At 36.7% G+C, this 72,089-nt stretch overlaps 2 protein-coding genes and 1 long non-coding RNA gene across 3 annotated transcripts; all 3 read right to left on the bottom strand.

The window, feature by feature from the left end:
- Positions 1 to 33,886: 33,886 nt before the first annotated feature.
- LOC135075048 (phospholipase A1 VesT1.02-like) lies at positions 33,887 to 36,830 on the bottom strand. Its single transcript, XM_063969417.1, has 2 exons — positions 36,664 to 36,830; positions 33,887 to 34,876 (listed from the first exon to the last, which is right to left on the bottom strand). Exons 1-2 carry the CDS (start codon positions 36,767 to 36,769, stop codon positions 33,969 to 33,971), a joined length of 1,014 nt encoding a protein of 337 aa, XP_063825487.1. The 5' UTR covers positions 36,770 to 36,830; the 3' UTR covers positions 33,887 to 33,968.
- A 3,933-nt stretch (positions 36,831 to 40,763) lies between these two features.
- On the bottom strand, positions 40,764 to 69,147 carry LOC135074706 (sulfotransferase 1B1-like). The gene is made up of 7 exons (XM_063969073.1): positions 69,026 to 69,147; positions 62,051 to 62,185; positions 47,446 to 47,545; positions 45,447 to 45,769; positions 42,896 to 42,990; positions 42,209 to 42,371; positions 40,764 to 41,637 (listed from the first exon to the last, which is right to left on the bottom strand). Exons 1-7 carry the CDS (start codon positions 69,105 to 69,107, stop codon positions 41,504 to 41,506), a joined length of 1,032 nt encoding a protein of 343 aa, XP_063825143.1. The 5' UTR covers positions 69,108 to 69,147; the 3' UTR covers positions 40,764 to 41,503.
- Positions 50,790 to 52,571, bottom strand: LOC135074707 (uncharacterized). Its single transcript, XR_010257879.1, has 3 exons — positions 52,445 to 52,571; positions 52,040 to 52,267; positions 50,790 to 51,280 (listed from the first exon to the last, which is right to left on the bottom strand). It is a non-coding gene; the product is annotated as an uncharacterized LOC135074707 (long non-coding RNA).
- Positions 69,148 to 72,089: the final 2,942 nt, after the last annotated feature.

The raw sequence follows: 72,089 nt of genomic DNA, 5'->3' as shown, positions 1-72,089 counted from the left end.
TACCCTGTATTCGGTTTATTGGCTAAAAAGTTATCTATACGAAATCCAATAAAAAGCAATAAAACTAAACACCCGCATTTTATTGTGCTATTTAGGATATATCCCTTGAAATTGGCTGAAATAAATATCATTGGGAGATTTGGTTGCCATTTACATAAAAGTGATTGGCATATTGAACACATAAAATATATTAGGTTCTGTCAAAACGTCAATTTCGTTCTTCAGAAGTTCAGATACTTGAATACATAACTTAATTTGGTTATTGAAAAGTTAAATAGAAAGGATATGCTAATGTGGTACCTATTTTACGTGGATTTTGATCATAATTTGTTTTTTACCTAATATTTGATTAACTTTATAATTGAGTAAATATTAACTACTAAAGTGTTACATCATACGCAAGGATCAACAGTGACCCCCAAACAATAGATACTTTATTTTATTGTGGCTAATTTGTTGGCAATTCACTTACTCCATACTCGTTACTGAAATACACAAAACCCTCAGAGCTTGTCTTGTACTTTTTATTTAATAATTGTTGAGTTCTTACAGTAGCGAAAAAAGAAAAAGTATAAATAAAGGTCAGCGCAATAAATATCGAATTCAAGATAGTGAATTCCCCATTTGAGTTTTTGCCAGCCAGCCCCTTACACCCGAAAAAAGTCCGCGAACGTGGGTTTGAATCCCAGTAGGAGCAAGTTGTGCAAAGATCACAAAATAAATACAGGGTGGAATTTTGTAATGCCACCTGCAGGGAAAGTACTCTTAATATTGTACATAGAATTTTTTTCTCAAAGAAAACATTCCTTTATTTTTGAAAAGAAATAGAACTGCAATCAAAGATTTCCTAAAATTTGCTTGTCACACCCGGGAATCAAACCAACTAAAATGTGTTAAAAATTACACCCTGCATTTTTATTACATCAATCGTTAGGGTTAAGTAGGTATAAGGATGAAATCTCTCTAACAAACTTGATAAATCAAATGAAAGGAAAACCATGAAGTCTTAAATCATTTTAATTATGTACAGAAAATTTTATGGTATGGTAGTGAATTTTCGAGAAAAAAAATCAAAAATCTTTGAATGCAGTTCTCTTTCTTTTCAAAAATAAAGGAATATTTTCTTTCAGTAAATTTTTCTATCTACATACTGTAGAGTGAAGAGTACTTTCCCTCCAGGTGGCATTATAAAATTCCACCCTATATACTGTGTACTAGCTAGCTATTTTTATGTAAGACAAGGCAGGTATTTGACCGCAATCGCACCTAGTGTTAAGTGAGGTGCAGTCTAGGATGGTACATATCTGCCCTGTAAGTGCCTATTCACTCTCGCCTTGAAAAGGCCCGGATTATAGTGTTCAGGAAAGACAGTAGCAGGCAGCGAATTCCAGTCCAGTCCCTAGCTATCTTTTAGTCTGTCTTTTCCTTAGGTTTGGCACGGTCTTTTTGGGACATTAATTATTTTGAACTCTGATAAAGCATTGTTATTAATAATTATTTATTAATTTTTGTAGGTACCTATGTTGTTAATAGATAAGCATCCTCTCTCCTAGACCTCAAATTGCGTGCTCGACAGGGTACAGGTAACAGTTAGCAATAAATATTTGAGTACTAGCGGCCGCCCGCGACTTCGTACGCGTGGATCCCGTTTTACCCCCTTAGGGGTCGAATTTTTCAAAATCCCGTCTTAGTGAGCACCTACGTTCTAAAAGGAACCCGCGTACAAAATTTAAGACTCCTAGCACTTGTGGTTTCTGAATTTCGTGATTAGTGAGTGAATCAGTCAATCAGTGACCTTTCGCTTTTATAGATATTAGATAGATTGAGTAGACTCATGTACTTAGTCAATAAGTGGAAAAAATCGTTTTCCAACTTCAATAAAAGAAGTAAAAACCTCTTTTACCATGCCATAAATATCTTAAAAGCGACAGAGTCGAATGTTTTCGCAAGAAATCTTCATATTTGTATTGTAGCAGTGATTTATACGCCCGGTAATGGCTGGCGGCAGCGTAGTATAATCCATTTGGAATGTCACAGGCTTTTTGCAAGTAAAGGACTAGTATTATCGTGTATTGTTGTTGAGACATGCTACTGATCGCATTGTATAGTCAAAAACATGCTTTTGTTGCAAAATAAAACTACATTTAAATATACTCGTACCTTCTTAATAAAAAGTTACAATTAGGATGAACTCTGGATTAAAATGACATTTCCATACTAAATGACAATTTAGCCAGAGTTCAACTAGGGTGTTACTTTTTTAATAAGGGGGTAGAGTGTAGAGCCATTGTTCAGCTTGATGTGTTGCCTGTACTGTATTTTTCTTTTATTGCCTTTTGGGTATAATTATGTGTAGGTTATTGTATGATTTACTAACATAGTTTCTAAGACCTTTGTTACTAACACTTTTATGGGCTATACCTGAAATTACATTACACGATACATTCCATTACGAGTTACACACGCCTGGACCCGGCTTTAGCTCCAATCCATATGAAAATTCATGCTACCCGTGTACTAAAGCCTTAAAAACAATACATTACAAACACGTAAAGCGTCAGACAATACACAATTGACCCTTATCTTTTTCATTTCGAAAACCGTAGACCAAACATAAATAAGCGCTGAAACGGGTTCTGTATAGAAAGATTGATAACTCTTCGCAGACGCCCCGCTGGGTGTGATTTGCGCTTCTACGTTCATTTCTTTCTAATTTCAAAAGTGTACAAGGAAAAACAGACTTTAGGCGCTGTCCAATAAAAAACGTTTTTGGACACCAAACTCAATGGTCATGCGTGCTCGTAGGCCGTATAGGAAAAATTGGGAACATTTTAAAAGAATGATGGGACATTTTTCCGCGTAACTGTACCCTATTTCTCAGAGTTTTATCGATATCATAGTGATATTGTAACGTAGAGTCCAGTGATGTAGTGTCATTGAGATCTTCACAAAATATTATTTTGTGCTTTGATTTTTTACAGACTCAAAATCTTTGAATATTTTTTATTATATCTGCTTTTTGTTCAATCTACAAATCCCAACAATCTCAACTAATCCCAACTATAATATTATAAATGCGAAAGTAACTCTCTCTGTCTGTCTGTCTGTTACGCTTTCCCGCTTAAACCTCGCAACCGATTTTGATGAAATTTGGCATAGAGATAGTTTGAGTCCCGGGAAAGAACATAGGATAGTTTTTATCCCGGTTTTTGAAACAGGGACGCGCGCGATAAAGTTTTTCTGTGACAGACAAAATTCCACGCGGGCGAAGCCGCGGGCGGAAAGCTAGTTAATCTATACTTTAATTTATTTTAAAAGTGAAATTTCTGATGATCTGGTGGGTGGATGTGTTTGTTGCTCTTTTACGCATAAAATACTGAACGGACTTTGATGAAACTTTACAATGTGGCATATTAAATTTCATTATAACACAAAGACTATTTATCGAAAACGACACAGCAAATCATTGAGTCACAAGCAGGAACTTACAATTATAGGCTCTTTTATAATAGTATTGAGATAAAAATAACTTATGACACCTTTGCCTCAGGCTTATATCATCAAACTTGTCAATTTTTTCCCTTTGAACCGCTGCGTCCGAGACCATAATATTGTTTAATATTCAGTTCTTGGAATAATACAAAAAGATATTCCTGGTAAATCGTCCTGTACGATTTCTACACATGTGGTTAAGGTACCATTGAGTCGGTTCCACGAATTTCCGATCAAAAGGGCTTTCATGTACATTTCAAACGTATTCCATACATGAAGTATTGTATGCTTCAGTGGAGGGAGCAGGTTAATCTATGCATAGTGGATGGGGATTCTTGAGAGCAATAATGTGTATTAGTTTTTTACCCGACTGCGCCAGAAGGAGGGTTATTGATTCTACTAAGGAGCGGTATTACAAAAGAATGATCCAAGTTCGATTCAATCCTTTAATGATTTTTTTTTTTTGCTTTCATTATCATCATTAGGACGTCCACTGCTGAACGTGGGCAATGATTTCCATATTGACCACTTCTTAATATTTTTATTTTATTTGTGTCTATCTTTTCATCTCAGTCATAGATTCTACCCTGTGATTGGTCTTAATATTGAAAAACCATTCAAAGTTTTGGAATGGTAACCGCTGCATCAAATGTCCACCAACAAAATGGAGAGATATCCTAAAGATTGCAGGAAGGCGCTAGATGCAAGCTGGAAATTATTGACGTCATAGACTGGAATAATTATGATGATGATGAACCAATCAAAAGACTCAATATTGTATGCTTGAAAATCAATTTCACCCTTCGTTCGTAAACGCCGTCTAGACATCGAAGTCACTCAAAACTAGATTTAAACTCAAATATGAATTTATTTACTTCAAATACTTAAAGCACGGGCTTGATTCTACGAATTTCAAGTTCCAACATCATATTTAAATACAGGGTGTTTGGCGCATCGTGTGCCAAAATTATTTGGCGGCTAGAATGGGTCATTTCCTATATTTTCAGCCCCCATAACACGTTCCATGCCGGGCGGCCACTTTTATATTAATTTTTTAGTAATTTCACCAAAATACCCAAATCGCATCATTTAATTTCGATTTAAAAAAAAACTACTAGGCGTAGCCTCAAATTAAATATTTTGTGAATTTTGTACCTGCTTTGAACTTATTGCCACGTTCTTCTATAACGTTATGGGGGCTGAAAATATAGAAAATGACCCATTCTATCCGCCAAATTATTTTGGCACACGATGCGCCAAGCAATCTGTATATTGACATAAATCTGTTTTCTTTGAATCACTTAGTCGGAGACACCCTATATTGTACAAACTACGGCAAATCAAGGTAAACAACTCCGGTGCCTTATGATGTTTTAATAAATGCGATATTGCAATAAAAATGTAAATCTGTGTTGACTGTACTTCAAATTAATACATAATGTAAAAAGGAATTCTTAGGCTGGGTTGCACCATCTTAATTTAACTTTGACAAACGTCAAAAATCTGTCATACTCCATACAAAAACCGCCGGTTATCGTTAAGTTACGGTCAAAGTTAGGTGGTGCAACTCAGCTTTACGCCTTTATTCACAAACGATACTTGCTTAAGTGAAGCAGCAAATCGAACGCACAACGTTGAATAGAGCTCTACGATTGGTTCGTGTGTCACCCTGTGCGTCCACGCGCACTGTGAGACCTCATAGTAATGTTTGTGAATACGGGCGTTAGTGTACATTGATTCTTTCCCCGAATCACAGATCAAAAAGGCTTATTTTATCTTATAATAAATTATATTGAATGGGGAAAATCATGTTAAGGCTTGGTATTTCTGCTAAAGTAGGTATTTCGCGCTGTCAAAATCTGCGCGCGCAATACTTCGCCGAAGACAGCGCGCCAAAGAGCTCTCGCGGCTACACAGTATAGAAATACGCAGTTTAGAAATACGCAGTTGGTTAGGTTAGGTTGACTTCCTTCCGTTCAAGCGTCACACTCACAGCACTTTCTAATACAAATCATATCCAAGTGATACAAATTAAAACATATATTTACTATCGGTAGATCCTCGGGAGCTTGAGCGATTGGAAAAACATTTTATGATCAGTTACTCGTAGTAGCGATTATTTAGAGCTTGGATAATAAATTATAGTTGTTGCAATTCACAAAGCTTTGCATGTGGTTAATTACATTAATCAGTACACGCATCAATTTTGTTCAGTCTTTTTGTTTATTAATAAATAAAAATATCATACTAAAATTTGTTACACCCTGCCACTCTAAGGGAAACGCCTACGAAGTACCAACCTAGATTTTGGCTAAACAAGTAATTGCGTCAATCGGCGACACGAGGAGCTGCGTCGGCAGAACGTGATGCACCGAGCCGCCGCGTCCCATCGCGCCACCGCCACATCGATCACTTTGGTTCCAACATCGAACTTGGTCAATCGCTCTAGTAATAATTAATTTGTAATTGTAATTTCTATATTTTTAATTAAATTAGTTTAAAGTAAATTGGTTTTTTTTGAGACTATCGCTGCCGCCGTACGTATTTAATTGCATACATATTTGTTTGTATTGGTCTGGGTGTTTTCTTTCCATAATTTATGTATAACGTATGTACGGGGCTCTGTATCGAAAATCACTATGAGCAATAAGCATCACACACGGTTACCTGGAGTGCATTACCGCAGCAAAAAGCTTGCCATCTTAAATGAACGGTATAATATCGAGGTTTCGTCAGTACAGTTGCGAACAAAGGTGTTTGTGTAGTGTAGTTGACTTGAGAGGTCAGATTATTGAAATAATAAAACGAACATTTTATTTTTTAAATACATTTTAAAAATAATTTACATTACAGATAACAATGAGAGGATGACATTGCAAGGTGGTGCCAGTCCAGTCTTAAATCCGTTGACATCTGCTGCATCTGCCATCTTTTTGGCTAGAAGATTCTTCTATCTTGCAGCTTAGACCTTTAGCTACAGACCTTAGACAGTATTTTTGTGAAAATTCTTACGCATGGTGGAGGAAGGGACGCTCTAGAGACTCAAGTCTACAAGGAGTCATATGAACTCCAGTTTTAAATCCGTTGACATCTGCTGCATCTGCCATCTTTTTGGCTAGAAGATTCTTCTATCTTACAGCTTAGACCTTTAGCTACAGACCTTAGACAGTATTTTTTATTATTTATTTGTGTCAGTGTGCTCTTCTAAAGAGTGTAAGACGATTGTATGTAGGTACTATTAAAATGTAATTTTAACTCATTGGTTTTGTCTCATATTTGAGGAATGTACTATGTATCATGAGTAGAGTCTTCGTTTAAAAGGATGCGAACGATTTAAATTTCAATAGGTAGACAAAATTGATAATTTTTAATTATCAAAAATTTAAGCTTTCTCCAGTAACACTGATATTATTATACTGTGACTCATCAAAGTCATCATTGTCAAAAATATTGACAAATCGCGAACTGTCACGGCCAAAAAACTGACACGCGTCCGTCCTCCGTAAGCGCCACCGCGCGACTGATTGAGATTGTCCAAGCCGTCATGGACGATTTTTTCCACATTTTTTAACATAGTAACTAAATAAGACGCAATATAAAAATTTCATCCGTTAAAAGCCCTCAAGTTATTTCTGAACTTTAGTTTAGTAAAAGATTTAGAATCTCAAATCGCTTATTTTAAAAATAAAACCATAAATAGAAAACGAATAGAGGTAACTTTGGGAATTTATTCTATCGAGTCAACTTCATCAAATCGTGTTTCCATCCGTTAATAGCCCTAGAAAATATCCTCAACTATGCCCAATAAAAATCTTAGCCTTTAATTTTACTGTTTAGTACCTCAAAAATGAAAAATGAAAACCTCATTTTCGCCATTTTCTCTGCTACCCGGCCTTAATGTGGTATGCAACGAGTACAGAGCGGACCGAGATTCTTGAAGGCAATTAAAGGTGTCTTAGTTTTGCTATCTCTTGATTCTAGTGTGGTTCAAGTGTAAGAAGTTTCGTAGTCTACACTAATAATAAAAAGAGGAAAGATTTGATTGTTGTTTGTTTGTCCCATCTCATCTCAAACAGATGAATTGATTTTGATAAGTTTTCTTTGATCTAGTGAAGGTTGCAAGAGGTACGGGACTATTCCCACCTCTCGTTCATGACCGCCATAAAAACCCAACCAATGAAGGTCAAGTTTGTACCGGGGGAAAGTTAAACTGTCATTGGACCCGCAACGAAATTAATCAGAAGAACATAGGAGGAGTTCGAAATTAAGGTTCGACTTCCCTCGATTGCAAAGCGGATGACAGGTGACAAACTAAGGTTTAAAACCTTTAAGAAAAGATTATGCACCACGGACCATAAATATCAATTAAGGGGGCCTATCTCATGAGCAATTAGCAACTAACCTGCCAATAATATTTTTCACAAAATCGCTTAAAAGCACGCAAAATGTAGGACCGGTCTTTGTGAAAATCCTTGGGAGAGAGGATTTGTCCAGCATTCGACTAAAACGAACGAACGAACGAAATTTTCTTTAGAAGGAGATACTAAACTGTACCCTTTATCTAGTGATCTCATTGCTAGCTCTGTCCTATGTCCTAGCCCATCAAACCACTTATGACCAATTGATTATAATCAATAACGAATAGATAATTATCTGTTATATCGATTTTCAGGGTTTGAAGGGCTAGTTAGGACTAAGTAATTTAAATGATGGTTGAAAACAATTACAGTTTACCATCTTACTTTAACTTTAACAAACGTCAAAAATCTGTCAAACTCCATACAAAATACACCAGTTATCGTTATAGTTATGATCAAAGTTTGGTGATGCAATTCATCTTAAGTATTAGAATTTCAAATTGTAACAATCTTGTAATCTTTTTACCAATTCATCGTCCACAAAAGAAAGGTTTCACCTTGGGTACATTAATCTCGACTACATCAAGGACTAAAATAATGAAGATTAATCTACCTCGACGCATTGTCTGAGCCTCGAAACTTTCATAAGCTATTGTTTAGGTATGATTAACAACGTTAATTATTATAATTGTGTACGAGACAAATTTTACACAAATTACAGGTTGTTACTTATCTTTGGGTACTTATAAAGTTAGGTTGTTATTGTTGAGCTAGGCTTCAAAGATAGCGAGTAGAATCATAGTGGGGGTAACGAGTTCGAATCCCACTGGAGTAACGGTCATGTCACACACCAGAGATAGCTTGAGAGCGAAAAGAAAAGTCTTGATAGAAGAAAAATAATACTTTAGCGATTTAATTACAGTTACTTCTGGAAGAGATAGATTTATAGCGATAAGATCGCCTAAATTGTGTTGTCTCTTTGCATTTATTTCTCTTCTTTGCTTGTCTTGTGTAGTGTACATTAAGGTCTCTATCTATCTACTTCAACCTATGGCAGTCCACTAATAGATGTGACTCTAGTCCCTCAAGAAACTTCACAAAGCACGATCTCACGCTCTTTTACATCTCGCTGCCAGCTGTCTTCATGTGTTCATCGGTCCATTGAGAAGGTGGGTGTCCTTAATAACTTTTTGAGAATATTTTTAGTCCATCTTTCGTCGGATCGCCAAATGATTTTTCTTCTGGCCTTCTTTCACTTGAACTTATATAAAACGGGTTTATTATTGAGCAATAAGACCTTATATTATAAGTATAAAGAGTTTAAACCTAGTTTTCAGCTTATAACTTAGACGGTAAAGTTGCAATTACCCGGCGCGTACAGCGCAGGCGATAACAATGCACAAATACAGAGCACATCGAGCTTCACACTCCGGCATCTTAAATACTTGTATTAACCTTCGGAAGGCAACAGGGGTGACTGGTCACCCCACCAGTTCAAAAAAGTCTTGATACGTTTAGTTGCTGATGTTGTGTCTTTCTGTCGTTTGGTCTATTCTCTAATTGGAGGGAGAACTATCAGTCGCATTCGTCAACATATAGCGTTAGGTTGCTGTTTTTGATATTTTGACACTGCTGGGGTGACTCATCACCCCTGTTGCCTTTTACGTATACTTTATTTTTTCGTGTTGTTAAAGTAAATGATTGGTTTTGGAGTAAAAATGGCTTTGTTTTCGGATGGTTAAATCGAAAAATACATTTAGAGACTTGCTGATGTCAATTTCTATGTTAAATGCTGCTAAGGTGATAATAAGATTTCCAAAATTGAAGACAATATCTCAGTTCAGTCGGAGGAGGAAGACTTTATTTCCAATAGCGAAAAATTGTTACGACGATGACGTTCTACTAGCACAATTCGAACATAACGTGCTACTATGTAAGAACGGACATGTTTGGTCTTCTTGGTTCCATCACCTTGGAGTCAAACATCACGACGAAATATAGTAACTGTTGCGAGTGATACGAGAATTATAGAGCAATTACTCATGACATTCTAAATATGAACTAGGGACCTCCTGAGGGTGCACCTTTAGCAAAGTTACAGAAGCAGGCAGGGTGAGTGCTGTGTCAAAGAAAACTGGACAAAAAAGTTAAGACATCTCGTATAAAATGTCAACTACCCTGATGCCCTCAACATCGTAAAGATATTTGCTTTAACTGTGCTTAATGTTAAAAAAATATTTATTAAAAATATATAAACTGTTAAATGAAAGCATTTTTAGTTTTATAATGAAACAAAGTAATAGATCTTATCGTTAATATTTTGATTTTTCATCACAAAGCTATTTATTTCAAATTGAATTTGTGGGGTGACAGGTCACCCCTGTTGCCTTTTACGTATAGAAAAAAAGTGTTGCCTGCCGAAGGTTAAGAGTGGTTTTAGAACAAAAATGTATAAACTTACGTGCTAGACTGTGCAGTTCTGATTGCGTCGCACAATAGCTGAACGAAACACACTCGGCAAGATTGGGACTGCTCAATTGTTGGTAAATTACATGAAGTTCTAGAAGGGAATTGACGCTCGGAAAGTCAACTGCACTGGAAAACTGTATGACGTGAGAACTGAAAATTGTTACAGTCGATAGCAGATCAAACTATAGATTTTTATTGCAAAAACGGACTAACTACAATTACATTAAAATTCTACGGTATTTAGCTTGCTGTGTTATTGACTTATTGTATGTTGTTTTTACACAACCGTCTGGACTTGTACGGGTACAAGACAAGACTACTATGCCAAAGGTGAGAGGTTCGATCAACGAGCCTAGCCTTACCTATGTGGCTTACAATTTTCAGTGCAAATTTCACCGACTTTCAATACTATTAATATTGCCAAACTGTGTTCTGACTCACGGCTTAACTTAATCCATTGCAGTTTTGGTCGTATCAATAGTTAATTGGGCTTATAAAATCTGAACCATTTGTAGACATCATTTTAAATCCGATCATAATATTGCTCGTTATTTTACATTGTCATCTTAGCCACAGGACAGGACATCAACTGAATATAGGCCTACCCCAATGATTTCCAGATTGGTCGGTCGGTAGCTGCATCCAGCACCTTCCTGCTACCTTTACGAGGTCATCTGTCTGCCTTGTGTGGATGGACGTCTTACGTCGCAGAAACTTGCAGCCCCTTCGCAATATATAAAGCAGCCTCTACTAATATTTCTACCACAAGTTCACTACAGAATCCTAACACGTGTAAACTAACTTCCACCTTCAGCCATCGCGTCAATATTCGAGCGGCGCGTAATGATTCACGGCGGATTTAATTCGCCCACAGTGGCGTGAAATATTTACGAAGGTACAAGAAAACACTGGAGCGGTAAATCGAGTGGACTCCCCTGTGGTGGTGGGGTGACCAAGTCTTTAATTTGGTGCGGATAATCGACCGAAGACCTGGAAATGATCAGTGTGCTTACCATGAGTTTACGTTAGGTGTGCTCGCTAGCGAAAAAAATACATTAAATGCATGATAAATTGTACAGCGCCCCTACTGGCTACTTTCAAGAATTAAAATCTTCATAGAATTTTTTGATGCACTCGCTAGCGAGTAGTACACCTAAAACTCATGGTAAGCACAAAGTTACTGGATTCGTATCGATTAGATAGGAAGGAAATGTCTTAATATTACGCAAGGGACAGTTGAGACGAATTTTTTGTACAATAAATGTCAATAACTATTTATTAGAACATATTAAAAAAATTGGTATAAAATACGCAAATGAAAACTTTTTTTGACATCTTTTAGAAATAAATACTTTTTCCTAGCAGTGAGTGAAGGTTTACGACAAAATAAATAATGGGATGGAATTTATAAAAGACGATATTATAATAAATTACGATATATTTCTTACTCCAGACCCTATGTTTGCTAGCCTATGCATGATAGATGAAATCAGGCTGCAGCTAAGATATGTAAGATCAAACAATTAACAAAAGTTCACATCTTAATAACATTGGTAGTTCATCATCATATCTGATAAATTGGGAGTTGCATTTTTCAATACTTTTGTAGATAATGGAATGTGAAGAAGTCTCGCATATTCCTTGAACCATTGCCACCATACCCGCCCAGCCATGCGTATGAAGCGCTCTATGCAACCCCTTCGCGCTGAAGAATTTGTTCCGTACGTACTCGTGTATTTATATTTTATAGCTCTATAAATAACATTAGAGATTCCATGTGTCTGTTAAAGTGCGGTAAATGCGAGTTTAACGTACGTAAACATGCTAATACAGTGGGTAAGTAAAAAAACCCTTTGTGATCCAAAAGGACTCTGGTGCTCAATACAGCAACTTTTTACATAGGACCAACATCAAAATGTCAAAAAAAAATTGAGCCCGCCAAGTAGCTGATCATCTACATATTACAATTTGGACCACAAGGTGGACCGACGACATCATAAAGGTAGCAGGAAGGCGCTGGACGCAGGTCGCTACTAACCGGTCAACATGGAAATCATTGGGGCAGGCCTATTGTTCAGCAGTAGACGTCCTATGGCTGAAATGATGATGATGATAATGAACTAACAAAGTGACGATGTGAGCCAAAGAACGCCACTAAGCATTATCTCCCGATATCTTGATCCAGTCATCGTCAGTCCATTTAGTATATGAGTCCTTCTCTACGTCTGCACTTTTTTATTATTTTAACACCGTGTGTTTAAATGTAGACATTAATGACTCTATCACAAATACATATCGGCTAAATAGCAAGTCGCAGAGTGCAAAAGGCCTAAAACTAAAACTGTCCGCTGTTTTACTTTGTCAGAAATTACGGTCACTTCTTGTCTTGCATATTAAACATTTTTCCTCTAAATAAATAAAAGTTTATAGAGTGCGAGCGTTTGCATATATTTAAAATCATGAAACAGTTCACAGCGTCGCGTCGCCTCGTCTTATTTAACTCAATACTTCTTTTTTATTGAATAAAAGCAATACGAAAAGAGTCTCGAAACACACACTGGCACAGATGATATACAACGTTATCAGCCGCGAGTGAGCTCCTTTATTGCGTCGCAGAACATCGTCGCTCTACATTTTTAAAATTTCTAAAACGCCACCCTGTCGAGTCTCAATAAAAATTTCCATCACGTCCCCTCCAGAAATCTCTAACTCGGTGTCTAAAGAGCTTTCTGACGGTATTATACCTAGCTCATCTTTCTTTTTATTGCAGATTGAGGTGGGAGCGATGGCGGTTATGAGGTGAGATTCTTTTGATAACATAGCTGTCTCTATATCGTTTAATAAAATGATTTAGTTATATGAATAGCCTCAGGTATTTTTTTATTTTTGCAACATCTTATTTTAGCATTAACAAACGTCAAAAATCTGTCAAACTCCATATAAAAAATAATGGTTATTGTTATAGTTACGGTTAAGATAAGATGGTGCAACTCAGTCTTATATTGGACCTTAAAGAAGCTGTAACAACCGCATTACAAGTTGAGAAGAAGATTGTACTCGTATCTATAATGTTGGCGCTCTTTACGCGTCAGATACAGGTACGAAATATCAGTTTTACCTGTCTTCCAAATGGTATTACATACTCTAAACTAATCAGTTTTCAAAATTGTTATGTTAGCAAAACGCTTGTACGTTCTTACATCAGTTACCTACTAGGTACTAGGGGAGGGTTTGTTGGTGGCGCATATAAAACTATGGCTTCAAACATCAACGACATCTCCACTGCCAACATGGTGTCTCTCTCGTCATTTTTCGTCGCTGTAGTTACACGTATTGCCTGAAGCGAATTAAGCTATCTAAACCACAACATAGCCCCGACCCGCTCCCATCTTCCAATTCAAGACCATGGAGGCTAAGTCCCGCTCTCACCTTCTCTCTTGTACCACCCACCAGCCGCAAACACATAATATGAGCGGCAACAGACAGGCGCGATCACGTAGCGCAGCTTACAGCGCGCCGCCCTAACCTGTCACGTTTGTCAGTGTAGTGTGATTCGAAACACGCCACATTTTCGATGTGCTCTATTTAGGGACTTTGGTAAAGGTATATGAGGCCATATTGAAGTTGACGCGTTATCGTCGCAATCGTTTTAGTGTAGGCACATTTGGCGACACGCGACAGTGAAAAACGCGGCGACTAGACGCGACGACAGGCTGCGGCCGACAATTTCATATATTTTGTTCAAAGCTTCGCACACCTTGGCGTCAGAGTTGCGACGACAAGCTAATGTATGAAATTGTCTAGAATAGGCGTCTAGTCGCCGAGCTGTCGCTGTCGCGTGTCGCTCAGTGTGCGCCTACACTTAAAGCAGCTTAAGCCGCCATCACACGGACTGTCGCATCAGCAACCGCACGCAGTCGCTATATTCAACTGCTTGCAGTTAAATAATATCGACCGCGCGCGGTAGCTGCGATGCAGTCCGTCTGATGTCAGCCTTACAGCGCGCCGCCCTAGCCTGTCACGTTTGTCAGTGTAGTGTGATTCAAAACACGCCACATTTTAGATGTGCTATTTAGGGAACACTGATTTACTCGTACTGGTAATATGATAAAGGTTATGAGGCCATATTGAAGCTGACGCGCTGTCGTTGCAATCTTTTTAAATCAGCTTACAGAGCGCCGCCCTAACTTCTCACGTTTGTCATGGTAGTGTGATTCGAAGCACGCCACATTTTGGATGTGCTATTTAGGGAACACTGATGTAATATGCTAAAGGACATTTTGAAGTTGTAGCGCTATCGCGAAAGTGAAAAAAAGTCGTGTATGTAGGAGCGCTATCGCGAAAGTAAAAAAGAATCGTATGTGTAGGAATAGTCCTACACATACGATTTTTTTTAATTTAAAATGTGGTATTATTTAATATCCATCAGCTTGTCGAACAAACTAACTGAACAAAATCCGAACCAATACAAAGTTTTATACACTTTAATAACTCAGCGCACACTGCACCACGCTAGTTTGGATCTACTTTTTCAAATCAGCTTTTTGTCAGACCATCCCAATAGTAATAGACCCGCAGTTCCATTTTCAAATCTAGGTTATTAAATGGCACCGCTGGAGGCGCTGTGGTAGCGCTTTTTCTCATTTAATAAAAAACTGTCACAGCCGGCGGTCGTCAAGAATGAAAAGAACAAAACTACATAGAATAAAGCATAGGAAAACTTGAAACGTACTTTAATATTATGCTTTAAAACACCTAACCGCATATCATAGCTCATTCTATCTTTATGTTTTCCTCTAAATAAACAATTCCATGACATTAAGCACCGTTTTACGACAAAAAGAGGCTGTATAACGCAAATAACTCATATTTAAACGGACAATTAAGCAAAAACATTATTTTACCCACCATTTTTCCTTTATAATTAAAAGCGCGCCGCGAAAAATCGGACGTAAACCTGTGTACCCACTGTCGGTAAAATATTGCTTTTCAAAAAAAGTTTCAAGAATCAAGAACAATTTAGGTATTTGCATTGATTATGGTACTTTCAGGATCATAGATATTTTGCTGTAGTTATATTTCAATCCCTTGAAACGATATGAGTTTTGTGAAAATAAATAGAAATAGTATGATATTGTCACTAAAGCATTTGAATCTAAGTATAAGTAAGTAAGTAGGAAGAAAGCGGGTTTTCAAAAATTCTATATGATAGGTGTGTGGATAACGTCCTCTTGCGAAAACAGTGTGACATCTTCTACAATCTATTTGGAGATGTCACAACTGTCGTCGCAAATGTACGAAAATAAATAGTACCTAAGTAAGTACCTACTATTTATTTTTAAGGTAAACTTCGGAGTACTTAAGTTATGCTTCGGCGTGTTAATGCTCCTACTTTTCACGTATTTGCATTCTTTTCATTACGAGCACTTCAAGTATGTTTAACCAACTACATAAATATATTCTACTAGCTTTCCGCCCGCAACTTCGCCCGCATGGAATTTTGTCTATCACAGAAATACTTTATCGCGCGCGTCCCTGTTTCACCGGGATAAAATCTATCCTATGTCCTTTCCCGGGACTCAAACTATCTCTATGCCATTTCATCAAAATCGGTTCAGTGGTTTAGGCGTGAAAGCGAGACAGACAGACAGAGTTACTTTCGCATCTATAATATTAGTATAGATTTATATACCAAAAATTGCTTGTGTTCTCCTGTAGACGTACCCCAATGTGTTCTAAGCTCAACCCACATTTCGCTCGCATAATGAAAGTGATGCTTATTTAATCGCTAAGTAAATATACTTTAAGGCCTTTTGGAGGGAAAAAACATAATTAAATAACATTTACTGGGTACGGGCCATTACACCTCTGTGAACTGCTTAGCTTAATGTTCTGATATTGTTGTTTTTGGGCTTAAAAACGGTGAATAGGCGAGACCTTTGTTTATAATCGCATGAAATTACTCATGCTGTAACCACACCGCGTTTTTTTTATTTATATGCAGATTAAAAGAAATACAAGAACATTAAGTGTAACGGTTTACTGCAAATGTAGGTCTTATTTCGCGAGGATAGAGGCGTTTTTAGAGATCTTAGAAGTATAAAGATCCGTACATAATAAGATCCTCCATGATAATTACAAGGAAATCTTGCAAATGTAGTTTACAGTCGAGCATTTTATTATAATTTAAATTCTTTATTGCTATTCCACACGTTAAATACGATGTTCAAAATAATAATATAAGACAGAGTTGTCATAGGGGCTATTTAGCAACGAAAATTAGTTTAATGTGATGTCGTCATTACATATTATCCTATCTCGTACTCTAGAGGACTAAGTATTTATTACTCGCACTAACCACAAATAAAAACTGGACTACCAGTGGAAGTACTAGTCGTAGTTGCAAGTATATTTTTTTATTACAACTTTTTTTAAACATTCAGAGAAATGAAACTTTTTGAAATTGAACTGGATGATTACGTTTTGTTCTTGATTTTCATAGCTTTACAAGGGGTTCAACTTTAAAGGCTGACGTTTGTTATTTATCAGCTGAAGTGAGAGCGCACTACGCTTCGGTGGGCGCTAATACGCGACGGTGCCTTTAAAAGGCTCTAAGTCATAAGAGATTGCTTATAGACCTCTGAAACGAACTATGACATTGGCACGATGTTGGTCACAAAGCAAAAAGTTTTTGTATTTGAGCACTAATCTCCTGGCGTATACGACTTCTATAGAACTATGTCACAGCCTAGGAGTACATCTACATTTGAAAAACAATTTTTAAAAAGTGTGTAATAATAGTCCAATAAGTATCTCATTCAATCACTTTGTGACTCTATCATTATTTTGCTACGTTAACAACTGCATCGATATTACATTAGGTACAATTAATATATGTGAAAGGTCAAGGTAAAACTGGTAAAGGTGGAAGAGCCTGGATGCGGGCAGCGCAGGACCGTTCATTATGGAAAACCTTGAGGGAGGCCTTTGTCCAGCAGTGGACGTCATTTGGCTGAAACGAACAAACGAACGAATGTATAGCCTCAGTAAGACCTTGACAAACAAAGCAATACGCCTTTTCAACGAACTTTCTAAAACTCTATTAATAATTTTAATAAATCCTACTTTGGTCGCCGAATGAAATAAATTTGTGATTATTGGGACACTTTGATCTCCATTTCCGTCGATTTATACTATCACTCCTAAATTGAAATAATTTCTAAAGTTTATTACCGTGGGTGGATTATAAGACATACGCCCATATTCACAAACATTACGATGAGGTCTCACAGTGAGCGTGGACGCACAGGGCGAGATGTGAGGTGAGGTGAGTTGGAGCACAAGAACCAAGCTTTGTTCAACGCTGTGCGTCCATTTGCTGCTTCACTTAAGCAAGATTTTTTGAGAATACGGGCGATAATATTTCAATTTGTCAGTCTTCTGTCCCTTAGACCGGCTTGTAGCGTTTCTGCGCTGTTTCTATGCCAATGGTTGAGAGTTATTTCACTAAATTACTTCTCAAATAGTTAGCAGAGCTATGCGTCCAATAACTATGCCTTTATTAAATCCAATTAGTACTCGTAGACTGAGATATTCGTTGCCTAAGGAATGCTTTGGAGTCTCATTTGAGTTGCCTCGAGCATCTTTTAATTATGTCTTGTATTATTACTTATTTTATACAAAAGCGAGCGCTTTTTATTAATAAAACTACAATAAAGTATCTTCAACTTCGCTTAAGTAAGTATGTGAAATATTTCTAATTAAAATCTTGAGGTCTTAGTGTGAGTTTATATCAAACGTCCTCACTAGTGAGCGCGTAAAAAAAACCGGCCAAGTGCGTGTCGGACTCACGCACAAAGGGTTCCGTACCATTGATTTATGAAATTAAAATTATTATTTTTTTAATTTAAGTTATTTGTATGAAAGATTACGCGGTAATAAGCGGTTTACGATTTACGAGGTATTAAAAAAAAACTACTTACTAGATCTCGTTCAAAACAATTTTCGTTGGTAGTTTTTATAGTAATGTACAATGTACATCATATGTTTTTTTTTAGATTTTTCATTTTCTTATTTTAGAAGTTAGAGGGGGGGGGACCAACTTTTTTCCACTTTGGAAGCGTCTGTCACGCAAACTATTCGGTTTAGAAAAAAAGTATTTTAGAAACCTCGATATCATTTTTGAAGACCTATCCATAGATACCCCCACACGTATGTGTTTGACGAAAAAAAAAATTTTGAGTTTCAGTTCTTAGTATGGGGAGCCCCCAATATTTATTATTATTTTTTTATTTTTGCATCAAAATCTTAATGCGGTTCACAGAATACATCTACTTACCAAGTTTCAACAATATAGCTCTTATAGTTTCGGAAAAAAATGGCTGTGACATACGGACGGACAGACGGACGGACAGACAGACAGACATGACGAATAAATAAGGGTTCCGTTTTTTGCCATTTGGCTACGGAACCCTAAAAATGATATTTATGTATGACGGATAGTACAGCGCCCCTAGCGGTAACTTTGAAGAACTAAAATTTTCATATATTTTTAACGCGCTCACTAGTGAAGACGGTTGATGTAAACTCACACTAAGCCCTCTGAACTTCGACTTATGGCAATTATCATTACTTAGGTACGAGTAATACCACAGAATAATAATAAGTACTACGTACAGAAGTTTTACTTCGCGAAGGTATTTAAAAAAATGTATGCTCAATGTCATTAACAATATGGTGTAATTTAGCCTGTCTCAAGAGTCAAGCACCATTTTGTTGACAAACGTCAGTGATCGGCACTGCGCCGAAGCTATAGGGCTGACTTCGGTAAAATGATGTGACGTGAGGTGCCAAACTGCGGAAAATGGCGGAGGAAATACATGATTTAGCATGAATTATCATGAATAATATTAACTACTTATTTACCTCTCAGTGTCTTGAGGCAACTTAAAAAAGTAAAAAACAACATTATATGTTTTTATTATTATTTAGGCAGTTAAATACTGCACAGTATTTAGTACACCATTTTCTTTATTTTCTTCCATCATACACAAGAATACGCGTGCGTAAGTCAATGTTCGCTCGTATGTGAGGCCTTGTCGAATAGTATCCTGTAGGTGGGCCAACGTGCGTGTTTTGTTTTCAATGTAAACTCGCGGAGATGAACAGGCCTGGTAATACTTCAACAAAGCAAAAGGTGTGGTTAACTTTTGACTACTGCAGGATTTAACTAACAAAAATAATGATTTTGTCGACATTTTTCACAGTAACTGGCCGGATAAAAGTCAAGGATCAAGCATGAAAAAAGAAAAAAGTAATCATTTTTTTAGAATTAAAAACAAAAGTGGCCAGTGTATTTAAATTTCGAATATCAGAATTAAGATGTTATTAAAAACATTAAGGCTGAGTTACACCACCAAATTTTGACCGTAACTATAACGATAACCAGTGCTTTTTGTATGGAGTTTGACAGATTTTTGACGTTTGTCAAAGTTAAAGTAAGATGGTGCAAAAACCCTTAGGTGGTGCAACTCAGCTTATGTATCAGCATTCAAATCGAGTAAATCTGTGTAGAATCAATTCGATTGTCTCGATATCTCGTTTACTCTCATAGCCTGAGGCCTCTTGCCTCGCCTTATCACTGGAAACATTGAAACGCATCCCGCTTGCATTCCATTCAGCCGAGCCGACCCAGCGAACCGTCAGCGGCCTTTGGGAATCTCTTGTTTTGAGAACTTTCAAAGGAAACACAGAATACGTAGTGACAAATGCTGTTTCCTTTTTGAGGCAAGCTTCTGTTTGCTCGAAGCCTTTGGAGGGTGCGAAAGGCTTGAATTGGTAAACAAAGGGTGTACAGGAGATACTCGGTTATCATAGAGTTCACACGAGTGTTCTTTTGTTAGAATATGGCTGGCTTTGATGTGATAACAAATAATAATTCTACGCTTTAAGTCAATTAAGAACTGGTGAGCTTCGGGCGCTAAATTATCCTCACTTTTTTTTTAATATTTCTTCTGGTAATCGCTGTACTGAATTACATTTTACTACTATCATGTCCTCACTGACTCTAGCAACATTAAGGCTCAGTTGCACCACCTAACTTTAACGGTAGCTTTAACGATAAACGGTGTTTTTGTATAGAGTTTGACAGATTTTTGACGTTTGTTAAAGTTAAAGTAAGATGGTGCACCCAACCTTAGTAAGTTTAATTCAAGTCAAATGGCCCTGGTAGTCGCCATATTGAAACATATTTAATTACTGTCACCTAGTGACAATATGAAGGCAATCGATTGACGAAATAATGGTCAAATTCGGTCCATGTGTTTGTTCTTGGGTAAATTACCTAGGTACAAAAAAGATAAACACATTCTCTTTTGAGACACGTAGCCAGGTAAAAATAAAGGGGCGTACATATTTATTTCATACAAATACAACTCATAACAAGGAAACTAGCTACAAAATATCACAAACATACTTTTTGTCGTATTCTTTCCTAGTAACAACAATATTTCCGCGGTCGACTGAAATTATATTCAGCGCGTGATGCATCTCCAGTTCCGCACTATGCAGCACCTAAGTATAAGACTGCGTTTAAACATAAGCGGAGCGTGGAGCGGAGCGGTCAGCTGTTTGTGACAGTTTTTTGCACGAAAGTAATTTTTTTAATAATATTCACTTTTTAATTAATCTGACGAGTCTGAGACTGTACGAGAGTTATTAGTATTCAGGGTACTTACTGTAACTCTTTGTGTTGCCGGGATAGTAAAATTCCAGGCTGTTAAACAGTCATTAAACCTACAGATATCTTGATCAAAAGAGAAGAGAGAAACCTTGGTCTAAGAAAGGTCTTCCCTCTGTGCCAAACGGAATTCCAGATTGATACAGTCACAAAACTTGGTGGCTTGGTGTCGGCGGCTTCATTTCAAAAGGATCATGTCGACGACTTGAACTTTTGACAACAATATGTTGGCGGCTCAATTTCGGTGGGTCGGCAGCGCAGGTCACAGAAACTAAAGGGAGATGTGACAATGGGGCGGGGTTGGTGTCGCAGCAATATGCCCAAAAACAGAACACATTGCTCATGAAAGCAATGATGACAGCAGCGACGTCATAATGTAAAAAGTTTGCATTTCTTGCGTAGTAGGTACTAAAGAGTATTCGAACGTTGAGTACTGATACCGCAATGGATAATGAGCACATGTTTTGATTACTTTGTGTGTGTGAATTTCTAATGCGACACTGAGTTTCGAACTCAGCGCAGTAGTTGGTATCTCTCTATATCTCTATGGTCGGCACGCTCCGCTAGTGTGTGTACACGCACTAATGCACTACGCTGCTTGGAGCACTAAGTGTGGCCACTTACTGCACTTTACTGCAGTCACTTACAGTGTTTTACGGCGCCTCTTTTGTGTCACAGAAGTAGTACTAGCTAACTAGCTTTTTTTTTTTCATTTTTGTAACATTTCTTGCTGCGTTCCATCTTTGTGATGTCATCGAAGGTGTTAACATTATGATATCTGTTAATTGGTAGGTTTTGATGGAATATATCAATGAAATTGAGATTTTCTGATGCACATTTATTGCAAGTAAGAACACTGTTCCTAGACCACAGTAATAGAGTAACTTTTTTTTTTTTTTATTACATAGACAATATTTTATTGCTCTATGACCAAACCATTCATCAACATACAGCCAAGAGCAATATTCTAAATAAAATTATTATATACTTAACACCCTCTCTATAATTTTAATTTCCACATACTGTTACTATGTGTAAAATGAAAATCTGTTTACATTAATACTTAGACAACAAATGATCTCTTAAAAATACAAATGTTTGAGTTGGTAAAGATTTTGTTAAAATGTCTGCTAATTGATTGGAACTGGAAATATAATTAATCTTTAATATGCCTTCTTCTACCTTCTCTCTTATAAAGTTATATTTGACATCTATGTGCTTAGTTCTTTTGTGATAGATAGGATTATTTATCAACTTTATTGCACTTTGGTTATCTACGTGCAGGGTAATACAATCATACATTTCACCTAGGTCAGATAACATTTGTTTCAACCACATAACTTCCTTAGCAGACTCACTAGCGGCTACAAATTCCGCTTCTGTTGTAGAGAGGGCAATAGTCTTTTGTTTTTGACTAGACCAAGTGATTGGTCCTCCATTCAATAAGAAAATGTATCCAGTAGTAGACTTCCTAGTGTCTAAGTCACTTGCAAAATCTGAATCAGAATATCCTGTAAGACTGCTGCTCTCTCCATAAGAAATACATAAATCTTTTGTATCAATTAAGTATCTTACAATGCGTTTCGCGGCATTTACATGTTGTCTTTTAGGACTGTTTACATATCTGCTTAACAAGTTTACTATAAAACTGATGTCTGGTCGTGACACAGAACATAAGAACAACAGTGAACCTATTAGTTCTCTATACGGAAAGTTTACAATTTCTTCATCTAGATTTTTAGAGATTGTTACATTTACATCAGATGGGGTTTTTACAGGATTAGCATCATTCATGTTAAATCTTTTTATGATCTGTTCTATATAATTTCTTTGATGAATGATAATGTGATTATTATCTTTTATTATTTGCATACCCACAAAATAAGTTAAATTTAATTCTTTAATTTTAAAAGCTTGTTTCAAATAGACTATAATTTGTTTTATCAGGTCTTCACTTGAGGAGACCACAAGACAGTCATCTACAAAAATTAATAAGTAAATTTTTATGCCATTAAATTCTCTTACATATATACAATTGTCTGCCTGTGACTGTGTAAAACCATAATCTTTTAGAAAATTAGTGAACTTTTTATTCCAACATCTGGATGCTTGCTTAAGGCCGTAGAGAGCTTTATTCAATTTTAAAATATAATCATTACTCACTGACACTCCCTCTGGGACTTCTAAAAATATGTCCTCATCCAGATTGCCATTTAGAAAAGCTGTTTTGACATCAAACTGTTGAATTGCAAAATTGTATTTAGCTGCTAGAGATAGAATAATTCTAATGGAATCATACCTGATAGTTGGTGAAAATATTTCTTCATAGTCAATGCCCTTTACTTGCCTGAACCCACGTGCACATAAACGAGCTTTATACCTTGTTACCTCTCCATTTTCATCTCTTTTTATGGCAAAGACCCACTTGGCAGATAAGGTTCTTTGGTTTGTTCTTTTGACAGCAGTCCAGGTCTTATTGTCTTCATGTGCTTCAAGTTCTTCATTGACAGCTTTAGACCACTTATCTTTTTGGGAATCCCTCATGGCCTCTTCATATGTGGATGGCACTGTAAATTCCACAAAGTTTGCTTCATAATTTCTATTATATCGAGGTCTTAGATTTATTTGTCTTTCTTCTATGTCTTCTATCTCTTGAGATGGTTCATAACTGGGATCATCGTCTTCTTGACAGCTGTGCAAACTTTCAACTGAGTTTTCTAATGTCGATGAAGTGTCATTGGGATCGTGTACTTGTGTGTCTTCTTGAGTTTTGTCATCTTCTTCATCTACTAAAATTTTTGATATATGTCTTCTCATTTCAGGTGCTTTGTCTTCGTCGAAAATTACATTTCTTGATATTTTTATCTGTTTATTCCTTGTATTTAACATTCTGTAATTGTTGTTGTCGTATCCTACTAATATCATTTTCTCACTCTTCTTCTCTAGTTTCTTTCTTAGTTGGTCTGGTATGTGTACATATCCTTCGCTTCCAAACACCCGCACATGATCCAATTGAGGTTTTACACCAGTCCATGACTCAAAAGGTGTTTTATTGGGAGATTGACTTGAAGAAGTCCTGTTGAGTAGATATACTGCTGTATTGACAGCTTCTGCCCATAAGTATAATGGGACATCTCGAGCATATAACATAGAGCGAGCACTCTCTACTATGGTTCGAAACTCCCTCTCTGCACGTCCGTTCTGTTCTGGAGTGTAGGGTGCTGTGAGCTCATGTGTTATGCCTTCTTTCTCCATGTACTCCTTAAATGCAGTATTGACATATTCCTTTCCGTTATCGGTGTGTAAGATTTTGACACTGTGCATGTATTTGTTCTTGATCATGGCATTATAGATTTTAAAATAATCTAATACATCACTTTTATTTCTCATAAAATACACACATCTGTAGCTAGTCTTGGCATCTTTGAATAACACGAAGTATCTCATACCTTGTATTGATGTCTGACTCATTGGGCCGCATACATCGCTATACACCAGATCCCCTGGCTGTAATTCACTTCTTGAAGATTTTCGAAACGGTAGCCGATGTTGTTTACCATAAGCACATGCTTCACAGGTGTAGTTTTCTTCTGCATTGCCTTTTATTTTCAAACCTTCAGCCACATTGTTAACATTCATGTTTTTGATTTCTTTCAAATTTATGTGACCCAATCTTTCATGCCACTTTCTAATGTCAATATTGTCTTGTACTAAATTGCATTTTGCAGGAATTACTGGCTTAATATTCAATTCATATAGGTTATTTGTTTTTATTTCTGCACTCATTACCACTTCTTTGTTCAAATAAATTAATGCACTATTTCCTTTCTTTGTAATTGAATAACCTTGACGCATTATTACACCCTCGGAAAATAAATTTCTTCTTAAACTTGGAACAAAAAGTACATCATTCAATATTCCTGAATGCCATTTTCCATTCACATATCTTTCTATCATTATTCTTCCAATTCCACATACTTCAACCACATGTTCATTTCCGAGAGTCAATGTCTTTTGATTGCATTCCTTCAAGTCCAAAAATATGTCTCTTTTGTAGGTTATATGAGCTGAAGCGCCGCTGTCTAAGATCCAAATATTCTGATCACTTAACTCAATCTTGTTTTCTATATTAAATGCCAGCATATTATCAGGCTTCCTTGTAAACCTTTTTGGTGCTCGACATTCCTTAGCAAAGTGACCTCTCTTTCCACAATTATAACACTCGAAGCGATGTTTGTTATTCTTGTTTTGTTTTGGACCATCACTATTGTGTTCATTTGTTTTTGATTGTCCTTTGCCTTTAGAATTTGTAACTAACAAGGCAGTTTCTTGCTCTTCCTCACAAGTTAAACTTGCTTCTTCATCAAGTAGACGGGCAGTCAAATTGATGATATTTTGCTTTGAAGGATCTAATGACAACCACGCTTGTCGAAGAGTTCTATACTTTGCAGGCAAAGTACCAAGTATTTTTGTCATGATGGCTGTATCACTCACGATTTCCCCACTTTCTTTCAACTGCTTGGCCAAGTTTTCAATTTTGGAAATGTGTTGAGCAATAGTGTCACTAGGAGACATTTTGTATTGATAAAACCTTTCTTGAATAATCATCTTGTTCAATTCACTTTTTTGTTCGTAAATTGATTCTAGTTTCAACATAATTTCACTTGCAGTTTCACAGTTCTCTATCAAAGTTATTTGTTTCAAGTCCATGTTTGAGGTTATTATGAACATGGCCATTCCGTCATTTTTCATCCAAGTAGTACTGTCTCCTTCTGGCTTTCTTTCAGTTATATCAATACCCTTGGCTTTCAGAGCACACTTGATCTGGAATTTCCATTGACGGAAATTATTTCCGTCGAATTTTTCCACACTCATTGAGCGCGTGTCCATTTTGGAGGTTATGACTCTGCAGTTTTCACACTATTTGACTAAATACGAAGTTATTGTTTTCCACTGATCTTCAATTTCCAGAGATTTCCTGGGCCCATAACCTGTTAATTGGTAGGTTTTGATGGAATATATCAATGAAATTGAGATTTTCTGATGCACATTTATTGCAAGTAAGAACACTGTTCCTAGACCACAGTAATAGAGTAACTTTTTTTTTTTTATTACATAGACAATATTTTATTGCTCTATGACCAAACCATTCATCAACATACAGCCAAGAGCAATATTCTAAATAAAATTATTATATACTTAACAATATCCCGCCGAAAAACAATCATGCTCCAATTTTTTTAAGGTATTTTTCTGTAAATTGCAGTCCCTTTATCGTGCTCTAATTTGTGACTTGATCTTTTTAATAACATCCTATGTACGAGTGGTGTAGTAAAAGATGCAATCAAATAAATATCGGTCAGAACCACTTTTGACTGGAAAAATCAGTCAGAAGTAATATTGACCAAGGGCATCAGTCAAATCTTTTGACTGATTTTTGTAGTCAAGTGGGTTTGGCCGATATTTATTTGATTGCATCTTTGTTAATACACCACTCGTTTAGAGTTTCGAGTTTGATTAATGAGTTTTAACTGTAACATATTCATGTAACATATGACTATTTTAAAATTTCAGGAAAGTGCTAAATCAAATTGTATTTATTAGTGTGTAGATGTAGATCCTTTTCAGGGCACACATCCCAACCTTCGTAAAAATGATCCAGTTCACATCAACAGATTTTATTTCCCCTCCCTCACTGGACTAAACCAAATATTTCTAATCAAGTTACCGATACAAGGGTCCAGCAAAAATATGTTTCCAAATCCCAACAAAGCATTCAATCCCATCAGCCCGGCCCCGCTCAAAGGTGACAAACAGATCCGCGTAAATCTCTAACGGTGGAACTGGGTACTAATTGAATAAGCTGCTGTCTGTTTGTCCCGGATCCAGCCGCGTATTTACATTGTTGCTTTGCGTTTGGTTTCCTATATAAAGCCTTTTAGTTAACGCGGGGATTTTTTGAAGCTTCTTTACAGCTTATGTAAGTATGAAGGTATTAGTTTGGGCTATGTGTTCTGTCTTAAGTTTAGGTTAATGAAAATCATAGGTTTCTTCAAGAGGATATCAGCCGCGCCATTGTTGAGTTGCGGGAATTTTCAGACAATTTGGTGGGATTGTCAGATTTAAAACTTACGCATTCCAAACTACGTTTTAAGGCTCGTCGCTTTCCGTTTCAAATATTTGTTTTGTTTTTTAATAAAATCAATCTCGAAGTTAATTTTATAAGGGGCTGACTCTACTGTCTGTGTTATTGCTCTAACCGTCTACAAACTCTTGTATGAGTTGTATATGTTGTATAATCCTACAATGCATGTTGCAACTTGTACCGTGTCTCGATAATTGAATAAATGATTGATCCCGCTGTCTGTTTGTCCCGCTAAAGCCGCGTATTTACATTTTGCTTTGCACGGATGGAAACCCTTTTAACCTACAAAACAAATCTATCCGCAAATCCGCGCGGTTCACATGGATTTTGATGTGCACTAGTTTTGTAACATAAAGGTTCCTACATTATTCTTATACAAGGTGATACTCGACTTATTCTTTGAAAGGGGTTATACTAGAGGTCATTAGTAACAAATTAAGTCCAGTGAACCAGGGGTCGTAACTCGATGGTTATCGAGATGTGACGGTCTTAGACTTATTAGAAAATTTTAATTCTGAATAAACTACTCCATCCTACCTAATCATTGAATTGATAATTTTCTATAAGCTTCACCAAAACTTACATAACCTCAGAAATAAAAGGTCTCAAGTAAAAATATTTTTTATTTTCTGTAAGCTTTTATTATTATTTTTTCTAAATTTTTACCTTACATGTTTTTTTGCTACCGTATTACCTCTTTCAAGGAAGAGGTCGAGTAACCCTGTCACCCTGTAAAGACATAGAAATGACTCGTGTCGCGTGCCCCACGTATGACTATTTACTTTACCCAACTATTTGTATTTATTTAAATATTAAGAGAAATAGTCAAACGTCACTGTGGTCGTATTTTTAGATCGATCCATCCCTCTCACACATTCCGAGATCTTATACAGAGCGACAGTGACAAATACCCGTATATACAGAAATTACGTCCCGTTGTTCCAAAACTAAAGAGCACTCATGCGTTCCTCGCCGAGCCAAAGCGAGCCAGCGCAAATGATAAACATTTGCTTCGAGAAATCAGATCGCTCGCAGGATCTCACAGGATCTCAGACGATCTCACAGGTAAAGCAAACAGCTCTAGAGCGCTCCTGTTCCTGTAGTTAGTCGGGTATAATTTGGAATTGGATATGACATTTCATGGAAGTGACTGCCAGAAGGGGTACCAAGCTCACGATCGGTATAATACTAAACAAAACAGATTAAAATTATGTGTCCAATTTACAATTTCTCTAGATAAAAAAGTTCAATAATGATGTTAACCTCATAAATATCAACAAAGTTGTTGATACGGAAGAAGTTCAAAATTATTGTTAAATCAATCATACAAAAATGTTGTCTTTTTAAGTAACATTCTGTCTTGAAACCGTTTCATTGACTAAGTTTTAGACATTAAAATAACCTTACTGTAAAAAAATATTAACATTTGTATTTATAAATTTCTGAGTTACCACATAATTCTAAGCATAACAAGATTTGTGATCTTTGCACACAAGCACAGATCTAAATTAAACAAAAAGTGATTTCCGAGATTCCATTATACGGTTTAATTACACTGGTTCCCTTGTCAGTTTAGGTCAAAAATAATGTTTTACTTGCCCAACGGAGGGTTAACTAAACAAAACAAAGGTTCAAAATTAATTCCGTGTCCGTATGCGAAACAGAACTGTAAAATCAATTGCAGTTTGTTCTAGGATTCCGGTTCGTTACACCGGTAATGAAACCGTATACGGTACGTGACTGGAGCCCCGATTCACTATTGTCTCGGTATCCCCTTTCCTTTTGTTAAGAAAGGAAGGGATTTCAGTTTTAAAAGTAAATGGGGCGTTGCGAACGCGACTGTCATCTGTTTCATTTTATTTTGTTGGATGTGTTTTTTACACTATGTTTACGATAAAGTCAAATTAGTAATCGTATTCTGTCCATTTCAAATGAGATAGTAGTAAAATATACTATGCTATGACATATGAGTTGAATATTCTTATCTTGTTTGACTGAGTCTTCCAGTGACATAGCCCACTTTTAACTTGGTCCACGGGTCAAGTCGCTGGTTTGAATTTTCAAATAGTTTTTTTCTTTTAGTAACTTTTTATGAGTCCAAGTTACCTTTACTTTTATTAAAATTAATCAGATCAACTTTTAGCACAATTTAGGCTTGAAAGAGAACCATATACGAGTATTCGCATTTGTAATATTAATTTCAAAACATTCCAAATATTAATAGAAAAGCAATTGCTGCATTTTGCTAAATTAAACGGGCGTTCTACACACGTGCACTTAGCTAATGAGTACCGCGAAAATAATATAGTGCTGACATAAAATATGGTTCAGAAATTCCTTCATAATAATTTCAAATTTCAACAGCGCTATCATTACTGTATGCAATTTCATGGGACTAAAATGATCGTTAAAGAGCTGTATGAAGTATTTTATCATATTTATAAATATGACCACCCACAAGGTGGACAGACGACCTCATAAAGGTAGGAAGGCGCTGGATGCAGGCCGCTACCAACCGGTCAAACTGGTATTCATTGAGGGAGGCCTATGTTTAGCAGTGGACGTCCTGTGGCGGAGATGATGATGATGATGATTTAGGGCACTTGCCCCGTATCTTATTTCCCAGGTAGCCTATTAGAACTTCTGTCAGATTCTATTTCTATTAATTCCACCAGCCCCCTTCCTTCATCGGGGAACCAGACGCAGGTTAGCGTACCATCGCTATATTGTTGACATTCCACCAGCTCGCACTAAGCGTTTCGATGACTCTTTTATAATGCGAACAGCTAGGGACTGGAATTCGTTGCCTGCTGCTGTCTTTCCCGAAAACTATAATCCGGGCATCTTCAAGGCAGATATGTACCATCCTAGACTGCATCCCACTTAACATCAGGTGCGATTGTGGTCAAATACCTGCCTTGTTATGCATAAAAAAGAAAAAAAAATTTCAAAATCGGACCTAAAAAGATCTGATTACTATGAGCGAGCATGTTTTTTTTCCCCTCTAATAAAACTAATGCCCACCTCTAGCGTCATCAAAACGCGGCAAGTGCCTCTAAATTAAAAAGTTTAATGATAAAAGTTAAATTTAACATTTTTAGGACTATCGTTTGTCACTTTTACGACGACTTTCTAATAAAAATTACACGCTCGTTGAACAGTATTTTAATATAAGTGATGTTTAGTGTGTAATGTCATTTAAAACAGTGTTAAATAAGTTTTTGCCTGGCAGATTATATGTACATAATAGCAACTAATCATTTAAAGCAACTACACAAATAATGAATTTCGGTTAATGTTCGTTTGAAATTAGTATTTATTTGGGCGCAATACGAAAACGGTAATTTGTATACCTATGCAGCAAGCGAAGCAAATGGCTCGCAATCGTAATGGCTGAAGTAGTGTGAATAGAACAAACAGCACATGGCATGTAAAATAATAATTGTACTTGTAAAAAAAGACGAAGACAGTAATTTCAAGACTGAGATGATTCAATTTATTAGTAAGTAAACCCGAATCCGTTCAGTACCTGGTAATGAGACGGGGTGCAAAATAAAATTGCGTTTATTGATAGAAGCAAACAGCTGACATGTAACTGGCTTTCCTCCTTTAGTTCTTGTCAGCACCAACTTATACTTACCTACATTATGTTGTCTCTATATTGGTCTAAAAAGTCCCACATATATCAAGCTTACAATATTGGGCTACACATAGGCTGCTTTCTTACTAATAAAAAATCGAATCCATAAGTATATGGTATAGGTTAGGTTCCCTTTTGTCTTGTAATAGCAATTCTTCAGTCTTTTACTAAATAAAGCCTAATCGCTGAATGGCTAAGATTTGAATGTACTGGCTTTCCTCGTTATCCTGTGCCAGCGATGGCTTATTCCTTTTGTCTTGTAATAGCAATGTTGCTTCTTCAGTATTTTAATAAATAAAGCCTAATCGCTGAATGGCTGAAATTTGAATGGTCTGGCTTTCCTCGTTATCCTGTGACAGCGATGAAACATTTGCTAGCCTGTAATGATAGGGCCGGTAATGAGACTGCAGCCGTGTTGGAAGATTAATATCCTTGTAGAATACATTTCTTGGTTTACAACTGCTAGTTAACAGCAACTGAATTAATGTTACTGAGACTTGATTATGCATAGTTTTGTGAATGAACGCCATATAAAAAGTTTGGTGAACTTTCGCCTGTATTCACAAACGATACTTGCTTAAGTTAAGCAGTAAATCAAACGCACAGCGTTGAATAGTGCTCTGCGATTGGTTCGTGTCACCCTGTTCGTCCATGTGCACTGTGAGACCTCATAGTAATGTTTGTGAATACGGGCGTTATATGTACTATTGGGCCTGGCCTGGCCAGCGGCGAAATGGTTTGTCTTTTCAATCACATATCATTCAGTCAATTTCATTAAATCTGAATGAAATGTTATTGGTTATTCAAAACATTTCTCCGCTCCGCCTAACTGGAAACGGGCCTTATAAAGAGGAGAGATTTGTATTTTTGTCATGTTTGTATTGAATAGGCTCCGAAACTACTGGACGGATTTGAAAATATTTTTTACCATAGGAATCCTCTTTTTTACAGTTAAATATAGGCATTTTTTTTATAAATACCTATAATATCTACCCGTGCGAAGCCGGGGCGGGCAGCTATTCAATATTATTTCGGTTAATAGCCAAAACAAAACCTTTACTTGCTCTTCTATCCAGGTCTAGATTGTCTAATTTTCTAGGAGATAACTTGCTCAGAGCGGCCATGTTTGGTGCTGGACAGATTGAGATATGGAGCAGCTAAATGAGCTCCTCTACCTAGAGTTACTACTGTAATTATTGTACAGAGATTCATTTGGGAAAGTCAAGGATATCTAGTTAGTTCAGTAGAATATTTGGAAAACATTGGAAATAGGAATCAACACCAGTAAGCCCCTCGTTATTATCTTTGGTTTATTTAGAAGCGAACTGCGGTTAACCACTAATTTATTGCCTATTATTTAAATTTACAATATTAATTCTATATTTGTTGAGTTTCATTTTAACACGACGTCCAATTAAATGAGCTCTGTGGTTTAATACCTATAACCAATTTTGCTAACCGCCAATGATCATTATTTTCTACATCGCTTGTCTGTGTTCAATTAATCTATTATTTTATTCAAATAAATAACTTTTTGAAAACGTTATAATTAAAATAAACTGATTCAAAATATTTCATTCTTAATTATATTTATACGCTGCACATTCGTTTATTATTTCCTGTACAAGCCAAGACCTACGCGAAAATAAGTAAACACTGTTAAAGCTCTATTTAATCTAAATATAGACTGACTGACTGACTGACATAGTGATCTATCAACGCACAGCTCAAACCATTAGACGGATCGGGCTGAAATTTGGCATGCATGTAGATGTTATGACGTCGGCATCCGCTAAGAAAGGATTTTACGAAACTCCACCCCTAAGGGGGTAAAACGGGATCCACGCGTACGAAGTGGCGGGCGGCCGCTAGTTGTTTAATAAGACCTTAGAAGTTTCACGACATTAGTGCCCTGCTAATACCAAAGGACATACATTTAATAAATTTAAAACCATAAAGTAAGCACTATGCTAGTGTACTAAAACATCAGCTTAATATAGGTACTCAAACAATAAACAATCCCGCAAAGCGCTGGATGACAATATAAAAAACTCGTAATAACAAAAAGTACCGCGTGCGAACAACATATTTCAGGAGAGAGTGATCGCGACACTCACCCCGAGGATATCATGTGTGAATACTGTGCTAGCTAGTGGCTGACTCCATGCTCTCTTTGCTATAACGCCCGTATTCACAAACATTACTATGAGGTCTCACAGTGCGCGTGAACGCATAGGGTCACACAAGAACCAATCACAGAGCTCTATTCAACGCTGTGATTATTCTAAAATAATCACTACACAGTAGGTAGGTACATATTTTCTATGTATAAGAAGGAACACTGACTGACTTACTGTTTATATCACTGCCTAAAGCTCTGGGTCTAGAGACTCATTGGCACGTAGTTTCCAATGAGGTCTAGGGTTGGACTAAGAAAGGATTTTTCAAAATTGATCCCTCGTTCATAAAAACATACAAGCCTATTATTCCAGGTCAGTTGTAGGTAATGGGCATTATTTTAGTTTTAGGTGCTAAACAAATGAATAGTCTGATATGCTGTCAACAGTACAAACTCACACTCTTTTGTGTGTACCCAGCAATATTAAGATGAGATACACATCCCAGTCCGATGGTATATCACTGTCACACCATGAATTTCGTCAGCGCTGAGTTATGTGCGCCATTCGTTCATATCCCGATGTCTTTATGGTGATGCATAAAGAGAGGTCCCGAGGGAGCGCTGCGACTTATATAAGAGTCAAGCCATTTTTATTTAAGGTACCTACTCAAGATTTTTCGTTATTATACTCCATGGAAATGGAGGACTTTCGAAAATATATCTGCTATTTCAATTTTTAATAAAAACATGTAACATCTAGCTTTTTAGATGTTTATGTAAATAATGGCTTCGTTTTCTATTTGAATAAAAAGTCCGTTGTTTTCATTCTTTGGCATTTATTTACAAGCTAAAATTGCATCATTAAGTCGCATTACTCAAAATTCATTATTAAACAATATTTATTTTGATAATTTATTATTGACGCCTAGATTGACTTTTAAACAAGATTATCAATTTAGTACGCCCTTCAAATAGCTTAGAATTTACTAACCCTAAAAATTATAATATCACACTATCCCATAAGTCTCGGTCGAGACATAGAACACGCCAGTCGCATTCCCTGGATTCCAGTACCCTGCTAATGTCACCTCGTTGATAGCACACTTGCCCTCTTTAAAATCATCATACGAGTCACATGCCCAGGCCAAGTACCACCCTGGGTGGGCCACGCTGATCGTCCAGTACCTCACACAGGCCTTGTGGCTGCACTTCGCAGAGTCATACTCCCCATAACCAGGGAGGAACCCGCCATTGCAATGCGGTTGGGTCTTCCCCTTTCTGTTGAAGAAGAAATCCGTGTCAGCCAGCACTGCTGTCGTCCCCAAGCCGCCTTGATTGCAATGGTATACCTCCACGTAATCAGCTACTCCGGACCTGATCTGCTCATCGATTAGGGCATTTGAGAAGCAAGGACCAGCGGGGTCTAGACCAGTTATCCTCCATACCTTCTCCGCGGTCTGATTGAAGTATGTGACACCAGCGTGCCCAAGCATCTGAGCACCTAAGCTGTGTCCCACACAGTGTATATTCTTCGAAGGGTATCCTTTCTCGTGGAGACGAGCTAAGAACTTCCCAATTGCTCTTCCTATGTAGTAGACGTATGACACTGATCTTTCATAGCTTTCGACTCTGCCGCCTTTTGCCGATGTGTACAACGAATGGTCAACGATCATCAGGTATATATTCGGGACGTCTTTGAAGGTCTGCCTGATGAGTTCAGGGTTGTTCTTCTGGATGTGGGTCTTGTAGCCGGGCACGAAGAATATGAGCCGCCTGGTGGTGTCCAGATTGTAGGCAGCGGTGATGCTGTCGGCTGCAATCGCTATTGGGTAGGTGATGTTGAAGTTGTTCTGGAAGTCGTAGAAGTAGACCAGCACTTCGCTGACGTCACGGTTTTTCGTCTTGTCGTGGTCACCTGGAATGAAAGAGTTTTAAATAAACAACTTGAAACATCGAACTGCCTAAGACGAGAATTATTGAACCCACGACCTTTCGCTTGCTTGAGAAGCGAATCGCTAAGAAATTTTAATAACGATTGTAAGAGTTTTGTTACACACTAAAATAAATAGATGTACCTACCTAAATGGATACTGATTATATAGATGGATCAATATTGAAATAGTTCAATGTCATGTGAGTCCTACCTAATTAAAACGTTGCAGCTTACAAGACTGATTTAACTATATAAAAGTAAACATGAGTCAGAGTTAGACAGTAACTAAATGTCATGGTCTCTAGGTAAGTGGTAACATCCTTGTATAACGGTACCAGGTACCAGACATTTTGTAGCTTTATAGCTGCCTCCAATCACGTCACAGCTAGACACGACCCAAAGACCGTATTCTAAATTGACCTGATCGAAAATCGAACCTGAGACTTAATGCCTCGATGGAATTCAGGCCACCATCACGCCATCAGGCAGTCAAGCAAATTAAGATCAATTACAGAAGACAGAATGTAGAGTTATTTTAATAACTCCATGATATAACATGAACTCCGACTCTTGCGGGTTAACGAACTTGAGGTCCCGTTTACATCTGAGGTCAAGTTTAAAATAAACTTTTTTGTAGCCAAAAATAACGCGAACATCTTAAGATCGCCTTTATTATTTTAAACACAAAGGTTTAGTATATTCCATTAAATATGGGACTTAACTAAGCATTCATACCGTTCATGTTATAAGTGCCATAGAGGACACAGTTGATAACACATTAATCCTACTTGTTTTTTTAAATGGATAAGTACATGGCACATAATGCATAGATCTTAAAGCCTTCAAATTGACTTTATTTCATTCCTACTTGAAGAAACTTAGGTAAACTTTTCGAAATTATTGCCCATTGTTTTAACTGCGCATTTAAACTTAAGGTTGGCATCATGACCACATCTCTAGTACAACTACAAGATTACCTTGACATTGAACGAACCAACCACAAGGTTCATATACTAAAGGTAATTTACCTAAGCTGTGACTCATCTACACAAGTACATATATATTATTATGACCATAAACAGAATTGACGAACTTGACAAACAAACATAATAGGTAGTTGTAACAAGAAGATTAAATATTGACTTATTTTATGATTTAGTTAGGTACTAAATTGTTTTGTTTACTTCAAAGGCGAGAATATTGAAACAGATTGTTTTTAGTTTGGCAATACTTGAAAATCCAAAACATTGCTGCATCAATTCAAACTTATAACCCTAAGTTTGAAAATTAAGTAAAAAAACGTCTGGAAATTCACCCAATGTTTAACTAATTTCAGATCTCATAAATAAACTGCGTAAGGCACATTATTTATCAACATTAATGCAGTTTTTATCAACACAAGGTTATCTTTAAAATATCACTGTGTTTATTTAATTGGTGGTTAGGAAAACAAACTTTTTTCATAAGAATTTACTTCACACATTATTTACCATGTAATCTTAAATTAATAAAGCCATCTTTTATCATACCTATCGCAAATAACTGTTCAAATAAACAAAACTAACTATGAGGAAGTTTTGACATAAATCTATCAAGCTGAGTTGCACCAAATTACTTTAACAGTAACTATAACAATAACCTGTGATTGTTGTATGGAATTTGACAGATTTTTGACGTCTGTCAAAGTCAAAGTAAGATGGTGCAACTCAGCCCTAATTATCCAAATAAAAACAAGTTTATTGACAAACCAAACAAAATAATCAACTTACATTCTATCAGCTCCGAATAAAGCACAGATCGGAATGGCGTCCAGTTATTTCCACAGATCTTGGTCACGAACGCACAGATAACAAAGCAAAACAACACAGACTTCATTTTTGATAACCTGCGTCCGCCGTGGACCGCGGTCAGGAGATAAATGACGCATGACACGTGAAGTATATGCGCTGGCGCATCTTGTCTTGTATTTGCATAAAACAATACACGGTTGTGTTAAAGATACAATACAAAGTACCTATAAAGATACAGTTAGCTCGTTGCTAATAAGGGTATTTAATGACTTATTGTTGATTTTAGTATTCGTTTTTATGTTTCCCTCATTGAAAAATTGGGGGACATGGAGGTAAATGACGGATGACGCCGTGAACTATGCGTCGGCGCATCTCGTCTTGTATTTGCATAAAACAAAAGACAGATAACGATACAGAGCACAGAGTTAGAATTAGCTCGTTTCTGTTAATAGGTTTAATAACAGATTTATTATTAACTAGGTTTGCGCCCGTGGCTTCGCCCGCGTGGAATTTTGTCTGTGACAGAAAAACTTACCGGGATAAAAACTATCCTATGTCCTTTCCCGGGACTCAAACTATCTCTGTACCAAATTTCATCAAAATCGGTTCAGTGGTTTAAGCGTGAAAGCAAGACAGACAGACAGAGTTACTTTCGCATTTATAATATATTTTTAAGTAAGATAGATTTTTAACATTCAAGTATGTAGTTTTTTCTATTATAGCATTTCATTTTGGCTGTGTCAAGTGACCCGTCGCTTCTTTTGGTACATAAGTAGGTACTAAAAAGCTGTCTCTTGGTACTAACCAAATTGAGCCTTTTGTATATCACTCAACAATATGTTAGACTAGGCGCAGACCACCGATTTTTAGTTGGCCGATAGTTGGGCCCGATTTTAAATTGTATGAAGAACGGTAAAATCAAATCAACTGCCCGACTAAACTATCGGCCGACGAAAAATCGATGGTCTGCGCCTAGGCTTAGATGTGGAAGTGATAATTTGTTGCTGTAATTGGGTCTACTTAGCAAATATTACATACTTCTTCACACTGAGTCACACCATCCGTTTCTGTTTACTTCTTTATTAGTGATAACTGTGTTACTTGTACTGCAACCGGAGTAGTATTGCTGTGTTATAGCAGTGCCTCTTGCCCTCCGAGTATCCACGGAAGACCAGCGTCGTGGTGTCCCTTACGACACCTCGACATGATGCTGAGTGGATACCGTTTCGGTGACACGCACATTACCTACTCTCTTTACTTTTGTTAAATAATGTATTTTTGATGCTATTTTGTGTCGCTAAATAAAATATTTCATTTTCATTTTTTTTACTTATTAATATTCGTTGCACTCGATAATTTATATCTAGATACGTCTTAGGTGCAGTCTTCACTATCACTACATAGTATAAAACAAAGTCGCTTTCCGCTGTCTGTCCCTATCTTTAGAATTACGTAACGGTTTTTTTATAGATAGAGTGACGCAAGAGGAAGGTCTATAGGTATAAAACATGCATATTATAGAAGAGAAAAGCCGGGAAATTCCATTGCAACCGTGCAAAGCCGGGGCGGGCCGCTAGTTGAAACTATAAAATATAGAGAAAACTATCACAAGCTTCCAAAAACAGTATTAAATGCAAATTATGATAATCTCTTTTAGTCCAGTCAATGAATGCCTTAACGACGGTGTAGAGAGAAATCCGTGGAACACAATTTCTGACCTCGGGACTTTATTTAGCCTAGTTAGGTGGTGAACATAGCAAAAGTCCCCGCCCTTAGCCCTTGAGCCGGCGGGGAGAGGGGGGTTTAAAGGTACCACTTTTCGGTTTTTCGCTTAATCCTCGGAAACTATGCGTCCTAGTGACATGACTACTATGAACCAAAAAAAGCTTATTCAATTTGCTACAGGTGAGACAGTCAAGTTTTTCTATATCTTATATAGTTTTTGCGGCATCTGCTCTAGAAGGTCTGTAAAATTGGAAATTTTATTGTTGTCTTACATGTTCCTTTCAGGAGAAAATCGACTAAATCAACATTGAGCAAACACTATAGACATGCGGGAGCATGTTAAGCCTAGTTCCAGGGAGGGGACTGCACCGTGCGTATATTTAGACGAACCAATTAGAGCCACTTTTGACTCCTCATCATTCAAAAACTGCTGTGCATTAACACTTCAAATTTGGCTCATGTATTGAGACTTGCAAGATATACATCTGCTTCAAATTTCATAAATATACCTCAAACGGTTATTTAGGTATTGACGTTCAAAAATCGATATTTAGAGCACTAAAATCTATCTATCACATGTGAAATGTTAAAATTTACTGGTTTTTTATTTGTTCCTATGTATTTACATAACTACCTTTCTGGATGCCAAATTTGAACCTTCGAGGTCATCTGGAAGTGGTTAGAATTTGGTCTATAGGTCAGACATGTAGATTTTTGGACGTTAATATCTAAAGAACCGTTTGAGGCATATTTATGAAATTTGAAACTGATGTATATCTTGCAAGTCTCAACACATGAGCCAAATTTGAAGTGTTAATGCACAGTAGTTTTTGAGTGATGAGGAGTCAAAAGTGGCTCAAAGTGGTTCGTCTAAATATACGCACGGTGCAGTCCCCTCCCTGGCACTAGGCTTAACATGCTCCCGCATGTCTAGAATGATTGCTCAATGTTGATTTAGTCGATTTTCTCCTGATGGAAACATGTAAGACAAAAATAAAATTTCCAATATTACAGACCTTCTAGAGCAGATGCCGCGAAAACTATACAATTTATAGAAAAACTTGTCTATCTCACCTGTAGCAAATTGAATATGCTTTTTTTGGTTCAAAGTAGTCATGTCACTAGGACGCATAGTTTCCGAGGATTAAGCGAAAAACCGAAAAGTGGCACCATTAAACCCCCCTCTCCCCGCCGGCTTAAGGGCTAAGGGCGGGGACTTTTGTTATGTTCACCTCCTAACTAGTCTAAATAAAGTCCTGAAGTCAGAAATTGTGTTCTACAGTTTTCCATCTATAATGCTTTATTGACTGGACTATTTAGGAGCTTTTCGATGTGACTTGAAATATCCTTGTTCTCGGAAAACTAAGCTATATTTTTTATGACTTTTGCCTCCTGACCCGTTCCGACTAAAAACATAGTCCGGGCCAAGGTAGCGACATCTGGTGGCTGCAGATTTTTGCCCCCACCGTTGTAATATTAACGGCATAACAATGGAACGTGGTGGCAGCACTTTCGCGCTAAGCGCCTTAACATGACTGGAGCTCAACTCCAAACTAGTTTAATATGATCCCGGAAGTTCCCCGGTATCGTGGAATACTGAAATGCCTACACAAGCGATTTGGCAGTTTGGTAATAACAGCACAATAACGTACTAACGTAACAGTGTGATGAGAGAGCGGGGAAAATAAGGAGATAGGTACCTACATAATGTTAAGTGCTTTATTGATTTTTTTTTTATGGGACAGGAGGCAAACGAGCAGTCGAATTACCCGCAGGCCCGGGTTTTTATTGACAACTTAAAAGAAAATAATATTAATAAAATAAAATAATTTGTATTGCACAAATTACTAAATAGTCCCGTTAGTCACTCGTACTAAGCTAAATATACTTGTGTATATTACAACTTACAAGTGGGCTCACCACAATAGTCGAGCGGCGGGATTCGAACCCGCGTTCACCGTTCGGCTATTTAGGCATGATATTGTTTAGAGACTCGACTCTTCAAAGTTAGCTTGTCAGACTTACTCGTATTAGACGGACTTAAACAGTTCGCGAGGCGTAAGCTGAACTTTGCATTTGTGTGAGTGATCACCAAATTACTAAAAGACTCAAAGTCAGAAACTTCCATCACGCGAACTTTGTACTAGGTTTTCTAGACTCTATTATTGTATGACTATCTGAAATATATCTCGTACTTCTATTTACATTCACCGTTTCTTAGATAGTTTAAACTTAAAAGTTTAACTGATGTCTAATAATTATTGTGTGCAATATTAAAGTAAACGAGGCAGATTTAACAATTATGTTTTAAAGATAGGTAAATATGCAAGAAAACAAAACTTATTCCTAATAAAAATTAATTTATTTAAAGTTGCTCTATCTATACAACAAATAGGAACTTACTTTTGCTATTAGCGACTATCTACTTACAAATAATCTTATAAAATAATATTAACAATATCTAAATAAACATAGGAAGTCAAAGTAGTATTATAATATTAAAAAACAACTTACTGGATTATTAAATTACACAAACATAAGAAAAGGAACTAACAAAAAGTAAAAACATCCACAAGGATTATCCAAAATGGGCAGCAATTAATTTTATTGTTAGGATCCTATTTATTTTATTATTATTTTGTCCTGCAGTGGACTGAGGTAGATTATTTTTATTTAGTTATTTATCTGAAAAGTAGCTTAAAGACGAGCGATTGACTTTCAAGGCTGTATCTAAACAAAAAGCTCATGATCGCGTGGCGCTTCATATGGGGGCATATGTCCAGCAGTTGTTTGTTATTGGTTAATATAAGCCATAATATTAGCGATGATGAGCCCGTAGAGGCTCTTTCAAATTAGACATTTTAAGCTGGACCTAGTCGCCTATTTGCAAGATCCTCACACGGAAAATCGTATGGAAACTGCGTTAGAATAAAAATAACAATTACCAACAAAGTTTGCGATCTTGCAAACGCACGACTGAAGACCTTCCCAAAACGTAATGAAAGAGCCCTACTTCTCGCTTTACATAAGAGTATTTCAGCTTGAAACAAAGCTTATACGAGAAACTTACTTAAAACTAAAAGACTAGCATGGACTATAAATGCGTTATTTCCTCCATAGGTATCGAGGGGTACCGGAGGTCCAGTCCCCGCAGGCGCTCCTCCAGGAACTCTTCAGCTTGCAGCTCCATTTTGTCATCGAAGTGTTCCCTCCATCCTCCAGCCTCTCCTGTAAACAAGAGTGTTCCTGAGTGATAAAATGTAAGTGTGCTTTTGTAACTAAATGTACAGATAATAGAACATTAAGCTAAACGAAATGTTGCAGCAAAAATGTTGCAAAATTGCGTATAGTCTGAATTACTGACGACAGTAAGTTCTTAAGGTGCTATTTTCGAGGATATCCTGTAACGTCTAATATGATTTTTTGGTGATTGTAATCACCTTTTAATAAGATGTAACTTATCATTTTTCCATGGAGAGATTCAGATAGTAGATAATTCTCATTTTTGGGTTTCGTTGTTGCAATTCACGAAGGCGATTGAGCTTTACATGATGTGTGGTGGTTCGCTACTGTTCGTTTTTAAAAAGTTTTGATAGACATCACACTATCGTTATGTGCACGAACTATAGTCGTTTTATGCCGTTGAGCCCGTTGATCTCAACCACTGAGTTGAAAAATTTTACGTCATCACTCTGTATTGCTACACAAAATTAATTACCTATATGAGATTGTTGCGTTTGTACAGTTCAATTGTGTAGTAGAGTATCAAGCAAGTACCTATTATTCATGGAATACCAACCTTTCCTTACGAACTGTACGCCATTGTCAGCGACTGTGTTGTTGACAGTCTTGTTCTTTCGGAGGCTGTCGAAGCTAAGGTGGTTGGCCAGGTTCTGGATCTCAGCATCAGAGTACTCTCGTCCCAGGAACTTGCAGATGTGGCGGACTTCCTTCGGGAGATCCTTTAATAAGAATGGGGAAGCTTTTTAGCCTGATGGAAAAAGAGGGGTGAATCTACCACTACACTTTCTTAAATATACTAGAAATTCGTGGTATAGGTTAAATATTATAATATGTCGTCCACTAATTCCTCCAGCTAAGCAAATTGTAAATGTTAAGAGGTTTTTTTTTTCGGATGGACCTTGCTGATAGCCGTGAGCGGCTTTTTCAGTTTCACCGGACAATAGGTGAGCGCATATGTTAAGAGGGTTTACCACAAGCAACAATAAGGGTCGAGCTATAAACCCTCGATGTTGGTTATACATCCAACATAAATATTGTTACAAGCATTTGACTCAACATTGATGCAACAAATGCTGGCTATAACAGCGTATACTTGAAAATTTCGACGGGTTCTCCCAATATCTACGTAGCTCAGATGGGTAAGGTAGTCGCCAGTCAAGAAAGGTCGTGGGTTCGTCTCACCTTAGGCAATTCGATTTCCTAAGATAGCTAATTATTTCTTATTTAAACAAAAAAATCCCACCTTAATTAGTTCTTCGTAGAAAACTAGATGAAGATTCGGATGATGTCGTTGCTTCCACGCCTCGTTCGTGTGGGCTACTATTGGTGTCCACGGCACTGTAACGAATTTTATAGAAAATTATATTAATAAATGTCGGTCGAGAGTTTTTATCGCAATTAGATCTTTTCTGATGAATCAAATAGACGTTTTTAAAATTTCAGTCATAAGTAGATATTCTTTATTAGTAACAATGGTCAAAAATGTCTAGTGTAACAAAACGCCGGCCTCCAATATAATGCGGGCGCAATTTAAATAATTTAACCTTGTGTTTGGTTTAAAATTAGCCAACATTTTGCCTGTCTTCTTGTCCTTATTTACAACATGTAATAAATATTGCCCACATTATCATTAGTACCTAAATGTAAATTAAAAGAATCGATTATGTACGAGAGTTTATGTGGAGAGGGCTATGCTTGGTGTTTCTTTACGAGATCGAATCAGAAATGAGGAGATTCGTAAACGAACTAAAGTCGCTAACATAGCCCGACGGATTAGCAAGCTGAAGTGGCAATGGGCAGGGCACATAGTACGCAGAACTGACGGTCGATGGGGCAGCAAGTTTCTGGAGTAGAGGCCGCGTACCGGAAACCGCAGCGTGGGACGTCCACCCACAAGGTGGACCGACGACATCATAAAGGTAGCAGGAAGGCGCTGGACGCAAGCCGCTATCAACTGGGCAACATGGAAAGCATTGAGGAAGGCCTATGTTTAGGGGGCGTCCATAAATTACGTGAGACAATTTTGGCTATTTTTTAACCCCCCCGCCCCCCTTGGTGAGATTTGGTGAGATTTTGCCTGACCCCCTCCCCCACCCCCTAATCTCACGTGATATTTAAAAAAAACGATTTTTAATAGTTTTGGAGTAATTTAACTGAGAAAGTTTTTTTTTTGTGTGCTTAGTGCGAGTTTGCATTTACCGTTGTCGCTAACGAGTGCATCAAAAAGATCTATAAAGTTTAAGATTTTAGTTCTTGAAAGAATCAGCTAGGGACGCTGTACAATCATCATACATTTAATGCATATCATTTTTTACGCAGTCGCTAGCGGATGACGATCGATATAAAATCGCACTAAGCCCACTGATTACGAATAGATCCAGAAAAACACGTGTAGTGACAGCGATTAGTACTAGGGTTACATTGTTTTTTTTTTTTGACAAGTACCTAGTCTATTTTGATTTAAAAAAAACTTGTTTTATAGTATTAATAAATAATATGTAATAAATAATAAATATCCTTGGACATTTTTTACACTGCGTCGCTAGCCCCAGACTAAGCAAAGCTTGTACTATGGGTACTAGACAACGGATATAAACATACTTAAATACTTTTTTTTTTGTAAATACATACATATTATACATAGAAAACACCCAGACCCGTCACAGAAATTAAAATTCATCATTCCAATTTCTGCCCGGCCGGGAATCGAACCCGGGACCTCTCGGCATAGTAGTCCGTTCTGAACCACTACACCAAACGGCCGACTTATTTATAACTTTCTTAATTTCGTCATTTATTCTGCATTTTAGTATTCACACATGCAGACGGGAGCATTGTTAGTTTTATTTGTTTATACGGTATAGAATAAAATATCATTATCATCATAGAAAAAATAATTTTTAAGGGTCCCGTAGTCCTGACAAGGAACCCTTATAGTTTCGATATGTCTGTCTGTCCGAGGTTTTGCTTGCAAAATATTGGCACTAGAGAGCTGTAATTTTGTGGAGGTAGTATAATATTAATCACGCCGACAAAACGGTAGAATAAAATTTTGAAAAAACATTTTTTTAGGGTAGCTCCCCTACATGTAAAGTGGGGATGAATTTTTTTTCATCTTCTACACCATCGTGTAGGATATCGTTGGATGACTTGGGGGTTTCAAAGACTATTTTTCGATTTAGGGATCCGTTTGCAAACTATTAAAGTTTAAAGTGCCAATTTTTGTTCGAGCAGGGCGTCCCTCTAAAAACTAGACTGTTGGCTTCAAAAATCTGGAAAAATTCATAATAATACCGCTTTTTATGAACTTTCAAGAAAACTATAACGGTTAGGGTAGGTCAGTTAGTTTAAGAGTAATAGTCATTTAACTCATGTATTATAAAATTTCATATTATCTAATAAAAAATCCTTAGAAGAAAATATTAAAAGCGACTTTAGATGAAGTAATTGCTTGCTTCTGAAATATATTTTGTTAACGACGGTCAACTACGGAACCCTACACTGCGCGTGGCACGACACGCACTTGGCCAATTTTTTTACATAAGATTTAAACCCAGTTTTCTGGCAAACTCTATTTCTTGCGGAAAAAATTACGTGATATTTCCTGAGACCCCCCCTCTCCCCCACGTGAGATTTAGTGAGGTTTTTGTTGACCCCCTCCCCCCCCCCCCCCCTAAACGTCTCACGTAATTTATGGACGCCCCCTTATCAGTGGACATCCTATGGCTGAGATGATGATGATTTTATGTACGAGTGTCAAATTATCAGAGTAACAAATAAAAAATGTTACCTACACAGATCTCTTCTGAACGCCTCCCAAAAATGCACGAAGTTACACCGCATCATGTTCTTCGCGACCATTTTGTGTAAATAGTAGTACGACACCGCCACATCTCTCGGATCCCTCCCTACGTATACCACTTTAGCTGTGCTCAGCAAAGAGGGGGGGAGGAGGGATAGGGGGAGGTGGGTCTTGATGAACCGGGGAGAGGGAGCCTGGTCGATCAGCTGGTGGCTGGGACACCTGACTGCGTCGTTTAGACCTTGGAAGTGCTTGAGATTCATGAAGTTCGCCTTGATCAGGTCGAAGGCTATCTCCGGTATTTGGGATGTGGTTCTGCAAAAGAAATGTCTTTATTTACTTTTGACCAAGATTTAGAACTTATAGGCCTTGTCCAGGAGGGCGAATTCGTCGCGAATCCTACGCGCGTATACATTGCGTCCACAAGACACGCGCGAGTCGAGTTTTCAACTCGCTGGACTTTTTAATGTCTCAAGAATTCATTAAAAAAATAGTCTTAAAGAGGTTCTTTCATTATCTCCTTATCTTTGGGCTCTACCAATACATGACATTTGTGGCAAGTATTGAGAAGAACGTGCCAGAACTAAAGGCTTTCAAACTTTTGCTTATCTTGGAATTGACAACAAAATTAATAAATAGAAGTTTTAACATGTAAGGTATAAAAACAATATTTAATCGCAGTAATCCATCAATCTTATCGCACAATCAGCTCAATAAGCCTAAAATAAACTAAAAACTGTCACAAATAAAATTGTTTTGTCATATACACGTTAGTGGAAATTGTACCCAGATGAGAATTGGAACAGAACAGAATCAGATTATTTCTAATACAGTGGACATTTTAAACTAAGGATATTAATTATTTATTTACATCTCATAGACATAAATGCTGATAAAACTTGGCAAATATAACCTAAAATCGGCATAGCTAAAAAAAATTAACGAGATAAACTGACTCGTAGTTATTTTAAACGTGCGGTTTTTATTTTCCTTTTTTATTTTATTTTTATATGACAGGCAAACGAGCAGACGGATCACCTGATGGTAAGTGATTATCGTCGCCCATAGACATATATAGAATATTTTATTAAAATTAATAAATTGTTTATTTCTCTTTGGAATGTAGCGCCTATAAAATGTTCGTTAGAAGCTAACTATATTAGTTATCAGTTATCAAAATTAAATGATAAATCTAATCTCACAATGTCCGACTTCTGATAGCACATTTATGGCTATTGATATGACCCGAATGCTTGTTCTACATAACTTTCATCACAATTGATATTGCTGTCAAGAATGTGACCGTTTTCAGGGCCATGAGATTTTCCATAAACTATTTAGGACACATAACGTCACATTATTAAAACGATACACGTGTACAGATATTGCTTGGCAATGTGACCGACAGATTATGTGATCTTCCTCATATGAATTGTAAATGTTAAAATTATTCTGACGTTTTGTGTCCGTAACTTTACTATTTAAACTGCTAAACCAAAAGATATTTAAAAGATATGTTATATGAAACTTGGGAGAAGGATAATTATAGGCCTTTTATCGCAAAAAAATAATAATCTAAAAGTATGTAACTACTAATTGGAACATATATTTTTTTATCCTTTTAGAGTGACATAGAAATCCAAGTAGGCGAAAACGGGAGCGGAAAATAGTATTAATAAATATTACAATATGAAGCCATATCTCATATCTATACTAATATTATAAAGCTGAAGAGTTTGTTTGTTTGTTTGTTTACTTGAACACGCTAATCTCAGGAACTACCGGTCCGATTTGAAAAATTCTTGCAGTGTTAGATAGCCCATTTATTGAGGAAGGCTATAGGCTATATACCATCACGCTACGAGTAATAGGTGCAGAGAAAAAATGAAAAATGTTGCGAAAACGGGTTTTCACGCGTACGAAGTCGCGGGCACAGCTAGTTATTAATATGAGGTAGATATTAAAATACAAAAATAAAATAATAATCTTACTCTAGCATGGGAAACCTCTCATAGAGTGGTTTCTCTTTTGCAGTTTTGAAGTCCAACTCATTTTCCACCAGCCATATAAGCTCTTGCGTCCATGTTGTACCTGAAAAAGATTATTTTATATTAATTAGTTTTATAAATATCGTCAAATTACAAATATTCACGTTAACCCCTGTAGATAAGATATATTATAAATATCATTTGTAGTGAGATAGAGTGGTAGATAGATACCATAACAGTTCAGCGGTCGATGGGAATCGAATTAGAGACCTCTAGGAGTCTTCAGTCTGACGTTGAAACCGATGGTCTACTTAGGCTGAGTTGCACCACCTTATTTTATTATGGTAATCCATAACCGGTATTTTTTGTATGGAGTTTGGCAGAGTTTTGACGTTTGTTAAAGTACGATGGACTGGCAACCCAACCTTGTATAACAGACATTTTAAGCACCATTTTAAATGTTAACCAAATACTTGTAGTGGTTGAATAGAACTCATCCAATGAAAATATGCTTTTATTATACAAAAGGGAACTATTTTTGCTATAATTACTTTATTAACTGAAACACCTGTACAAATTACCGTACCTGACGAGCCATCACTCACCCCGCGATGCAAATAAACACTCCATTCACGAACATTTAACTCCGAATAATCCCTGATTCCAAGCCTTTGATCCTAAGCTCTGCGATTTACCAAATTATAGCCGTTTATAATAATTAATACGGACTGCGGGGCTTAGATAATTCTCATAATCTTTTCTCGGAAGAGATGAAGGAGTTAAAATCTAGACTAATAATATTTGAGATGCTAATTTGGTTAATATAGCAATTTTTACGAAGTTTTCATATGCTTGGAGTTTTCACTTTAGGCACGACAATAAAGCACTCATAACTCGTCGCTATTTGAAAAAAAAATATTTACCTATACAACTCTCATAATACATAGTTGCCTAGTACCCATATTGTAAGCTTTGGTTGCTTTTTATTGGTGAACCAACTGTAGATCCTGGCTGCACAGAAAATGCAGCGGCAGAGAGGTGAAGACATTAATTTGCTTAGTTTTGAAATTGATGACACCGTGTTAGTTCAAAATTGGGTATTTAAGAAATAACTAATGTAAAAGCTGTTGAAGTTACACGAAGTATTGAGCCGAAAGTTCCAGAACAATGCGTGAAAACACATCAAAAAATATTCTGCAAGATAAGCTATCAATAGTCGGTAGATGAAAGAAAATGGGCATTTATTATTATTTTTATCTGTGGGCTAATTCAAATGCATTTGTCGAGAGTAGAAATCGTCTGTCAAATAATTTTCTAGTAATCAATTTTGAACTGATTGTCAAGGTAATACAGTTGAAAATTGAATATCAAAGCCAGACTACGCCTAATGTCATTCGAGCCGATGGTAGATGCCAAATTTCCAATATCGCGTACGAAGACGGAGAACTTTGTCAATATAGTGGTACATAAGGGTCATAATTAGTGGATGCCGACGATTTTCGCGCTGTCATCTCAACGACTGCCCACCCTTGTCGTTAGAGCAGTCGACTGGATAGAAAGCATGGAAATAACATGGTGATTGATAAACTAGGTGCAAATAAGCATAGGTATTTTATAACCACAGAATGCTTTTTGCTTAAATTTGAAAATAAAGGATATTGTTCTGCGTCCATACATCGTTCGCCCCAAGACCCCCAAGCAATGAAATAATGATTTTTATATGTGAAATTACTTAACGATTGTCACCTTATACTCCATTAGCTTTTCGCTCGCGGCTTCGCGCGCGTGGCCTACATTAGGTACCTACATATTTTACGGAACCCTATTATTTTCCAAAATAAAATTTAGCCTGTTACTCCTGGATAATGTAGCTTTCGAATGGTGAAAGAATTTAATAAAAACGGTCCAATAGTTTTTGAGTCTATTCATTACAACCAAACAAACAAAGTTTTTCTCTTTATAATATTAGTGTAGATACTTAAAGCACGGATAAGCGGGAGATTCGTTACAATAGGAAAAATGCTTCAGATTTTGAGGTTATTAGCATAACAGAAGTACATTTCCATTTTCTATCTTCTATAGGTACTTATAATAAATCTGTAGAGAGGTCAATTCTGTACATGAAATATAATTTTCAAAATAACTATCAGGGGGTGATACTGATGCCAAAAATGCAATCAGTAAAATTTTTGTCTGTCTGTCTGTCCGTCTGTATGTTCCTTATAGAAACAAAAACTACTCGACGGATTTTAACGAAACTTGGTACAATTATTCTTCATACTCCTGGGCAGGTTATAGTATACTTAGGAATTCCCACGGGAACAGGAATTAGCGGGAAAATCCTTTTGTATGAAAAATCTAAACCGCTTAAGTTAGACGCTTTAAATTTCGCACGTAGGTACTTTAGTAAACTAATTCCCACGGGAACTGGAATTCGTGGGAAAATCCCTTTGTATGAAAAATCTAAACCGCTTTAGTTAGACGCTTGAAATTTGACATGTAGGTATCTTAATAAACTTAAAGCTTAGTTACAACAGGATATTGCAAAATTCCCACGTGAACGGGAAAAAACATTTGAACGAAAAAATCTAAACCGCGTAAGATAGATGAAGGGGGTAAAACGGGATCCACGCGTACGAAGTCGCGGGCGGCCGCTAGTTGCTAATAAAAGTATTTATTGTCAAGAATTATATGTATAATAATGCGAATTCCCGTTCCCGTGGGAATTAGTTTACTAAAGTACCTACGTGCGAAATTTAAAGCGTCTAACTTAAGCGGTTTAGATTTTTCATACAAAAGGATTTTCCCGCTAATTCCTGTTCCCGTGAGAATTCCTAAGTATACTATAACCTGCCCAGGAGTATGAAGAATAATTGTACCAAGTTTCGTTAAAATCCGTCGAGTAGTTTTTGTTTCTATAAGGAACATACAGACGGACAGACAGACAGACAAAAATTTTACTGATTGCATTTTTGGCATCAGTATCACCCCCTGATAGTTATTTTGAAAATTATATTTCATGTACAGAATTGACCTCTCTACAGATTTATTATAAGTAGGTATAGATATGTAGGAGAGACGTCTTAATTACACTTTAAATCGTAGATCGATAAAGAACCCCTTTGTCAAACCGTATGAATAGCAGCAAATAGAACTTTGCGTATTGGAAAAATAGGAATGCCTACGGAAAAGCCAAACATTTTTTAAAAAGAAGTTAATATATTTTACTTACATTTAAATCCAAAAATATCTTTATTCCGACCCAAGGGTAAGTAGGCAGTTATGTAGGTATAAATGAAAATACGTATGTAGGTACTTATTATTTATTAATGGTCATGTTCTACATTTTCTATTAAATATGGGCCCAATACATCAATGATGTCGCCATCACAACAAAGTACCATAAATGGTTTAACGAGATTCCGATATTTGTATAGGGAATAAGTTTTTTTTTTGGTATGCATAATTGCTACTTTTTTGCACATAAATGTATGTATGTACCATCCATGGTGACAATAGCCTTTCTTTGTGGTAAATCGTTTCCTGGCTTCCCGAAAAGAGACTGGAACATAAAGGTTTCTTTGGGCTACTTCCTCTCTACTAATATGTTGTAACCCTAAATGTGCTGGTACGAAATGTTCCTCCATCATACTGCGTGCTTTCATTACATATTTTGTAAGAGTACTCCTTGAAATGCCAAGTAATGTAGCTATTCTGTCATCTGAATCACCGGTCCTCAGCTTCATTAAATAAGCACCAACATTAAATAAGCATAAAATAATGTAGTAATTCGTGCTCTCTGATAGTATCTATGGCAAAGAAGATCTGAAGGACGAATCTGAAAATAAAATAAAACATCAGATTCACAGTTCAACAATAAGAAGAGCAATATTTATATAGGATTAACGACTTTTGTGTGTAACGGAATAGTAAGATGAGTGATGAAAGATAATTTATGATTTGAACGCTGAATGATGAGGAATGATTGGTCTATGGAGGAAACGAAAGGGATGAATGAGGAACGAGGATTGAGAGTGAGAATAGTGGTAGTTTAAAAGAGTAGTCTGTTGTTATGCAGGAAGTATAAATAAAACTTTACTGAGTTTATTTGGCTCAGGGAATTTTTAACTGGCTTTATAATAGTAAAAATTATGTTTAATATTATGTAAGTAATAATATTGCAATATTTTAATAATATAAGTCTATTTGTATTATACAGGGTGGAAACGATAAGTGATCTATAACACTTTTAATATTGTGTGGCTGGCATACATTTAGTATGGAGGCTGAAAACATTGAATTTTCGGATAGATCCAGTTAATTCTGTAACTATTTACTGATACCGTTAGAAAGAGCTCGTGAAGCACTTTCAGGATGAGTAACCAGTTTTTCGATATCTTGTGTAGTTTAGAAATAATCGAGTGAGATCACTTATCGTTTCCACCCTGTATAACCTGTATGGATGAGAGTAGTGGCAGATTGAAAGCAATGGAAGGAGTTGAAGGATGGGAAGGCTGATTCGGAAAAAACCTTTTTTATTATTATAATAAACCGGCATAATTATTTTTATGTATTATAAAACTGGCAGGGCTCTTACCTCTCTGGGTTGAATCCAATTTCGAACAATGTTTAATATATCTTGATTATTCTCTGTATCCAAACAATGACTTCAAGTTCGCAATAATGAACAACCACATCCAACACAAACTTGTTGGTGACCTACCGGGGCACCGGTTGGCATATCTGGAGAGTCTTGTGAAGTAGGTGTGGTATCTCTTTGCAATAATGAGTAACAAGCCCCACAGATGTAGTCATTTGCAGTAACCTGTTTAAAAATAATAATAATTAGAAATAAGTTTAAAAAAATTATCAGTTTTTTAATGTCCCGCACTTAAATTATTTTATTTTAGTATTAATTTACAGAAACCAATAACTTTACAAGAATTAGACTGATTGTATAGCCAATAACATTTTATTAAATAAGGACTTTAGCGTGCATTACCTCTAATGGAGTTAGTCGTTCCACAATTATGTTCCTGATGTTAATATTGAAATGAAACACTCTTGTAGGTTGTTCTAACTTGTATTTCAGCACCACTGATTTACACAATTCCGACATTATGACGTCATCTTAACCTTTAACCGACGACGTGCGGTCTCACAGACCGCTCCGGTTTTTGAAATTTCTGGATTGCAATGTTCTACTTACTCCCGTGTCCCGAGCGTCTCAGTACCTTCGAGTTTAGTTGCCCAAACGCCATTACAGGTAGTGGATACATCGACGAGGGCAGTTTTAATAAGATAATTCGATTTAAAGTTCAACAGCGGTCTGTGGGACCGCACGTCGCAGACTACGTGACATTTTTGTACCATACTGAAAATTGCGTTTTTGTTTTAGACGACTCATTTTTCGTAAAAATGATGGATCCTGGGCCACCACAACCTAGGAAAAGACATTTCCTAATTATATTGATATTTAAACATAATATTATGTAAAAGATGGTAGTCTGTAAAAAAATACCGCGAAACGCAAACAGTGACATGTATTCTAGGCTCTGACATGCCAAATCAGCCTGATGTCATTGCACCAGCTGCAAAAAAGACGTACATTTTAGTCCACCTAAATTGAAAACGAAATTATCTTACAGGTGTTACCTATGCATACCGAAAATGCTTGGCATGCGGTAAAAAAAATGTCCTGATTGTGCCTAATGTTTACCCTACGTCAATTTTTTTTATGCATGTAATGTACGTGTCATTTATTTTTATTTTATTCATTATGTTCACTATATTTAGGAAGCAGTGTAGTTTTTCTTGCTTTGATTAAAATTTACAAGTTATATAGGTATTATTGAGCTATAGTGTAATTTCAATGAAATTAAGGGTCAAAAAAGTTTTAGCCATATTTAAATAAAAAATATACATTGATTCCTCGCAAATTATACGTATGTTTATTTGTAATACTATAATGTTCTCAAAAAATATGAAAACAATACACTTTTATGCACAAAATGATTACTTTTTGAGTAAACAGTATAGCGGTCCCACAGACCGCACGTCGCAGACGGCGTGACAAAAAAATCACGTCGTCGGTTAAAGGTTAATAGTACCTCTTGCTTTGAACGCTCAAATCGAACTGACTGTCCAGCGGCATGCCAGCGATAAGGTAACTTCCCCTTCCATCAGTGAAAGTCAACCGGTTCAAAACGACTTATCGACGGCATGCTCCGGAACTAGTCAAATGCAATACTTATTTCATAATTAGCTGTTTTCTTAATTTTTAAAATACTAATATGTATTCAATAAAAATCTAAAATAATTAAATTAAATAATAAATATGAAATAATTGGATTTAATACAAAATAAATTCTAAAATCATTCTAATGTCTGCAAAATGCCTAGGAAGTAATCAAATAAAGTATTTTAATTTAATAATGGGTTTTTGGGTTCTTCTAAAATACAATACAAATACTAAAATTGTTGCAATAACTATTTAAAAGTAACCAATAATCGTATAAAATACAATATGAATTCTAAAATCATTACAATATGATGTTGAGTGTTAGTTCTCAGGGACATGAGCTGATGTGAATGTGTTCTAGGCTCTAGTGTTCTACTGCAAAGCACACATTTTCTGCTAAGATTTGAAGTAGATGCATTTGTGTTGTATCTTGGGCTTGGGTCCAACATGTTGTGCATATAAGATCATGAGCTGTAACCTGTAAAAATAAATAGATTCATTGCATGCCATGCCACACATACTCCTGTGCGTTGAATAAATTGAGCCGCAAACCATAAAAAAAATGATAATTCAATATTATGTGCTGTTAGTAGAATTTTGGGTCAGCGGGTAGGGTTAAACAGCTTTAGTAAATAAGCATTGTTGTTATAATAATTAATTATGACGTGTTACAAACTTAGTTACAAAAAATAATAATCTAGTAGTCTTAGTTCCAAAAAACAAAACAAAACAAGCTTTCATTGAGAGCAGGGAGATAGTGTCAAAGTAAATAATTCCTTAGATTTACACCAAAACCAGCTGGATTGTCAACATAATTGTTGTTTCGCTCATGCCTCCATTGCGCTGTACCAGCATCGACTAGTTTCTTACAAGCGAATCGGGCCTGGCTGTCCACACTGTCCAGGGTTGAACCACAGATAATAGCGGAACATTCATTTCAAGACAACCCGCCATGAGAATGGCAATTCAGAAGTTTGGCAAGGCTAGTACTTATTCATAAGATTGCAGAGCAAAATGTAGGTACTTACCGATCGAGGTGCTGCCCATTGTTGTGTATAATTAAGTTGCTCATTTTCTAACACCATAGAACCACCAGCCGAGCCTTGGCCGAGCCACACAAAAACAGTAAATCCCAGGCTGAGTACTATGTCGTTATTGCAATCAATCAGAGTCCGTTTGAATAGCCAAGTTTGTAGTTAATAAAGTTCCGAAAATAAAAGCTAAAACACAAACGAATCACAAAGAAGGATCAAGCAAGACAGCAACACAGCAAGAGTGAGTGAGAGAGAAAAGGTGATGCGAGTGAATGACAATTTGACTAACAAATAGGGATGTCCATTTAGAATAGACATAATCGATTAAATTGATCGTTTTTGAAAAATTTTATTTTTAAACATTGTGTTGCTATAAATATGTAAATGTAGGTAAATAAATGTGATTAAATATACATAAAATGCAATAATCCACTGAAGCGCTGCGGGCGCGGCGGATCTGCGCCCGTCTAAAGGTCTAATGATTAGACTCTAGTCTAATCGATCATACCATTATTTACTTAAATCGAACTAAAAAAGCGCATCTCTGTCTCTGCTCTGTCAAATCAATATGTCGGTGACTTTGATTTCGTTTAAATACTTTTAAAATATTTTTTCGAACTGCAACTTGTCCGATAGGTTTGGACACTTGCAAGTAAATAAATAAAATATACATAAAATTATGGTACATACTAAGTCTTTGAAAATCTTAGGGCGATTTTTATCAATGTCCTTTGTCTGCTCGATTGCATTGATGGTAAGGAGCAATGGTATTATCTATAATATCATTGGTAAGGAGGGACTGTTCTAAATACATATTATGATAGTTGAGATGGTTGAGAATATTTCCGGGAGATCGCTTCCACCTTCGGCCTAGATAGTACCTACCTACCTACTTATACGCCAAACTATCTTATGATTGTTATGCATTGTTAAGTAGGGTTATAATACCTAATTATGATTGTTATGCATTGTAAGTAGGGTTATAAATAATTATAATTTACATAAGCAGCAGGTCAGTTATTTTTATTTAGGCAAATGTAATATTTTAAAAGACAATACGTACGATCAGATATTAAGATCAAAGATAAAGATTTCTGCTGTGAAAAAAAATATAAAACAGCTAACTTCTATATCAAGTTCCAACGTCGCTATACGTACCTACCTACTTAATGCTACTGGATTATACGTTCATAGCTCAAAAGTTTAGTCCTTTTTCAGCAGTGTTTAGTAAGAATATTATTACAAATGGGCTTTTAGGGATTTTGTTCACATGGAATAAACGACAGTTCTTAGTTACTTATCCAATAGGTAGTAGTAACATATATGTAGAAAACAGGAACTTAGATGCCAACGAAAGAAAATAGGCTATCAAATGTTGTTTTGGGGACTTACCTTTATAAAAATATCACATTTAAAAATTCATACCATTTGTTGTTATTTAAAAAACAATGTCAATTTTGACGATTAACTGAAAGTCTATTATCTATGAATATAGTAGCGATATATGGTATCCAGCGGCAATGGCAGTGCAAAATTTTGACAATGACTGTAGTTAACATACTTCGAGTTTGTCCAAGGAGACGGCAAAAGTCCTTTAGTTGACCATAAAGTAAACTTAACGAAAAATGTTACTTAATTGATACCGAGGCGCAACCTGGAAGCATTGCTAAGTGTGCTCCTCGTTACTGGTTCATCGGTCGTCATTGTCATTGTTTGTAAAAACCGGGTCGCGGCAGGCAAATAATAAAATTAGTCTTATGTCTTCTCCCTTATTAACTTCGATGGATAAATAGCTAAACCTCCTTGCGCGTAACTGACGTTTGTTGGAAAACCGATTTTTTCAGGCCATCGGATTTTAATTTCAAAAGTCATTGACCAATCCCAGTTCATATAATAACTATTATGACGTTTTCTATTGGCCAAAAGATTTAACTCTCTAAAAATCCGCGTGCAACCATATCCTGCTTAAATATTGTGCACTTTATTGAGCACAGATTAAACAAGCTAAATGACAAATAGAATAGATTGAAATGACAGATTGCACTTGAATTACCCTACTGTATCTATAAGTGTATCGTTACTAATCAAACACGATATCTTAATTCCTTCTATGATAGGATTTGATAAAATCGCCCAAAGTTTGAACTTTAGTTTTACAAGTTTTACATTTTTAATGAGCTGCCTAAATAGGCCAGTAGAATTAAACACAAAAATGAATTAAATCGGAAATAATTCCTACTAAAGATTTTAGTGTTTTAATGGCTTCATTAGTTGCCCATAAAGATTCTCCTAGGTTTTCGACTTCGACGGAGTTGTGCTTAAGTGGTGGGGGCCCTCGAAAGGGGCGCTTTTTCAGTTTTCCGGTTATACCGCGTAAAGGACTTACCCTATCGAAAAGTGGTCTTCCTGACGGTTGAAGGGCATTTAATCCTACATCAAATAAGACCAAATTGTTCGTGCAAATGTTCGGCAAAGTAGAAAATATGTGTATAATTAATGACCCTCTCCGCGTCCAATGGCTCGTTACCCGCAGGCATCCAAGTCTTGAAAAGGAGCACCTCAACCATTGTAACCCTATCAAGGCTTATGAGCTGGATGCGCCTATCCTTGTTCGTCCCAGCCGTTCCTTAACTGCGGTTGCTGCACCTCTTCCTGGCACTCATCTGAACGACTCTGTGTTACCTACTGTGGCTGCCCCTCTTCCTTGTATCCTCCTGCACGACTACGTTGCCTAGCAGTATGCCTGGTCTAAGGTTCGACGCCAAAAATCAACAACAACAAGTTCATATTAAAACGCTGAAGAGCTTTTTGTTTGTTTGTTTGAACACGCTAATCTCAAGAATTACTAGTTTGATTGAAATAATTATTTTTGTGTTGAATAGCTCATAAATTGAGGAAGGCTATAGGATATATACAATCACTCTACGACTAATAGAGGCGAAGCAGTAAAGAAAAATGTTGCAAGCACGGAAAATAGTATTTAAACTATTTTCACGCGTACGAAGTTGATTTTGTGGCGTCGAACCTTGGACCAGGCATATGGCTAAGCAATGCAATCGTACAAGAGGGTACAAGGAAGAGGGGCAGCCACATTAGGTAACACAGAGTCGTCCAGGAGAGTGCCAGGAAGAGGTGCAGCAACCGCAGTTAAGGAACGGCTGGGACGAACAAGGATAAGCGAATCCAACTCGTGAGCCTTGACAGGGATACGCTGGTTAAGGCGACCCTTTACAAGGCTTGGGAGCCTACGGGTGACGAGCTATTGGACGTGGAGAGGGTCATTAATTATACACATATTTTCTACTTTGCCGAACATTTTCACGAGAACGGTTTGTATAAAACATATGAATTTGGTCTTATTTAATGCAGGATTAAATGCCCTTCAACCGTCAGGAAGACCACTTTTCGATAGGGTAAGTCCTTTACGCGGTATAACCGGAAAACCGAAAAAGCGCCCCTTTCGGGGGCCCCCACCACTTAAGCACAACTCCGTCGAAGTCGAAAACCTAGGAGAGTCTTAATGGGCAACCAATGAAGCCATTAAAGCAATAAAATCTTTTGTAGGAATTATTTCCGATTTAAAATCTAATTCTACTGGACTAAAACGCAATTTCTGTATAGCTAGAATTTATGTGGAAATACCCACGTATGATGTCACTAATTGTAGGTTCTGTTACTGGAGATGCCTGAATGATTTCGTTCGTTCGTTTCAGCTAAATGACGTCCACTGCTGGACAAAGACCCCAAGAATCTCCACAACGACTGGTGTTGCGCTACTCGCATCCAGGTGCTTCCCGCGACCTTTACTGGAGCGTATTTAAACTTCTGGTCTGACACTCGCACTCGCACGCACACTCACTGCGGGCGCCCGTCGCAAGCAATATAATTACGCGCGAGCGATAAGGATGGGTAGCTTGGGGTCATTGGACAAAATTCTACTTGCTCACGGACCAGGCTTTAGTAATTTTAATTTGAGGAAAAGCTTAAAATTCAGTTTCCTTTGCATAATAAACAGATGACTTTCGTTATCTGATGTTACCCTATTTATAACGTTGTTCTACAAAAATAAATGCAAGATCATTATTAGTGCGCGTGCACCAACGTATTGTGTACTTTATTGATCCGTTTTACAATTCTGGAAAATGCAATTCATCATCATAGTACCTATCCGGATCTAAATGATTAGATTAAACTGACTATTGCATTACTTGCGTAAAGATATCTCAAGTATTCAATGATAAAATAGTAAAAATATGTAAAAAATTTGACTATTGTGTAAGATACCTATAGACATCAAGGTAGAACTTTAATCTGTATACATACCTATTGATACTTTGTGTACTGATAGTCTTACAACTACAGGAAGTTGTAACAGTTGTTATTATTTTGCAACAAAAAAAGTATAGTCTGATGTTTTGACGACTATATTAAGTACAAGGAAATATTTTCCATACATTTTCCTCGTGTTTTCCACGACGTCATAAAATGCCTCAACTAAAAAAGGCGAGGAAGATAAGCTTTTGTAACAATTTCGGGCTAAACCATAACCTGGGTTAAGGTTAATGAGCATCAGTATCAAGATTTATCTTTCAGATACATTCAAGTTTATTGTTATCAAAACTTTATGCACCAGTGAAACTGGCAAGTGGCAACTCATAATCATCATCATTTCAACTACAGGGTCAGGGTCTACTGCTGTACACTAGCATTTAGTATATTACGAGTGAATAGTTTATTTACTGATAAAACATGTTTCATCTTCATAATTATATTAGTCTCTCTACAAATAAGCTTTTAAAATGCGCTTTTACAGAAGCATTACTCTACAAACTTATGAATGTGACAGTTGTCATTCCGAAATACTTTTTTAAAGATTTACCTACTTCGCGAAGTGATCACGAAATCAAAATTGCCATTTTATAATGCAAACAGCTAGGGACTGGAATTCGCTGCCTGCTGCTGTCTTTCCCGAAGACTATAATCCGGGCATTTTCAAGGCGAGAGTGAATAGGCACTTACAGGGCAGATATGTACCATCCTAGACTGCATCCCACTTAACATCAGGTGCGATTGTGGTCAAATAACTGCCTTGTTATGCATAAAAAAATGGATATTCCTAATTCTAGGCCGTCAGATGAGAGTGACAGTATTCAAAAGCAGACTCAAGTAATAATTTTAAACATAAGAGCAAAACCGCGGGTAATAGAGATAAATAAATAAAAACATAAAAAATCTGTTATATCACATCCAAATAACTGTAAGTCGAGCCTCTTGAGACTATGGTTGTCTTATCATGAAGTGCATTGACAGGATTTGACAGTTTAATATGATACAAAGATTATTTTGCAATGTAATGCATATTCAGGTATACTCGTATTTATCATTTCAAACATTCCGCAATATTGTTTCAGTTACATTTTATCTTTAACATCATGCACGTACTTTTATGACTGTGCGTGCAGTCATACGTAATAATAATGCACTAAAAGTACCTACACGCCACCTTTGAGTCATTGCCGATCATTGGGTAGGGTTTATTAGGTAATCAATTATACAGCTGTATTTTATATCGAACTATAGTATGTAAGAATTCCCAAAGTTAAAAATGAGGAATATTTTTATTTTGTAAGTAAGAGTTATTTGAAACCAGTCGTAACTGTTTGGATTTTAACTGTAAAAGTAAACAGTGCTTACACCTTGACCGCCAATAAAAACCCCAACCAGTGAACTTAATCAGCAGGATTAAGGGCCTTGCCACTTCACGGATACTCGAGTTTTCGCCTCTGTTTTGTCGCGTGTTCGCTGCGTCGCGGCTCCGCTTTGAAAACGCTTCTATTCCGCCAGTGTGGCAAGGCCCTAGGCAAGAAGGCACTGTAGCGTTGCAGTTTTGGCTGTTTTTCACAAATTGTTTTTCTTACTCGATATTTGGATTTGGGATACCACTAGCGACATCTATTGGCGTGATTTGGAATTAATTTGCAATAGATGGCGCTTTTTGCTCAGTCAATTCAAATATATTTTATTGAAACATTTCCTAATGTTTTTGTTTTGATTATTCTATTTTTTAATAGAATATTTTCAGTGTTCAGGAGATTGTTTTCATCATGGTTTTTATTAGTATTTGTTTTTCTAAGCGGCGAAACGAAACGTCTTGCGATGTCAATGACTCGCAGGCTGTCAGTTGAGCTGTCAAATGACTTTGGAATTTTGGTCGATCTTGCGCAACCGCAATTCTATTATTTTCGGGGATGTAATCCCCTATGTTTCAAATCGTGTGATGCGGAATGCATCCACGATAATTTATTAATATAATTTAAAAATATTCACACATGAGAAATTCCCTAAATTCTATTCGGATGAGGGTATTGGGTTGCTGAGGGCTGCGAGCGAAGCTCAAATTAGTGAACAGCCTTCATGCGGGATTTTATAGTTCAAATATTTCACATTTCATATTTTACAATTTCATAAATTTCAAATTTCGTTATTTTATAATTTAAACATAATGTTTTGATGATATTTCATATATCTTAATTTCTCTTCATTTCGTATGAATTATTTCTCCTTTCTGAACTGCTGATCTCTTCGCATTTCCTCCTTGTCAACAAACCTCTGTCTCTGCAAGAGTTTGAACGCTTACCTGTCGAAGAGATGCAAGAGCTTCATCTGGCACTGCGCGCTTGAGGCCGTGGAGGACGCTGCTTGTAACCTAAAAGTGTGCGAGACCCGTTGGACCCCGGAGGAAGAGAGGAACGTTCAGGGTAACGGCCTATAACCGCATGGCTTCCAAGGTACCCACTTTTCCATCCTTCAAGTAGGAGTCTTTCCGACCTGACATCGCGCAGTTATCTTAACTAGTAGAGTCTTTTAATATTTAGGCTGAGTTTTAAGAAATTTGTAGTGGCAATAATATTCACCAAACCGAACCTAACTAACGACCCTGAATCCCTTGAGATTGGCACTATTACAGTAGTTATTATAATATCGTAATTGTTAACTATATACGAGCATACGAGATAAAAAATAAATTGTGTCAATTGAGAGGGAGCTGTTTTATTTACATTTCTAATTACAACACAAGGAACGGTAACTTATATAAATTTCTGCAAGCCGGACAACCTCTTTTTCACGTGCAGACAATTCACCATCTTCTCCGTCTGCACCGGTGGCGGTTCAATTCCAGTCACCAAGCCGCCAGGAAAAAATCCTTTCTTGCAGCACTGAATGCAGGCAGCTACGCTACCAACTGGCCAATCTGGAAATCATTGGATGCCTATGTTCACCAGTGGACCTGTGACTGAAATGATCACGATGATGAAGAACTTGAACTATTTACCTGATCGTGGAAACGTGATGACCCATACATCGTCTGGTCGCACCTCCATGTTGTAAATCGCCTCCGCGTGCTTCCTGAAGGCACCAGGCATCACGTAGCCCTGCTTCCCGCATCGCACGAAGGGTTTCGTGTACCCTGGAAAATATACAGCACGTGAAAATTCCAGTGGAATGTTCGCTTCCCTATTCCTGACGTGCCCTATTGTAGCAGCTGATTGATTTTGTAGAAACAGTATCATTTAGAAAACTGTAACCAAAAGCCCATTGAGCTCAGAACTTTATCCGTCTAAGTTCAACAAACTGCGAGCACATAGTATTATTAGGTACTTTATCACCAAAATTTTAAAAGTACCAAAGACACAAAAAAAATCATATTGTAAAAAAAACAAATGTTTCTTTAATTAGGTATTATGGAGCTACAGTTACAAAAATAAATACTTGCGAACCTCGGTATTTCTACTATATTTTTCCGTAAAATCGTTGTTTTTAAGCATCCCAAGCTCACAACCAATATTTTACTAATGAAAAGAAGTGAAACTACGTTTGAATTAGATATTGAAGTGATAAAAATGTGTTATTGCTAAGCGGCTTATAGGGGAGGCCGAGGAGAGATATGGCTTCTAGAAATAAAAATAAAATGCTGTTATAAAATGATAAATATTTAATTGATAGATGATAAATTAATCGATTACAAAGCATATTTTGCGGTTCATCCTTTTATTGTATCGACAGTCTTATCATGAGTATTGCCAAATGATTATGATGATTATTATTGTGTCATAATAATAAATTGAAAGTATCTCTATCCACGTGTCGTACGTCCCATCTAAATTGGTTTTGAATTTAGTAAAAAGGGGGATTTGAAAGTGTGAAACAGAACTTGTACAGGTATTTCGAGAATTAAGTTTTACTATAATAGCAGAGTAAATACAAATGAGTAGGTCATCTTCATAGAAACGCACCGAGCTCGGTTTGTATGTGAGCGCGCGCCAATACGTATGCGGCGCGCACGCACACACTGACAAAATTCGGAGCAACTCACCGCTAATCAACGCTAAATTTTGTCAGTGTGTGCGTGCGCGCCGCATACGTATTGGTGCGCTCACATACAAACCGCGCTCAGGCGTTTCTATGAAGATGACCTACTCATTTGTATTTACTCTGATAATAGTTAAAGTAACTTTTGATATGTCTCATGTCATCCGCTTAAGTCGAACCTTAACTTCGAACTCAACCCTTCTGATGAATTTCGTTGCGGATCCAATGACAGTTTAACTTTCCCTCGGGACAAACTTTACCTTCGTTGGTTGGGTTTTTATTGGCGGTCAAGCTGTAGATCCTGGCTACACAGGAGTTGGAGGAAGAGAGGTGGGAATAGTCCTGTAATAGGACTATTACCAGTTACGTCCTTTCTAAGTTTTATATACCTAGGTTTTATATAACTATGTATATCATTTGCGACATCGTGATAGTTATGACTACTAATAGATCCCAAGGCTGAAATTTCTTATCTCATTTTATCTTTACGATATTGTTTTCATATTCCATTTATCCGTCTACTATTATGGCTAGCAACAGATACATTCTGAAAACCTGATCCGATAGATATGTCTGTGTTCTGTGTAAAATAAGATGTCAACAATAATAATAAAATGGCTGTAAAAATTTAATTAGATATACCTACTAAGAATAATAAGTAACCAGCGGTGAGATTTTAACCATTAGTCTTGCGCTTCAGACCTATTTGTAATCATGTGTCTTACCATAAAATCAAGTCTATCTTGCATCTCCGTCTTTTATTTAAGCCATCAGTGACCGTACTTACTCGTACTCGTATCGTATATTACCGTAGAACTATTCCGAATAGTCCCACATCTCATACAGCCTTATGTAAAAGAATATTTATAAAGTGCTTAATATAGTGTTGTCAGTGAATGGACGTAACCTACCTAGCCTAGCTCGCATTGATTCCAACAAAATAATCTTATAAATTTCTTGTATTGATCAGACTGAGACTGTATCTTATGCCAATTCTCATCACCAGTTGATTTGTCCTGAAGTATGGTAGAGCAAACTTTATTTGAAGGTGATAAAGTGACCAGAAAAGCCCCTAAGTACCAATTAACAATTTGAATTTGAGTCGTTTCTAGTCAGGATCTTACACCGTATTAAATTAAAACCCAGCCTGTGACGTTTATAGAGATACTAGCTTAAACCCGCGGCATCGCCCGCGTGGAATTTTGTCTGTCACAGGAAAACTATATCGCGCGCGTCATTGTTTCAAAAACCGGGCCAAAAACTATCCTATATCCTTTCCCGGGACTCAGACTCTATGCCAATCTCTATGCCAAAATTCATCAAGGGTGCTTGTAATGTTACAGAATCACATGTCAATAGCTCTTGATAACTATTACTGGTGTACTCAACTGAAGTGGCTGCAATATCTATAGCTAGACCGACCGGTCGTGCCGACCGTGATAGTGGTGGGAAAACTATTTGTACTCGTACTTAGTGACACGAGTATCCTAATACAAACAGTAATACATACCTAACCAGTCCTTAAGGCGATTAGAGTCCTCAATCCGCGTCAAATGGTCATTTTGTAAAGCCTACTCCTCTTTTACTGCTGGACAGAAATAGTTGAAAAAAATATATGTTATACAACAGTTCAAGGACTACATTTGTGACGTTTGAATTTTCGCTACGTCTCTTTGTTTTGGATTAAAAAAATAAATACGGGACATCGATTTTTTACTTAAATTCCCTACTCCTCCGAAACGGCTATGTTAATTTAAAAGATTTTTGCACGAATAGATTAGGAATTATTTAATCTTTAAATGACACGTTGCGTTTTTCAATCGAACATTACTTTAATTCATAAATTTTACTTTTGATAAATTCCGAACGTTTTGCTGTTGAGGGGGCCTTCGCGGGGTGCGGGCGGCAGTCGGCCGCTGGCCTTCAGACGGGGAGGTTGTGTCACTCGCTGCAAACTGACATTAGCGATCAAAATGAATTTTTTCTTTGACTGAGTTGCACCACCTGACGTGACCTAACTTTGACCGTAGCTTTGGCGATAACCGGTGTTTTTTTGTATGGAGTTTGACAGATTTTTGACTTTTGTCAAATTTAAAATAAGATGGTGCAACCTAGTCTTTGTTTGACAATAGTTTTTATGTCAGAGTTGTTCATAGAGCACGTTCAGTCAGACGATACGATTGAATTAAGGCATGCTCGGACGCTATTATCTACCTAAATAGAATCTATTAGTGTAAAAAAATCGACTCAAAAAAAAACGGCACTAGATAAGTAAAAGTTGAAAATATTTTCCGTTATTTATTTACTAGGCCTTTGCAATCAGTATCCAAATTAGGAGCGAGTCAGAATCAGTAACTTAATCGATTTACGTGAAGAAAACAATATCATTTTCATACTTAGGCTCGTTGCAAATGGGCCATTTAGAATTAGATTTTCAATATGTTTCTTCGCGAAAATATCACAGTTAAAAAAAAATAAGATAAAGTGGTATTGATAAATTGTTCTATAGAGCTTATTAAAAAAATGTGGGTACTGATTACAAATGCCCGTATATCATGATTGATATTTTCGGAGTCAGTGACAGCCTACCTTTTGGTGATTCGTTTTGGAGTTGGTTTTAATTTTTGGTGAAAATTAATTTATTTCATGCCTTTAATAGACTATAGGTACTCAATAGACCTTGTTATTGCCACTGAAGGTGCATAGGTACACAGTACATTGATACCATATTTTTCATGTTAAGTGCAAATAAACTTCCCTAAATTACCTAACCATGAAACGTACCTATAGGCTATAATAATTAAAAAGTTTCGTCGATAAAAACTGAAATCCTCTTATAAGATGATGAATTTTGGGAGCATGTCATGAAACTAAAATTATTAGCATACAAAAACTTGTTTTAAAAAAAAAAGGTTTTTTCTTTAATTTTTTATTTATTTATAATGCGGAATTTGCTGCGGTGTAGTAGCAAAGATTTTTCGTTATGTAGCTCGTAATAATTTCGAAGAATAGGGATGTTTCCTGGGTAAAGCAAGAGTTTGAATTAGTCCGTCGGTCAACTTACCAAAAAAATACTTTAAATGTATTTTTCACTTTTTTAAACTTATGAAAATTGAAAGAGATAAAGCGCGCCAAAGTTCAGAAGAGGTCCATGACGTTAAGGCGTGCTTAAAATTGTTGCGATTTGTGACGTCACGCGGAATTTCATCGCATCATAACTTCGTAATTACTTGTTTGTTGACAAATAAAAATATCCAGTGTCCAATATTTTTTGATAGTGTAATTGACGGACAAAGTGTTTCTTTAAGAAACTAGCCTATTCCTACGGCCACATTCCAGCTCCATCATCAGACCCTGTTTGCCTTTGAGAATTGAAGTAGGTAGGTACTCGTTATTTTTAAAGTAGCTTACTTACATAATATTACTTACTTATATTTATATAAATAAATAAATACAAATCAAACAAGCCTAAACTCGATGGAATCGTTTAATCCCGGTGTTGCTATGGGGCCACTGGCATTCCAGCTCTATCATCAGATCGACTCCATGTCATCACAATATTACATTGTCATCCGAATTACATGTATATCCAAAATTTTAACTCAATCAGTTGTTGAAGGATTTCTAATAAAAAGACGAGATTAAACACATTTTCAGTTCATTCTTCATAAGTGACACAAAGGGAATGACAATAGACAAAGGAAGAAACATTTGCTTTTTTAAACCATAGACAATACTACTATGGTGTTCCAATACCTACAGTAGGCTAGTTTCCTAATAATGTTTTTAGTCCGTCATGTTTAATATCAAAAAATATTGGACACATATATTTTTATTTGTCAATCTAACAAATAATTACATAGTTATGGTGCGTTGAAGTTCCGCACGACGTCACAACGTGCGGCACTTTTATGCACGCATTGACGTCACGGGCCTCTTCTTATGAACTTTGGCGCGCTTTATCTCTTTAAATTTTCATTAGTTTGAAAAAGTGAAAAATACGTGTAGAGTATTTTTTGATAAGTTAACTGACGGACTAATTAAAACTCTTGCTTTTTGACCCAGGAAACATCCCTGTTGTCGTCAGGAAGTTGGTCTAACAAATTCAGCTTGCAAGATTCCACCCGAAGTTAAATGACACCGACATCAAGGTTCATCAATTCAAGTTTAAAATAATAGGCAGTAATGTCATGAAAAAAGAGCTTCTATTCTGTATCTACCTATGCCCGTGTAATTTTGATCGGTGTCAAATCGGAGTTTTCGTGCGGGGTGCGCGGGTGTTTCGCGCGGCGTGAAGGTCAAACGCCCAAGGTCATTGAGGACTCTAATCGCCTTAAAAGCTCTAAGGCTGGGTTGCACCATCTTACTTTAACTTTGACAAACGTCAAAAATCTGTCAAATTCCATACAAAAGACACCGGTTATCGTCATACTTACGGTCAAAGTTAGGTGGTGCAACTCGGCCTAAGTGGTTGACTAATACAGAAAAATGTGAAAAGACATTTTCACGTGCCCTATCATTTTCCTACCTAAGTATTGTGTCTTTAACTATGTACTTCTCTCAGGTCCAATACAGTGTGAGTCACGTTAAAGTGTACATACGAAAATAGATGAAACTAGACCTATTTTTATCGACAAAAAAGAGGTCAAAAATTTTTTGAGATTTTTTTTAAATTTTTTATGGAATTTTTTTTCTTCCAATTACTTATTGTAAAGAAAACGTAATAACTTTTAAAGTAAGTTGTATATCCTGATAAAATAAAAACAGTAATACTGCTAAATAACAGGCGATACTAAAGAAGTACATAAAATACACAAAAAAGGCCAACAAATAATAAAAAATGATACTTTTTGAAAAAAATCTGCTTAAAAATTCGTGTTTTTTTGGTTATTTGATAAATTTCTCCAAAAAATGCCCCTATAACTGGTGGTTTTTATTACTTTGTATTATTTTCTATCGTATTATCTTTGTAAAACTAAAAATTGCATGTCTCTATCCCTATCAAAACATTTGCTATGATCGTTTGAACTAAGCCTCTCTGGGCGCGCCATTCAACACTTCGTTAACAACGAAACTGAAAATGACTCTAGATTTGTAATTTTGATAAAGACAAGTTAGATTTCAAATAAAAACAAAAGATTTCGAAGTAAAATAAGCATTTTAGTTAAAATTAAAATTGTCTCTACCTGTAGCGGAGAATAATGTTGTGGCTGGCCTTTGTTCAAACGATCATTGCAAACGTTGTGATAGGGATAGAGACATGCGATTTTTGGTTTTACGAAGGTAATACGATAGAAAATAATACAAAGTAATAAAAACCACCGGTTATAGGGGCATTTTTTGGAGAAATTTATCAAATAACCAAAAAAACACGAATTTTTAAGCAGATTTTTTTCAAAAAGTATCATTTTTTATTATTTGTTGGCCTTTTTTGTGTATTTTATGTACTTCTTTAGTATTGCCTGTTATTTAGCATTATTACTGTTTTTATTTTATCAGGATATACCACTTAGTTTAAAAGTTATTACGTTTTCTTTACAATAAGTAATTGGAAGAAAAAAAATTCTATATAAAATTAAAAAAAAATCTCAAAAAATTTTTGACCTCTTTTTTGTCGATAAAAATAGGTCTAGTTTCATCTATTTTCATATGTACACTTTAACGTGACTCACACTGTATATCTCAATACCAAAGTTTATTAAATGGTAGAGGCTTGAAAATTTCTCATTCAGGCAAGTAGGTACTTGACTGATTTTTTTGTATTGATGAAGTACAATGATGAGGAAATCATTAACTATAAGTGTGTCCAATTAAATCCATATAATATAAATCCCATTTTATGACTCACCCTAAGCCGTTGACTCACCAACAAAAAAAACATAAACAAATGAAAAAATACAACTTTATCAATCACTACACATCACTGCACATAACGCACCTGTCAAGCACTTCCTAATGATTTTCTCTTCATCAGCACTCACGTTGACGATTTCATACGGCAGCTCCGGTTCTGGTGCCATCTTCCAACCTGCACTCGCGAAAACGAGATGTGCCGCCTATCCGCGCCTTTTCAATACCAAATAATCGATGGAACCGATAAGCAGCCGTATCTACTTATTGATAGTAGTTTATGCCTGATAGTAAGTTAGTAAACAAATATTTAATTCTAACCACTCTGTCCAGGCAAATAGGAACGCACGAGGTCCGATCTTGACATGTTTTCTCCAGAATTATTTTATCCTTAATCTTTATACTTGTATGTGACGTCACGTGTTACTTAGCAAGATTCTGCCATTGTCAGACATGGTCCTAGTTAGGCTGGTCCGATGGTAAATGATTTTATGTGCTTCACTTAAAATGAGCTAGTTTATTGTTTCAACTGTCACGCCTAGCTCTAAACCGAGCAGAGCCTGCACTAAACTAGACGATAACGTTAAACATACAAAAAAACGTCCTTGACTGAAACAGAAAATACATCAACTAGGTAGATATAAAACTTCACCTAACTAGCGGGAATCAAATTCGCAAACGCTAGCTTTGTCCGTCGAGCAAAGTGTCCAGCATTCACCGACTCTAGTAAAGGACGAAGCACACTTATCAACCCGGAAACAGATCGCAAGGCCCTTTTCACATGTCCCGGTTGCCGGCTATCCGGCGCCGGGTACCCGGTGGTGAAGTGTATGGGCATGCCGGATTAATTACGCCGGAACATGTGAAAGCTACGTACCATGCCCATACACTTCACCACCGGGTACCCGGCGCCGGTTAGCCGGCAACCGGGACATGTAAAAAGGGCCTAACCGTATCAACTCGAGGCGGTCAGTATTCTTTGTATGAAACTCCGTACTGCAACGCACACCTATCCGCACCGTAACGTAAACTCCACGCCTCGCGACGAAAGGCGACACGGTGTTGATCCCTTTCCGGGTCGATAAGTGCGCTATGACCTTATTGGTGCTATGTGACACTTTGGATTGGATTTTGCTGTTCAATCGTGGGTCCATGTCCAATTAAAGTCACAAAGAACCATACTCTGGTGCTAATAGCTTGTAAAAGCCCTTCTGTCTATCGCGCTAAAGGGGCGTATAGGACTCGCGCGCACGGAGCACTTTTGTCACCTTCATACATCTACATGGAGGTGACAAAAAAGTTTACATATTTTACTGTCACGTCGCTACGTGCGCACACCTCCATACATCTCCATGGACTTGGTATGAGTTAAGACAGTTACGGCGACAAGTCACCCGTGCGCACGAGCCCTGATATGGTCACTAAAATAGTGGAACTTGTCAACTGCATAAATAAACCCAATTATGTTCGACATTTTACGAGTACTCCAGTTTCAGAGTGGATTTTTTTAAATTATTCTTAAATACATTTTATTTTAATTACCTGCAGTTTCGATTTAAATAAGTCGATCAATTGATTGCGACCACTCAGTTCATTTTTCCCTCCGTTCAATCATTTTAATCACATTAATCAATCCAAGTACCGGACAGTCAGTCTCTGTCGAACCTCCGCCGTGTACGGACGTGTTAAGTGTTAGTTGGTGAAGTGATTTTCGTTATAAATCGGATGTTATGCTGCGGGAGCGAGTGCAGGTTAGTACAGTGTTCATTTCATTACCTGAGAATAATATTTGATTAAAATATATTGATTGACTTCCATTATTTTTTTGCAAGTCTTCTTATTTTAAGATACTACGTGATAGTTTTAGAATAGTATATCCTAAACGAATATTTGTTGTTAATAAGTACTTAATAAATAATCAATTAGACGTGTCACTATTGCCTTAATGATTGAGTTCATCAAATTAAAGTTATTCAAAGAAATTCAGGACAGTCCGGAATAAATTAAGCAAAGATAATTCCATATTATTCAAGGTAGGTAGATAATTAACATAACTACAATCTCATTTAAATGTAGTTTTTTACTTTTAAACAATGTTTTCACAAAGTAGTCTGCAATAAAGGAGTGTTTTACGTAACCGTCGTAAGAATAATGATAAAGTTTTCTTGAAAGAATGCCGTAGTCTTTATGTAAAACCGTTTATGTTTGTCATTAACTTTTTTTTTACTTAAGGAGACCTAGGTACGTAAGTAAGAAAACTTTTCAAAAATAATATTCAAAAACCGGGATAAAAACAATGACACATCTCTTCACCTAAACTAAAACCTAAACTAAACTTCAATTCAGTGGTTAATAGGCGTAAAAGCGTAACCGACAAACAGGCCGAGTTGCACCACCTAATTTCAACAATAACCGATGCTTTTTGTATGGAGGTTGACAGATTTTTGACGTTTGTTAAAGTTAAAGTAAGATGGTGCAACTCGGCCTTACTTTCGCATATAATAATATGTCGTAACTGTGACGTGTGTGTAACCATCCATTTGAACTTTATAATCCACTGACTGACCAGTCCCGATTGAACCCGATTGAACATGTCCTCAGAATCTAGGAGGCGTACGTATCGTATGTGAAACGTGTCATACTTATTAATTTAAGACCACTTTAACTTGGCTAAGACTTGTCATGGCCTGGGCCGGCCAACTGACACGCGGATTAAGATATACACAGGGCCGGACTCATAGAAGAATTGGAAGTTATTAATTTATACCAATATTAAAAACACTAAAGTTTGTAACAATGGATGTTTGTTACTCCTTTACGAAATAATTACTGTTTGAAAATAATTTTATTAACAATTAGCAAGGTCGAACCGTATAATCTTTTGATGTTTTAAGAATATTAGTACCGACAATTCACCACAATAGTCCAGTGGCGGGGTTCGAACTCACGTTCCTCGGATTTCGATTCGGCCGGGTCCGATACCGACACCATTGAGTTTTGTCGCTTTAATTTAGTTGCTCTATTCTATTACTTCATGAATCCCAGTCCAGCCCTGTCGAGGCCAAGACAACCGCGATTGATGCACCAAGATTAGCCGCCGACGGGCGGGCAGGTCGCCTGTCGCGCGCCCATTTGTTACAGCCGCCCGCCCT

The sequence above is a fragment of the Ostrinia nubilalis genome, chromosome 9 (assembly GCF_963855985.1).
Source record: "Ostrinia nubilalis chromosome 9, ilOstNubi1.1, whole genome shotgun sequence".
In the NCBI taxonomy this organism is placed as follows: Eukaryota; Metazoa; Arthropoda; class Insecta; order Lepidoptera; family Crambidae; genus Ostrinia; species Ostrinia nubilalis.
Note: the sequence above shows the minus strand (reverse complement) of the source record. Positions and strands in the feature narration are given on the sequence as shown.

Excerpts from the sequence above, each read along its gene's own strand:
- LOC135075048 (XM_063969417.1), bottom strand. The coding sequence starts at position 36,769 with ATGAAGTCTGTGTTGTTTTGCTTTGTTATCTGTGCGTTCGTGACCAAG. Across the intron at positions 34,877-36,663 it reads TTATTCGGAGCTGATAGAAT|GTGACCACGACAAGACGAAA; the intron begins GTAAGTTGATTA and ends CTTTCATTCCAG.
- LOC135074706 (XM_063969073.1), bottom strand. The coding sequence starts at position 69,107 with ATGGCACCAGAACCGGAGCTGCCGTATGAAATCGTCAACGTGAGTGCT. Across the intron at positions 62,186-69,025 it reads CATTAGGAAGTGCTTGACAG|GGTACACGAAACCCTTCGTG; the intron begins GTGCGTTATGTG and ends TATATTTTCCAG. Across the intron at positions 41,638-42,208 it reads CGTACAGTTCGTAAGGAAAG|GAGAGGCTGGAGGATGGAGG; the intron begins GTTGGTATTCCA and ends TCTTGTTTACAG.